This window comes from Telopea speciosissima, chromosome 2 (assembly GCF_018873765.1).
Source record: "Telopea speciosissima isolate NSW1024214 ecotype Mountain lineage chromosome 2, Tspe_v1, whole genome shotgun sequence".
NCBI classification, from domain to species: Eukaryota; Viridiplantae; Streptophyta; class Magnoliopsida; order Proteales; family Proteaceae; genus Telopea; species Telopea speciosissima.
Window position 1 is genome coordinate 15,327,641 of NC_057917.1, and position 58,332 is coordinate 15,385,972.

General features: G+C 39.6%; 2 protein-coding genes across 3 annotated transcripts; both read left to right on the top strand.

The window, feature by feature from the left end:
• The first annotated feature begins 3,692 nt into the window (after positions 1-3,692).
• On the top strand, positions 3,693-43,572 carry LOC122650489 (J protein JJJ2-like). Its single transcript, XM_043843900.1, has 10 exons — positions 3,693-3,748; positions 4,222-4,299; positions 4,507-4,609; positions 4,707-4,795; positions 27,415-27,526; positions 41,446-41,499; positions 41,957-42,005; positions 42,691-42,785; positions 42,880-42,995; positions 43,087-43,572. The coding sequence occupies exons 1-10, from the start codon at positions 3,693-3,695 to the stop codon at positions 43,427-43,429; spliced, it is 1,095 nt and encodes a 364-aa protein (XP_043699835.1). The 3' UTR covers positions 43,430-43,572.
• Positions 43,573-51,559: 7,987 nt separating this feature from the next.
• Positions 51,560-54,625, top strand: LOC122651781 (F-box/kelch-repeat protein At5g60570-like). 2 transcript variants are annotated; one of them, XM_043845312.1, is made up of 3 exons: positions 51,567-51,666; positions 51,746-51,989; positions 52,854-54,625. In XM_043845312.1, the coding sequence occupies exon 3, from the start codon at positions 52,862-52,864 to the stop codon at positions 54,206-54,208; it is 1,347 nt and encodes a 448-aa protein (XP_043701247.1). In that variant the 5' UTR covers positions 51,567-51,666; positions 51,746-51,989; positions 52,854-52,861; the 3' UTR covers positions 54,209-54,625. The 2 variants fall into 2 exon arrangements, with proteins under 2 accessions (XP_043701248.1, XP_043701247.1); XM_043845313.1 differs by having other exon boundaries at positions 51,560-51,989; positions 52,873-54,625.
• The last annotated feature ends 3,707 nt before the right edge of the window (positions 54,626-58,332 follow it).

Below are 58,332 nucleotides of genomic sequence, written 5' to 3' on the forward strand. Positions count from 1 at the left end.
AGGAGGAACCCTGATGGAGATCAACGGGGGAACGACCATCAAGGACATGGGTAGGCACACGATTGATGAGATAAGCAGCGGTAAGAATGGCATCACCCCAGTAGTGAGAAGGAACCTGCCGCGCAAACATAATTGCCCGGGCTACCTCAAGGAGATGTCTATTTTTCCTTTCAGCAACCCCATTCTGGGCTGGTGTGTCAACACAGCTGGTCTGATGGACAATACCATGTGCAGCCAAATAAAGTTGGAACTGACCCTCCATGTACTCTTTGCCATTATCACTGCGTAAAATGCGCAAGGTGGCATTGAATTGGGTCTGAACCATACGATGAAATAACTGAAAACAGCGGAAGACCTCACTTTTATGGCTCATCATGTACACCCAAGTGGCACGAGTATAGCAATCAATAAACGAGACAAACCATCGATGACCAGAAAGGGAAGTAGAACGGGCAGGGCCCCACACATCAGAATGAACCAAAGCAAAAGGAAACTCACTTCTTTTATTTAATGAAGAATAACTGGAACGAGTCTGTTTGGTCAAAACACAAGCCTCACATAAAAACTCATTCCTATTACAATGCTTAATCAAGCTCGGAAACAAAAGAGACAAAGTACTAAGGGATGGATGACCAAGTCGGCAGTGCCAGAGATGCAGGTCAGGGGACGAGGTGGACTGTAAATGATGAGCTATAGAGGAAGCCGAAAGCAAAGTAGAAGGCTGACCAGGGTCAAGTAAGTAGAGACCACCCTGCATCTTATCACCCCCAATCGTGCGCCCCGTCTCCAGATCCTGTATTACACAATGAGAAGGGAAAAAAGTCAGTTTGCAGTTCAGATCTCTAGTTAGACTACTAATAGAGAGAAGGTTGGTAGAAAAGGACGGAACATGCAAAACAGATTTTAATGAAAGGGTAGGTGAGCAGCGTATGGAACCCTTCCCATTAATAGGAGAAAGGGAACCATTAGCTACTCGAACACTGTCTTTGCCAGAAGATGGAGAATAAAGATGAAATACATGGGAGGAGCCAGTCATGTGGTCAGTGGCACCGGAATCTATATTCCAAGGATTGGATACAGCCGATGCACACAGACTATTGACTGGAGTACCTGAGGCAAAATTAGAACCAGGAGGGGCAGCAGGTGTAGATGCCTTAGTGGAGGCAGCGGAAGAGGCTTGTAGCATGCGACGGAAAGCTAGGAGCTCATCCCGAGTAAGCCCAATGTCAGATGAAGGGGGGGCAGCAGCAGCAGTAGGAGAATCAGCCATATGAGCCTTGGGCTTAAACTTCCCACGGGCTTTCTTTTCCTTAAAATCAGCAGGCTTCCCATGGAGCTTCCAGCATTGAGCCTTAGTATGGTAGAGCTTGTTGCAGTGTTCATACTTGACAGGACCTTTATGGACAGCAGTACCACCGTCAGTAGTGGTAAGAGAAGGAGTATTGGAAGCAACTTGCAAGGCGGAGCCGATCAACAGTAGAGGAATGCAGCATAGCAGCCCGACGAGATTCCTCATTATGAACCAAGGCAAAGGCCTGCTCTAGGGATGGAAAAGGGGACTGCCCAAGTACTTGCACCCGAATAGGATCAAACTCCATATTTAGTCTAGCCAAAAAAATCATAGACACGTATTTTGTCAACGTGTTTGCGATAGGCAGCCAGATCAGTAGCAGTAGAGGGCTGATAGTCGGAGTAATGATCCAATTGCTGCCACATGTTCTTGAGGGCAGCATAGTATTTGGAGACAGAGAGCTCCTGTTGGGTAGTGGCATTAGCCTTCTTTCTAATCTCATAGACCTGTGCATCATTCCCCGTGCGACCATAAGTCTCTTTGGCACCATTCCAGATAGTATGGGCAGTGTCCAGTAGAAGAAAATTGTCTGAGATATCCCCTTGCATAGAATGGATCAAGTAGGACATCACCATCGCATCATTCGATAACCACTTGTTGAGCTGAGAACCCTCTTCCACTGGTTTAGTTGTTGTCCCAAGAAGATGGCCAGTGAGGCCACGGCCAGCTACTGTCAAATAGGTAGACCGAGACCACTTCAGGTAGTTAGAGCCATCAAGTTTGATTGGGGCAGCAAGGGGAAGAAAATCAGTCCGGGGCTGGCCATCAATGCCAGAAGAGGCCGAAGAAGAATCTGAACCAGTCATTGCAGTAGGTAACCAATCTTCAATGAAGCCGCAAACAGCCAAAAAATGTCCAAAAAAAATTCTGGAATCGACCCCCAATAGAAAAGGGCAGTATTGGAGCAAAAAATCTCAGATATGTAGGCTGGGAATGATGTCGAATGAAGGCAGCAAGGGTGCCAATCAGATGCAGCAGGAGCCAGCAGCCCAACCCCAAGATCGATTAATGTCAGGGTTTTGAAAAAAAACCCTGAGAAGAGATAAGGGGCTGGAGTCTTCAACCAATCTGATGAAGTGAATAGGGGCTGAGAACAATATCAAATAAAGATCCCACAACAGAAGATGCAGCCGAAACAGATGTAGAGGCCTGATCTCCCAAAAAAATAGGAATCTTCAAATCGCAGACAGTGTTTCAGCTCCACTCGATCCAAAAAAGAGGCATAAAAAATGAGGTATATTGGGGCAGCAGCTAGATCATTACGATCACCTCAGTAGTGCTGCCCTAATGGGAGAAGAAGAACCAAAAGAAAGGATGAAAGAAGAAGGGAAGAAGCTCGATGGAGGGAAGGAGAAAAAAAATCGAAGGGAGGGAGGTGGGTTTTGAATACCTAGATCAGACTGTATTTGGCTCTGATACCATGTTAACAAAACAGGAATTTCGTGAATGGCTTGCATGATCAATGAGATCAGTCAAGCTCTCTATTTATAATAATAATAATAAAAGAGATTACAAAGGGTAACACTGTTCATGACACTGTTCACGTGAACAGTGTCACATCCCAAATTACAATCCTACCCTTGTTCAAAAGTACATAAATAAAGCATAAATAAAAAACCAAAAATACCCTTATAATATCGGGTAATACATCTCAACAATAAGAAAAGATAAAACAGACAACTAGAGTCCCACTAGTATCCCACCATAGGAGTCCCACCTAGGCTACTTGATAAACTCACAAGCAAAGTTCTCATAAGAGAGGAGACAAAGTCTTTTTTGAAGAATTCTGGAATGCCTCTACAGCCTTCCACGATTTGAATTTATAGGAGAGGAAGGAGTTCCAAAAACCCCTTAGATACATGTAAGTAATTAATGAACTGTTGCTATTTCCAACCCATTACATATAAAACATCCCCCCTTGCATCTAGGAACAATAAACAAGAACCTAGGAACTAGAAACAAGAAAACAATAAATCTGCCTAGGAATATAAAAAGGCACTTAAGTACTTAACTACCTAGATATATGAAAAGACTCTTAAATAAACCTAGGAAATATGAAAATAAGCACTACTAAGCCTAATCCCGTATGCCTTCTTTGTACCCACATTTTAGGCCCATTAAAGTGGCCCATTACAAATATAAAACAAAGAATCAAAGGCCCAATGCATACATAACCCCACTCAAGGCTTATTTCCAATAAAATAAGCCCATTATGTGACTTATCTGCATCAGAATCGATATGCACATACCTTCCCAAAGATAGGCTTCTTTTCAAATACATCCCAAGCATCCTTGGCATTCTCATCTTCAATCCTAACAAAGACTAGGGGGAGTAGCACAGATGCTTCGGCGAGAGAAGTCTGAAGCATTGGCAGAGAAGGGGGCTTCATCTCCTTCGTACGACGTCAAGAGGAAGAAGACTAGTTCAATGCCATTTGGTTTTCTTGGTGTGGGGAGTGTGGGAGCAGGGAGAACTGAATGTGTGGATTAGCCTTGGTTAGAGAGAGGTGGAGAGCGGAGACATAAATCTGTAGAATGTTATCTCTTTTTTTTTCCTTCTCTTTGGGGTGGGTAGTGAGGGAGCAAAGGCAGAACTGAATGTGTAGATTAGCCTTGGTTAGAGCATTAAACCTTCACCTTCCCTTTCTTTTCTGAGCTTTATAAGCTCTTCATCTTGAAGCATTTCTTTCTGTGGTTTATGCTTATTATTCATGATTGATGGCTTGGTTATAGATCTAAATGTGTAGAATAGCCTTTCAGCCTGCAATCCTTTTCTTTTCCCATCATGACAATTCATCATATTTTAGTATCTTGTGAAAGTTGAAACTGCGGTTTATGCTTATGATACATGATTGGTGTGGCTTGTGCAGCTTTATTGGCCCTGAAATGCCATCTTCTGAGTTACTATCTGCAGCTGCCAAATTAACAGAAGCTGAGGCTGTGCTGAGGTATTCACTAATAAGATTAGTTCTTCAGTAGGTTTTCTACTTTGTGGAGGTCTGAAAAGTGTCCTTGGAGTTCACAAATCAGTCATACAATTTGAATCTTAATTGACCGAGTTAACAATGATGAGTAGTTAAGCTTATGACTTACCCTTCTTTTTTAATGTAAAAAGATTGTTTTGGCTTTGTTTTCACTAATATTGTATTATTCAGGGATGCTGAGTGTGAGAATGACGGTAGCTTGTTTATAGACCCGCCACCTCCTGTTGTGGTTGCTGAAGCTGCATCAACAAATGAGGCAGAAAGCTTGGAGGAGGTTCCACAATCTATTTGTTTTGGCTTTGTTTTCACTAATATTTGCATTATCTGGTTGAAATAGTATAGTCAATTCATTCTTATTTACTTTTGAACAGGTGACAAGAATTTTTGTAGCTGAGGATGATACTCCGTATGATGTGCTTGGAGTGAACTTGAATATGTCGACTGATAACATGAAGAAAAGGTAAGTGTGGATAAGTTAATCTATGCAATGAGACCTTTTCTCCCTATGACTTGTTCACTCCCTCAATCCCACAAAGACTGGCCTCTTTGAAAAATTCAAATTCAATATGTTTTAAATGTTGAATGTTGAATGCTTTAATTAGAGGAAACACAAAATTAATATAAAATGTAGTGAGGGGTGTTGTGGGAAAAGTTACAGGAACTGCATATCTTGAATTTTACAAGGGACAAACAATATGAGACCGTGGAATAACAAAAAAGAGGCCCGTTTTTGTTGATGGAGGGAATGTTTTCATCTCCAACTATTTTGTTGCCAAGATGTGGAACAAAGAAGAGTAGTCTTGGTTATCTGTACATTTCAGTCTGTGAGTGAAGAGTTGGAATTAGTATTGCTATAGTTTTGTTTAGTATGAGCAGTTGATGAATTTTATTATGAACTTAAATTTGTAGTTAAAGTATAAGTGTCACCTTTTTTCCTCCTGGAATCCAAACAGCCTAAATAGAGAAAGGAATGGTGAAATGGTTCATGAGGCAAATCTGAATAATATCGGGAACCTTGTGATGCAGTTGCCTTAGCCTGGCTGGACTGACATGACCCGCTTTGGAGGCCCAAACCAAAGACTGGTCCTAAACTGGTTTTCTGGTCTGGCAAGGGATGGTTTCACTTCGGATGCAGTATTTAGTTTAGTTTATTTTATTTCATGGGTAGATTACGTAGGAGCTTCTTAGGTAGTTTCCTTTTTTTAGCTATGGTCTATTTTGGTAGTTTCCTTTTTGGGTAGTTTTTATTTTAGTTAGGTTTCTATTCCTATGCAAGACTATTTTCTAATTATTCATTGTAATCGTAGAACACAGATTTGAAGATTTTGATGACTGAATGAGTTTCAGTTTATGAGAGCTGCCGCTTTGGTTGTGTGCGATTCTTTTCCCGCTTTCTTATGTGAATCTCTCTCCCTCCCCCCCTGCAACTCTGGTTATTCTAGTTTCCCCTCTTCTCCTTACCGGCCCTCCACCACCTTGGCATCAGTTGGAGTTTATAGAAGTATAGAACATCATTGTTATCCTTCATTGCTAGGTATATTTCTAATTTGTAGAGATACATATCGCAATATGTGCAGTTTCTATAGATTGGTATACCTTTATTTCATGTTCAAAAGTGGAGAATATAATGCAGTCATACATTAATACTAGTCCCTGTTTTTGTAGTAGACGGTTATGGGCTTTAATTTTTTTTATGTTTTTGGTTATAATGTGCTCAGTTACAAAGCCAAAAATATAGTCCAAGGGGGGTATACGAATTTTTAACCTTTTTCCTAGTAGCATTAGGAGTTTGAAAGTCTAATAGGTTGTTTAATCCTATTTTCATTAAGATTTCTGAAGTTGTTGTAAGCTGTTTTTTCTTAGTCATTTAGAGATAGAATGAATTAATTCAAGTTCTGGTTAAGTTGATTGGCTACTTTTTTTTTGGGTGAATAAAAAATTCATTACCAAAGAGAAAGAGATATACAGCAGCCCTCAAATTAGGAGGGACGGAAGAAGAAAAAGAGGAAAAAGCAAAGAGGCAAAAACTCAGAGAGAGGAGTCAGAAGCTTGAAGAGAGATAGAGGTAAGCCCCCAAGATACAACAATGAGTCTGTTTCTTGGGGTATCAATACAAGTGGAGTGGGGAGACGAGCTAAGTTTAGCTTTAATCTCAAAGAAAATGGAATCCCAAATCTGCTGAAGAGAGCGGGATTTGGTTGTCCATTTCCTGAGGTTGCATTCCATCCAAACATGATTGATGACAGCACAAAAAGCCAGCTTTCCGACCGTGTCACAAAGGGAGTGGCCACCATAAGTCATATCCACCCAAACCCATTCTCTGTCAAAAGTAAGAATCATATGGTTTCTTGGCCAGCATTTAGCGAGGATGCCTTTCCATATAGAGGAAGAGAAAGGACAAGTAAAGAAGAGATGATTTGAGTCCTTGATCGCATTCCAACAAAGATCACAGCTTGGGGAGACCGCAATATGCCGGTGCCGAAGAAAGGTCTGTGTTGGAAGACAATCTGTAAAAACTCTCCATGTTGTAATTTGAAAAGCAATGGCTGGGGATGTGGTGCTTGAACCAGACCAGATTCCTCCAAGGGGCCAGAGGGTTGCGAGAGCGAATATGATCCCAAACGGCTTTGGAACTGAAGGAGCCTGAAGAGTTCGGCAGCCAAGTAACACAATCACCTCTATTATAGGGTCTCCTAGAGATGGACGACAATATATTCCAAATGCTATTGAGCGCAGGGCTGGAGGATGACGGGGGAGACCAGCCACTCGGATCAAGAATATCAGCCACCAAAGATGTACGAAAGAGACTAGAGCCATAGATAGTTCTTGAGCTGACTTGATGAAGAAGAATTCCCAAAGGGTGCCAGTGATCAAGCCAAAGCAAGGTGGAAGCTCCATCACCAATGCAAGATTGGATAGCTCCTTGAACAGAAGAGCGATTAGATAGGATCTTGCGCTAAAAACCCAAGAAGCATCTAAAGAGGCTGAGACTGTCCAAATTGAATCGGATCGGAGAAGACCCGAGTAAATCCAATCCACCCAAATGCTCCTTTGTTTAGAAGCAATCTTCCATATCAGCTTGATTATGCCAGCAGAGTTCACCTCCTTTATCCTTCTGATGCCCAAACCTCCTCCTTTTAGCGAAAGACAAACTGAGGCCCAACTAATGGGCCGGAGAAATCTTGTAGAGTCAGAACCTTTCCAAAGGAAGGAGGACATAAGGGATTCCAAAGACTTGATGGTGGAGTGAGGAAGCCCGTAGATCCCAGACCAATAAATGTAGCAAGATTGCAAAACTGATTTGATGAGAACCAGTCGCCTTGCGAATGAAAGAAGTTTGCCTTTCCAAAGTTGGAGCCTTTTCCTGATGAGATCAAGCATTGGAGTGCAGTGATGAGCAGAGAGCCTGGCCGGGATCAGAGTCAAACCCAAATATTTGATCGGATGTTGACCAACAGGGAACCCACATTTTAACTTTAAAGCCTCTTTTTCCAAATCTGTGGCTCCAGCAAGGAAGAGGAGAGACCTTGTTGGGTTGATCTGGAGGCCCGAAAGGTTTTGGAAGAGCTGAAGGCAATGCATAATAGCCTCGAAAGAGTCAATGGAGGCTTTGGAGAAAATCATTAGGTCGTTTGCGAATGCCAAATGGGAGAGCTTAAGGGCTTTGCACTTGGGGATTGGAGAAATGAGTTGCTGATCCGTGCAGATTTGGATATGTCGAGCTAAGACTTCGAGAGCCAAGGTGAAGATTTAGGGAGAGAGGGGGCAGCCTTGATGAATGCCCACCGAAGAAGCAAAGTAACCAGCTGGGCTACCATTAACTAGAACAGAGAACCGGGCGAAGCAATGCAGCAATGGATCCAATGGATGAAGGGAGGGGGGAAGCCCATTTTGACCTGCTCCTTGTCAATAAAATTCCAACGTAATGAGTCAAAAGCTTTGTGGATGTCAATCTTCATAAGGGCAGCTGGGGAGTGGTTCTTTCTTTCAAAACCTCGAACAATCTCATTGCACAACAAAATGTTGTTAGTGATATTTCTACCAGGAATGAAAGCCGATTGGTTTTCACTGACAAGGAGATCCACAATAATCTTGATTCTAAGAGTAAGGATTTTGGCAATAAATTTGTATAGCAAGTTGCAAAGAGCAATAGGCCTGAAGTCCAACATAACTGAGGTGCCCTCCTTCTTAGGGATGAGACAGAGGATGGTGTGGTTAACTCCGTTGATTTGACTCGGGTTGAGGAAGAAACTTCTAATAGCCTTAATGAGGTCTTCCTTGATGATAGCCCCAGAAGATAAAAAGAAGCCCATGCTGAATCCATCCGGCCCAGGAGCCCCATTCAACTTGAGAGAGTGAATAGCTGTAACAATTTCTGCCTCATTTGGAATAGACCGAAGAGACTCAAGAAGCTCAGTTGGGATGAATTTGTTGAGCAAATTGTTTGGAATCTGACCTTGATCAACCGATTGACCGCTGAAGAGGTTCTTGAAGTAATTCACAGCTGTATCCTTAATGTCCTTAACTCTAGAAAGAGGAGAACCATCAGGAGCCACCAAATGTAAGATCGAGTTGTGATTGGTTCTAGCTTTCAAAGAGCAATGAAAATAAGCTGAGTTAGAGTCACCTAACTCCAACCACTTGATCCTAGACTTCTGCCTTAGAAAACTTTCCTCTTGGGAAAGGAGCTTGGAGAGCTCAATGGAAGTAGCTTTCTCTTCAGCCGAAGGGGCATTAAGACTGTCAGTTTGGAGCTGCATCTGAATGGCAGAAAGCTTGTCCTTACAGTCCGAAACAAGTTGGGAAATATTTCCAAAAGTATTGGAGTTCCAATCCTTGAGGGCAGCTTTCACATTCCGAACCTTCCTAGCAAAAGCAATGAGGGGAGAGGAAAAAGCTTGGACAGGCTTGTCCCATGCAGCTTTAACAGTGGTTAGGAAAGAGGGATGGGAAGACTACATATCAAAATATTTAAATGGCTTGGGACCAAAGGAGGTATAAGGCTGGATAGAGAGGGAGATTGGGGCAGTGGTCTGAAATTCCAGGGGCATCAAAGGAGGCATGGGAAGAGGGGAAGGAAGAAAGCCAGGCTTCATTAACAGCCACACGATCAAGCTTGCAAGCAATACGAGAAATACCGGACCTTTTGTTGTTCCAAGTGAAAGTAGGACCAGTCCAACGGAGATCATTTACCCTAATATCCTCTAAGCAATCATTGAATGCAGCCACAGATTCTGAATCCAAGTGGTCACCACCCTGCTTTTCATGATCAAATCTGATCACATTGAAGTCTCCTCCTAATCCCCAAGGAAGAGCACCAACTTGACTAGCAACATTACGAAGATCATCCCAAAGAGAAACCCGCTGGAGAGGGTTATTTGAAGCATAAATAACAGTGAAGAGGAAAGAAGTTTGGCTAAGGCAGTCTGAAAAACTCAAATGAAGGAATTGAGCAGAGGAGGAGAGGAGGGAAATTTTAATTTTTGATGGATCCCATAGAACACAAATACGGCCATTGGGGTGGTGATTATGGTTGGTTAAGAAGGACCAGCCGGGGGCAATGGAGTTGAGAATACTTGCTGCATTAGAGCCTTTGAGATGGGTCTCTAAAAGGCAGCAGAAATTGTAGTGATGGACCTTGATAAGAGATCAAACAGATGAATGCTTGCAAGGGGAATTGAGACCCCGAGTGTTCCAAATAAGGCCGAGATTCATTTGGAAAAGGATTGGGGAAGCAACTTATGCCCATCGAGCCTGGAAAGCACACTACGGGGCACAGAAGAGCTACAGAGGCGCCTAATGTAAGCGCAGTCCAGAGAAGGCATTGCAAGCCTGGCAAAAGAAGAAGCAGGGGAATTCAAAAGGGGTGGTCGGGTAAGGAAGAGTGTGTGGAAGAGTGTTTGGTGGCATGCGTCGGATCGGCCCGAAGACCCGACTGGTTGAATAAGGAGTTAGTTGAACGAAAAGATGGGATGGGGCCCACGATAGATGAGGTGGAGGGGGAAGAAGAGTTAAAAGCAAAGAGGGTGGGGTGACGACAAAGCGGGGGATGGGATGTGATTAAAAAAGGTGTTAGGGGGGGTCCACGGGAGATTTAGCATTAGAAAAGGAAGCAGCAGGCGAAACCTGTGAAAGGGGAGTAGGAGAACCTCTCGCAGGAGCAACATCATATTGCAGAGGGGGAACAGGCCCCGACAAGCAGAGCGACTACTCTCGAGAAGAGTCTGGACTACCTGCAGCAGACGGCGATGCCATTTATGAGCGACATCGAGGAGCGACAGAGTCAATGATCCTCTCGGGATATGGTTCCAGCTTTGCTTCAGCATCAGAGGATAAAGCTGCGAATTGGTTTTGTCCGTTGGGTAAAGGGGGGAGATCCCAAGATGCTTCGACGATGATCCTTGACGGGAGCAGAAGCCCTCACGAGATTCCGATTGTCTTTCCGGCTGGACTTCTGGTGACAAAAACTGGCCCTGGATCTTCTCCTGGAGCTAGTTCTGGTTCTTCCTCTGGAACTGGGAAGAGAGAGTTCTTCTTCGGCAGTGGAAGGAGTCGCTGTTGGGTTGATTTCGACCAGAGGTTGCTCAGCGAGGGTTGAAGATGGCTTCGATGGACCACTAGGAGAGCAGAGGGCAGAATTGTGCCCAAACTTCTTACCATAGTTCGAGAACTCGTTTCGTTTTGGTATTTCGAGCTGACCGAAATATTCGAAATTTTGGATATTTCGGTCGAAATATTGTATTTTTTCTGGTATATTTCGATAGGTCATTTCGGTGGGTTTTAGGCCAAGTTAAGGCCTGAAACTTCATGGAAACCCTATTTTAGGCTATATAAACACATTTAAATGTTCAAATTGCAAAAATAGTCACCCAAAATGGTGTTTTGGATGTGCACCATTGATTGGCAACGTACGGTTGAACCCTAATGTATAAGTGTATAACTTAGTTAATTACACATTTACACATACACATTGTACATTAAACAAGTAAATTGACTTGGAACTAAGTTGGAAACATAATGACTCATAAGTTAAGTCATAAATCATAATATTAAGTACATAAGACATCAAGTCAATAACAAGTTAACAAATAACAACTTAAGAGTTAAGATTTAAGAAGATGATATCAAACATTCCAAATCACAATATGTCAATATCCCCAATTGTCCCCTGCAAGGCTACAAGTCAAGTAGTCAACTAGTCATCATTCATCTCAAATGTTTACAAATTTGCTAATAATAACTACTCCGCCGTCCAGGATCAACCCCACTCATGGTCCGTCGGAGCCGATGTGTATTGCTCTCCGACTGTAGGACAAATGCATGCCACGTCATAGTCTGGGAGAAGAAGCGAGTGTAGTCATCCACAGTGGCCATGTAAACTGCATCATCAACATGCTGAAGGTAACCTATCCTAGGATATAGGTCACCAAACTGTGAAGAAGTACTACCCACTGATCCACTATGATATGAGTCATATGACGGCTCTGGGAGCATGTACGGGTTGTACGGCTGCGGCTGGTAGGTTGGGTAGCCAGTGTAGGAAAAGAAGTCATGCACAAAAGACGATCCACTATATCCTTGTGAGTGGGAGTCATACTCAAAAGCGGGAATGGATGGAGAAGATATAGGTTCTTGCCCAAGGGTGCGACAGAATGCCCTTCGCCACATGGATGTGAATGAGATGAACCATGCTCGATTGTCTTTGGAGATGGACTGCTGTCTACATGAAAAGATGGGGCACGGAAATGCCCGCTCTGATCTACTGTCTCTATCGCCAATACTCAGTCCACCAACAGAGCCAGATAGGGCATCAATGTCCATAAGCTCAGCCTGCCTACTAGTACCACTACCACGACCACCAGGACGGGACTGGCCACGCTGCTTTCTCGAGTAGGTCGAGGTAGACGATGTGGGCCGTGTGGCTGGTGTGGGGCCAGTGGGGGCACGGATTGCCTCTTGCTGCTCTTGTACCACAAACGGGACTCGAGTTCCCTCATATGCTTGACCACCATCACCATCATCATCACGTCCATCATTACCTTCATCATCACCTCCATCATCACCATCTCCACCAGGACCACCACCACCACCACCATCTCCACCAGATGCCATAGACCAATCTTCATCCTCCTCATCAACACCACCAGTAGACTGGAACGGTATGGGTGACGCGTTCCGTGCATGTACCTCACCCTCTGCAGCCATGAAGTCATCCACATCAGCTTCTATGTGTTCAGCTATCATGGGGTCCGGTCTACCTCCAGGCTGATCTAACACTGGCTCACCTCTATCCCTCACCCAATCAACAATAGGATCTTCATCATCTGACTCCACTTGGAAAATGTCGGTGAGATCGATATTTTCCCTGATACCCTCTTGTCCCATGCGTATGTGTTGCATCTTCAACCTCAAATTATAATGTACATATACTAAGTCAGAGAGATGTTCAAAACCCAATCTATTTCTCCTCTTGGAGTGGATGAGAGAAAATGTACTCCAATTCCGTTCACAGCCAGATGCTGAACATGTCTGGGAGAGAACCGTGATTGCTATTTTTCTTAAATTGTTTGCCGAACCCCCATACAACACGCACTATTCAGTTGCATTACAACAAAAGAAACATGTCACCTTCATTTGAAAAGAATAAGATATTGAATTGAGTAATGACTAATGAGTACCGGCACCACCGCGTGTCCGGCCTTGCTGTGCAGCTTAGGTTCTAAAACTTCCCAATGCATCCCTAAAAGTCTTCAACTATAATCATTTGGAAAATATTTAAAATTAGTAATGACTCGTTACTATTTAGTATTGAATTGAGTAATTCCAAATGAATTATAACTTATAAGACTCACCTCATTGTTGCATATCGCCTGTAATTTACTATTCGGCTCCAACTTGGCAACTACTTCTTTGACTGCGTCAATAAGACTATTATTCAACCCAAGCCTATGACTGTATTGGTACTTGGGGTTCAAATAATATGCTGAAATTGACATTACATATTGACTAGTTAGTAATATATCCTTCAAATTAACTTTAAAAGATGTAATTGCATAAAAAACAAAGAGTGTACACTCACCTGACCTTATGCAGTGGATGCATAAGTTGATTTTCCCAGCGCTCCTTGATAATTTTGAGAAAGTGTTTGCTACCTCGTGGATTTGCATTGTAAACACCTTCATTCATCAAGTCTATGGCAGCATATAGATATGGCATGGTTGGTCCCTTGATAGCAGGATCAACTATATGCAAAACCTTGACCACTGGGTCCAGAAGTTGTACCACTTTATGCAACTTAGACCAAAAGTCATCTGATGAAATTGTAGCTTGTGCTTCCTTACCACCTTGGGTATTGGACCCATGCCAGTTGAACCAGTCTTCAGAAGCAAACATTGATCTCAGTCTAGAGTTCTTGGTTTCTATACTCTTGAGTGCAATGTAGTTGGTGGCGAATCTAGCTATGCCTGGCCTCACTAAGTCACCCCTACACTTCTCCCTCAAGAGGTTTAGTGCAAACCCATGGTTGCAGACAAAGTTGGTCATTTGCCTTGCCTTTTCCACAACATGTTGTACCAATTTGATCTTTCCCATGTCCTTCAACATGAGGTCTATACAATAGGCAGCACATGGAGTCCAAAACAATCGGTACTTATTGTTTTGCATCAACCTCTCATCGGCACTCTTGTAGTTGCTTCCGTTGTCCGTTACAATTTGGACAACGTTCTCCACTCCTACATCTTCTACCACTTCCTTCAGCAATTTGTGGATATACTTTGCATCCTTTTTCTCCTTGGATGCATCAACAGACTTCGAAAGACTGTCCTCCCATCACAATACACCATAAAGTTGATGATGGACTTTCTTGTAGGACAGTTCAACCATCACACATTATGGTCACCCCATAGTTCTCCCACAGCCCCCTCATTTCATTGATGTAGTCTTCAAGCTCTCTCTTCTGTTGGGGCAAATACACATTCATAATCTCAAATGGGGTGGGCCCCTTATACCCTGGGCCAGCCTCAACAATGGAATCTATCATAGTCTGATAAAAGGGGCCTTGTGCTGTGTTTGCTGGGATGGTATGGTATAACATCCACTTAGCTATAGATTCCTTCACCATCCCCTTCAGATTTTTCCATGCTCCCTTGATTTTTGGTTGTTAGTTGCCTTTCTTTCTCTAAACACCAGGTGCTTGGTGAAGTGCTGGGTCATCTTGTGGTGGTGGAGGCGGAGGGGGATCTACCCTCGTACTCTGTGATCTCCTAAAGGGATTAGGCAACCCACCTCCTCCACTTGTACCTGCTCCTCCACTACTACTAGCACCAGCTCTAGAGGTACTAGCTCCTCCACTACCACCTACTCTCTGTCTCTCGACTCTCTCCTGATCCTCATGATAACTGGCTCTGCTCATCATCTGTGTTCGTCTCCAATCCCTAGCCTCTTGCTCAGTCTCTATATCATCAGGAACATAGACATCATCACTGTCATCATCATCATCATCACGATGGCTTGATTGGCCTCCGGCTGTACACCTCACTGCTTCCTCAAAATCTACTTTTGCCTTCTCCCTCTGAGCCTTCCTCTTACTCCCTCCCTTCATGTAATCAATGACAGCCCTAGATACCTCCACAGGGACCATATGCCATGCGATCACTTCAAGAGAATTCCCAGCTAGATGTTGTTTGAGTCTAGTGGCACCACCTCCCAAAAACTGCATGTGACAATAGTTGTATTGGGATTTTCTTTTATCCCCATCAATTGGAGTGCCATGCAACCATGCAATGTCACCCCTAGTGCGCCTGGGTGTGCTCCCCTCCCCCTGGGTCTGGGCCGGCTGCCTCTGCCCCTCTTGCCTCTGGCTCTGTCGTTTACCACGGTTCGTCATAATCAGACTAGTTTACTGTTGCATGAATAAAAGACAATTCATTAATCACTGAAGCACATCAATTCTTTTAGTTTAAAATTTTAAATGTTTAAGAATTAAGATTTAAGAGCACTAACACAAGTATATAAGTATATAACTATTTAGTATTTTTCCCCTAACCCTCATATTTTTCTCATATTTAAAAACAATTTTTAAAAATATTTTTCAAATAAATATTGGCCTAGCACAACAAAATCGAAAAGATATGTAAATGGGCAGCAAATAAGAAGTATGTACAATTTACTTTTATATTTTTCAGTAATTTTAAAACAAAAACCTCATATTATTGCTTATTTTTTGCTTCTTTTTTGAATTTTTTAAATATTTTTTATAATTTTTGAAAATTAAAATAATTAATTATTGGCAGAAAAATATTTTTGACACCATGAGGCCATAGATCGGCCAATGGTGTCTAACATATATTTACATCACCATACAATATACATAATCCCTATTATTTTTTTATTTTTGTTGTAAATAAATCAATTTTTGAAGTTGAAAAATAAATAAATAATATATATACCAAAAAAAAATTTCGACACCGTGAAGTCGTAGATCGGCTTTCGGTGTCTAACATATATTTATTTCATCACAAACAAACATGTTGATCAAGCATTTCTCTAAAAAAAATCAATTTTGAGAATATGGTTTTACCTGAAATAGTGGAAAGGCTTCACAGATGTGCTAAGAAGTTTGTTCTCCAAGTGATTCCGGCGTAGATGCGGCAAGGATTCAAGTGGGAAGTGGAAGATTGAAGAAGAAATAAGCAAAAACCTTAAAAAACCAAGCAAAAGAGGAAAAATGCTCTGTTTCTCAGTCTCGGTCAAAATTTCGACCGAGACTATCGAAACATGGTATTTTATATAAAGCATTTTCTTGAGATTTTCGAAATCTTGCGAGATTTTGAAAAAATCTCAAAAAATCTCGAAATCTCGAGAATTTCGATCGAAATTTAGTATTTTTTTGATTCGAGGGGTCATTTCGTTTTGAGTGGGTCGAAATTCTCGAAATCTCGATCGAGATTTCGCGAGATTTTGAACTATGCTTCTTTCACACAAGGCAGTGGGGGGGCTTCCAATCGTAGTGCACTTCCTGGTCGAATGAAAAATCCTCCCCTTCATTCACGGTGATGAAAGAGGGTAACGGCTCGTCAGCAGCCACTTCAATGCAGATACGAGCATAGGCCAGGCGAAGTTTCCTCATCGTATTCACATCAGAGAAAAGGGGCTTGCCTAGAACAGATCCAACCGTGCTTAGACCTTCGGTACACCAGTAATGGAGAGGAAGGCCAGGGAAAGAGACCCACAGGGGGATAGTGGAGAGATCAAGCCGCAGGACGGAGAAAGATCGGTTTTTTACCTACAAGCCAAGGGCCCCCTTCGAGCACACGGACTTTGTCAAGGTCGTTTGAGAACTTGAAGATGAAGAAGCCATTATCAAGAAGGAAGGTTTCAAAGGTGCCTTGGATTCTCCATTGTTTAGAGATGGATGGTTTGACAATGTGGAAGGGAGGTCGAGAGCCAAGGAAATGGCCAACCAAACAAGCTTCCCAAATTTTGGCCTCATTGGCAAGGAATCCGGAAGGACACTTAGCCAGTTTTGCGCCGCCAACAACAGTGGGAGAAACATAATGCAGAGGGAGGCCTTCGGGAGAGGAAGAAGAGGACTGATTTGAACAAAACAAGGAGCTCCATAGGGGAGGAGCAGGGGCAGAGTTTGGGGGAGCTTCAGGAAATGGAGCAAAAGCGGACGGTGGAGCAGGGGCAGAGGGTGGGGGAGCTTCAGGAACTGGAGCAAAGGCAGAGGGAGGAGGAGGTTCTGAGGTAGACACAGGAGGGGGATCAGGTGGTGCAGACATAGCGCCGACAGTGGCAGTCAGCTCAGGTCACCGGAGGAAAATTCATCCCATCAATAGAACCGGTTCAGGCTATTTTACTTCCCCTTCGTAATTATTACTTACATGATCTAAGCCTGTTGTCTTGCCTACTTTCATCTTTCTTAGGGCTTCTTTGGATTGGCTACTTAAGGGTTAGCAAAGGCCAAGTTTCTTTATAGTTCTGATAATTCCTGATATTCAGGTCAGCTGTTCTTTTTTCCTTATACTTTCTTATTGTTACTATTATTTTTACAGTTACTGTTAACGGTTACTGTTCACAATTCCATAATAATGCTAAACTCTTTTGGTGACCTTGTTCTCTTCAAATTCGTATGACCCTACTCAGCCCTAATCAATTTTATCCTAGTCCTAACGATCTCTTCCAGATTGAAATTGTACCCATTTATTCTAGGGAAATGTACTCTTACCTCCCCTAAGTTATCAAGTATTTACAAAAACACCCATTAGTGTTGGATATTTACCTATACCACCGGTACTTTCCAAAATATTTAATAAATATACCCAGTCCGTTAACCTGAGACTAAAAATGTTAGAATATATCATATATTGATCAAATTGCCCTTCCTGCTAAACTAAACCTCTTCTTCCATTATTTCTACTGTGGAGGAAGAGCAAACCGAAAGGAGCTGCTACGCATCCAATTTGGAAAGATGAAATGGTTAAGAAATCACATTTCAAGTTTGGGTTGACACCTTACAGCTCGAGTTGTACGCAACTGAATCCGCCCAGGCACCGCCGACGCCGAGTACATCTCATCAAATCATAATCCCTCTTTTCTTCTTTCCAAGTGTCTCAATGTTCCTCTTCAGATTTTCAATTTGCATGGAAAAGGTACTTGGCAGAGCATAAGTAAATATGAAATAAATATGAAGGATGGGAAATGGGATTGCATCGAGAATGTCAGACCTACAATAATCTATCATTTCTTTATTAATTTCTCAAAAACAACCCACTCGAGTGTCCTGCTCTCCCCTATATAAATTGGCAGAGCAAGCCCAAAAAACCCCTGTTAGAATTCCTGATTAGAAGTTTAGAGATGATGATGATGATGAACAACAACGAAACATCCCAAGCAGCGTTCATGGCAGAATTGTTCGAAGAAGGTTTTGAATCATTTGGCTTTGTGAAGGAAGCACCATCCTTCTTTCTTCAATCTCTTGCTTTGCCATTCTTTTTTGGAATTCACCACATTTGACAAGCAGAACGAACCTGCTCTTGAAGGAAGCACTGCTATTGTCGGTACAGAAGGGTGAAGAAGAGGCCGTTGGATCAGTGGTTGGCTGTGATTCGTGACCGAATAGGGCGGTGTCGGCACTGGCTTGCCATGTTCGATACGGCTGAAGAGACGGCAAGGGCTTACGACGTGGCGGCGAGAAGACTCAGGGGGACCATCAAACTTTTTCAGCTCAAGCTTCACTTTCTGATTGTTAGTATGGCAACTATTATGACCTTGGTCTCCAGTGAAGTAGGACCTCGTGTACTCCTCAAAAGTGGGTTGGTGACCTCTATTTCTGTCCCGGTCTTCTCTATCTCTATCTCTGTAGCCTCTGTCAATCTCTGTATTCCTGGGAAAGCTCACGGGTACCTCTAGTTCTGTCCCGTTGATCTCTGTAATGATCTCTGTCATATCTGTCATCTTTGTGTCTATCTTTGTGATCTCTGTACCTTTCTTTGTCTTCTCTGTAATCCTTGTGCCTCCTAAGAGGTTGGTGGACTTGGGATTGTACCTGATATCTATCCTTGTCCATGGGCAGATTATTGTCTCTAACAAAAGTAACCTGTTGTTGCAGAATTTGTTGTAATTTTTCATTCGTAGCTCTCATTTTTCCAAGTGTAATCCTCTGCTCAGCAGAGAACTTTTGAAACATCTCAAGTATTGTAGCCATAGGATTGGGTGCTGCTGGTAGCACTGGTCTATCATGTTCATCCATGGCTTTGATACCACTTAATGTAGTCCTAGATTCGAATAATCAAACTAGGAACCAAACCAGGATCTTTTCATCAAAGGATAGTTCAGATTAATGAAAATCTTGATAACAAAAAATCAGATGGTTAGAATGATCCCAAATTCCATATGAGTTTACCAAATAGGGACTGGAACAATTGCTGAAAAGCTGAAATTGATCCAATGGTTAGATAAAGCTAATATGGGGGGAATCCTAGTACAACTAGGAAAAGGGCAAAACAGTAATTTAACCAGGAAATTCAGAAATCAGAAATTAGGATTATGTTCAGTAATCGAATATAAATTTAGCCTATAAGAATCAACAAGAACAGATCAGCAGAATAGGTATATTAAGTGTGACCTCAGCAGAACAATATACAATAAGGGCAGAATTGGAAATTCATAGCAGGAACAGATCTGCATGTTAGAATTGCACCAAACTGAAATTGAGTTCATGAATTAGGTTCAAGAACATTGGGTCAAAACTTGAGATGATTCTAACGGTTAGATTTGGCTCAGCAGAATTCTTATGAAAATCACCTTATATGTGACCTAAAAGAGAAGAATAGTTGCAGGTTTTAGGGTTCTAATGGATCTTTGGTATTAATGGTGGATGAGGAGGGTAGTAAGGATTGAGTATTAACAATGGGGATCGATGGGGGTGGATTTAGAGGATTAGGAGAAGAAGGTTGATTGCAGAAATCTGTAAAAGACTTACTTGTTGAGCATATCTTCAATGGAGGCCGCAGCTCTGTGATAGAAGGATAGAACCACCTTCAAGCTATAAAGGATCCTCCCAGCCATCACGGCGTAAGGAGTCGGCTGGATTCCATAAATCCCTTTCCAACTTGATAGAGCCACAAGGATGCACACACTCACAAGGAGCAAAGGAGCAGCAACAATGGCAGCCAATGATTCTTTTGTTTTTTTTAACTTAATAAACTGTGGGGGAGCCTCCCACGAATTGAATATTTATAATAATAAAAGGCTAATGCCAAATCCTAGTACAATCTAATCTCTTCTTTCATAAATCGTGGAAGGGAATGAAAAAAAATCAAAGCTAATAACTTAAAACATTGAAAAAGACATAATTGTCCCTACTAACTTAAATTAAAAGACACTTAGCTAAATTACTTAAATTGTGCCAATTGAACCAATTGGATACAACCAATTTGAACCGGTTCAATTTTAAAACAGAAAAATAAACTAAGTATGGGATGGAAAATACTAGAATGTAAACCTAATCTATGGCTCCCAAATTAAGACCTAAGTTCAAGACTTCGTCTTCTTCTTCCTACTTGGTGTTGCATCACTAGGGTGGAAAAGTTAAATGAAGTCTCATCTAGAAGAAAAAAGGTTTTCCTATGATATTCAAATCAAGTCTCTAATAATTTGTTGAACACACAGTGTAGATGGTAGTGACTATGTGTTGGTTGTCATTATTGTCAACACAGTGCATGTGCATTGGTTGTTGTCAACACAAAGCATCTTGGTGGACTACATTCAACAGAGCAGTAGTCCAGGGCAGTTACAAAAGTCAGTATAGTACATGCATCATTCTAGATGAGTTGGAAGCCTTCTAACAATGTAGGCGGTGGTTGGGCAGAGTTTCCAACATCCTTAATAGTTCTTACAGTGTATATAGAGGTCCCACAGTGATAGGGAGTCATCCAGGGACAATTGTGTCATTTACAGGCATTGACAGCATTACAGGGGCATTTCTGTAATTTTATGGAGTACATGACTTGTGTTGACACAGCTCATAGGGGTATTTTGGAGATTTGGCAGTGATGTGACATGTCGTTAGTGATTCAAGAGTATCCGGGCCTATGTGGCAGCATAGGGCATCTTATAATTCGTGTTTGCTCTGTGTTTGGCAGTTGTCAATAGCGTCAGGGAAGGCTAGATGCCTTTGGAATTGTGATTTCCTAGAATCACGTGATGTCCGCATGTTTGAGGGCATTTTTGGAAATCCAAATGGAATTTTTGGAAGGAGGTGTAAATTGAAGAAGTTCAGTTCTTCGAGTCAGTGTTACATTGCATTTGGTTTCTTGTCGTTTCGACACTAGACGTAGGAGATACAATGATTTCCATGCAGTTGCAAATTAAAAGCAAACCTGAGAGGGTTTTTTGATATTGAGATGCACCCTGTGAGTTTTGACTTGTTATGTATACACAGGGTGATAGTCATGAGTGTGCTGCCTCAAATCGCGTCCAAAAATTCGATCGGACAAAGAAGTTATGGCCCAAATACCCTTTCTGGTAGGCTGGGGAGCACTGAAATATGGTGCACTGTCAAGCACCTAGTCAAACTTTTAGTAGCTGCCTCATCGACAGATGTCATTTCCGCGGCTAGGATTGAAGCATGTAGAAATACACGGAATTAAAGATTCCCCCGTGACCGATCTCTTTTGTTGGGCGTATGAAGAAACTCTACGCCACGACTCACCAATGCAAGCACCCGAGCCTTTGTCATAGACTCATAATGCATTGCGCGTGTATGGTAAAGCGTCCTTAGATTCTGTTTATTGGATTTTCGTTTGTAGCATACAGATCCCACAATACATAGCGCTGCAATAGCCGAGAAAGAGATTTGATGTGACACATACGAGGTTTAAAGAGTATCCTTTTGTGTTCGCCGATACTAAGTGATACATATCTTATTTTTAGGGTACCATTATGAGGTCAGTGTGACCATTACTCCGTGCATGTAGGCAATTTGCCAAAGCACGTATATCTTGTGTTGTGGTTGTGGATGTTTGCATTGTGTATATTGGAGTGCTTGTCTGCAGGATGTTTGTGCATACCGGGTAGACCTTACCACATGAATGCCTGTGGTTGAGAGAAAAGGTGTCACACGATTGTGTGCCAGTGCCAGTGCCATTCTGTGTGGGACGGTAGTGGATAGTATAGTTATGCCAGCTCTTGGCGAGCCTTATGCTTCGGGCAAGAATGTGAGGTTTAGCAGGGCCAGTTGAGTAGTGCTACCTATGTAGGAGTATTCTGTGTGAGAGCCAACTATGAGTGCTAGATGTGTTTAAAATTTGGGGAACACCAAAGGGGGTGTTGGAAATTGTTTGAGTGGTTTTTAGTGACCCTGATTCACCCCCTCTCAGTGTCAACCTGGGAACAACAATAGAGACCAGTGGTTTTCAGTGACCTTGATTCACCCACCCTCTCAATGTCAACCTGGGAACAACATAATTCAACAAGTATTTGTGTTGGAAAACCTATTTTTGTAGTTCTTCTGATGCACTTGGGGCTTATTGGCAGAAACGAATCAATTTAGATAGTCCTTTGTGGCTCTGGTGGCGGCTAGATCAATGCGTGATTGCATCAAGAGAAGTTCCCATCGAAGTTCAATATGAATCTTTGAGTACCTATCATGAGAAAACATTTGATTCATGTAATAGGAGAAAGATTTCCCATTTCTTAGCCGGAAAGATATGTGGCCATGAAAGAGGGATTAAGTGGAACAGAATTGACGGGGCGGTAGAGTCGTGGAAACACTTGTTTCTTCCTTATTTTGGACCTTAGCTCCATGGAACAATATGCTACTGCCGAAACATGGAAAAAAAATTTCGAGGGTCCAAAGTAGTTGGTGTCTTTAGCACACATTTGTAACGTCCCAAACCTGGACAGGGTTCAAGGCACTACCCTTGCGAGCGACGACCCAGAAGGTCACAAATAAACATATAAACGTAGTAGTAAGCATCCCAATCTCACGTATAAAACAACAGAAGCATAAAAATTATGATACAAAGTAAGAGTTTTTTATACACTGATGGCAAATATTTACATTTATGTTCATACAAAAATTCTGTTTCTGGCATTCACAATATTATTTACAACATCACCAAATGTATTTTAAGTCCTCAGGCTCCAACTCTAATCATATTCTGGAGCTGTACAAGCCTCCTCACCTATCTCTTTATCTGAAAAATATCAACATATGAAGGGGTGAGCTGAAAGCCCAGTGAGGTGAACATACTACTAGACATGCAAATGTACATGTAAATATAAACAAAACAATTGCATTATCCATAAACATAGAGTTTCGTTTATTTTCGTTTAGATCAAGTTCGGCCATCATCATCATACATACTCTGATTTCGCTGAAGCGCTGGGGAGAACCGAATTCCCACCCTAGCTGGTCACTAAAGCACCAGGGAGGATTTCGTCTCTTATAAATTTGTGCTCCCCACCTTGGACGGTCGTCAAGGCACCGGGGAAGACCTAGTCTTCATCCTAGCCGATTACCCTGACATCGGGGACGATCTCATCTTTGTAGGTACATGCTCCCTACCCTGGCCGATCGTCTAGGTGTCAGGGAATACTAGTCTCCACCCTGGTCGGTCACATCAATGCCGGGGAGAACATGCCCAAAATATCTCGCTAGATCACTATTTTACTCCATGTATCTAGTCACCATGAGTACCAGGGAGAACAAGCTCTAGTTTTAACTCTCCTTACAATCATTTCACATTCACTTTCATTGCTTACTCATTTCGTCTTCTTTATTTACATCATTGGCATTCAACATAACTTATGATTCATTATCATGTATTACAGTATTTTCATTTAGCATTCCACTCCATTTAAGAAAATAACATCTCATATTCTAACATAGACAATCATAACATGGCTTGTATTCACATTTTATATTCTTACATAATCATTCATAACATGGCTTGCAATCACTTAATCACTAGATATTTTATCATATCAAAGTTCAGCATGCACTTCATTTAGAGAGCATAATACAATTGCACATCACACACATTGTTGTTGCAATACCTCTCGCTCATTTCAATTATTTCTACTCTTTACATCAAATCATACATCATATTATACCAAATATTAAATCATGTTCCCCTCACCTTGATTCTAATGTGTTCAGTTGGGGCTTGCGTATCTTCAACAATGGCAGTGCCAAAATGGAAACCTAGCACCTATAAAACAGAATCGAACAAATCATATTTAATAACCTTTCAAGGTTACATAAGGGTTTGTACACAAACCCCAAGAGAAAAACCCCAAAACAGTCCCTAAAAAGTCTTTTTTTTTTTGCCTAACAGTCGACCGGAACCTACAGTTGCATCGACAGTCACTCATAGTTAGTAGCTCTAATGGTCGACACTAGTTGACCAGAGCTTTGACCTTCAAATCTTGATGGTCGACCGGATCCTGGGTTTCAGCCCAGTTCCAAGCTCTGTTCTGCTCCCCCATTTTATATTGAATAGTTGTCCGGTTCATAACCCGGTTCTCTGTAACTAAGGATGTAAACAGATTGGAATCGGCTCGGATACGGAACGGATCCGGATATTCCCTGGCCGAATATAGATACCTCTAAATGGATTCGGATTTTTGACCGTCCGTTTACATCTCTGCCTTGTGTAACCTGGACCTTCCTCCCCCTAGTGAATTGTAGCGGATACAATTCACTCTCCATCCATATCTCTTAGATCATGATTCTCTTTTCCCCATATTCTAGAACCTGTTGAATCTTCAAAAACCCTCAAGGTCATTATTTACTTAATTTTTTATCATTAAGTATTTGGATTTTTTTTGGGATGGATTTTTTATTGGAGTAATCGGATTTTTTTACGAATATTTGTAAACGGATACAGATGCGGATCTGATTCTGATTTTTGGATATCCATTTCCATCCCTATTTGTAGCTAGATACATTGTAGTGTCTAGGTTCATTTTGCACATGTTAATTGTGATTGATAAGGATTGAGTCTATCATTCCATATTTGTAAATTGTAATGATCTCATATTATAAATAAACTAGTGTTCTCCGGCCTCTGTCATCTAGACAAGTCATTCTATTCTCTCAACTCTTTTCTCTTTTTCTCTAAAACTTTTCTTTTCAGCAGGGTTTGCATGGATTTGATCCTCATTCCTTTAGTACTTCAAATAGGGTTCTAACCCATCTAAAACCATGGTACTAAATCTCGTTTCGTTTCGGTATTTCGGTCTGACCGAAATTTCCGAGATTCGTCGAAATCTCGGTCGAAATATGGTATTTTTCTGTGGGTGTAAAATGCCAAAAATGTCCGAGATTTCCGAAAATTTCAAAACGAGATGACCGAAATTTCGAAATTTCGAGAAATTTTATCGAAATTTCTGAAATATTGCATTTTTTCATTTCGGACAGGTCGAGATACTCGAAATATTTGATATCTCGACCGAAATTTCGCGAGTTTTAGTACTATGTCTAAAACTACTTAAAACATGCAATTAAAATCATCCACACCTATCTAGTAATCATATTAATAGAACATTAAATCAATGAACACAACTGCTTACTTGAAACCTCAACTTTCCTCTCTAATCTCTTTTCAATTGCTACTCCCAATTTTGATTCCATCAACCTTCATTCCGTTAATGCTTCAGATTTAATTATAACCTCACAACACTAAACCAGTAGAACAAATGAAACCCAAAGTAAACTTACCTTAGAAATTCATCACCAATTTCAGTTCCTTGTATTCCCATGGTTAAGCATCAATTTCTCTTCATTTTCTAATGGTTCCAGCCTTCAAGTTTTTTGCAGCTCCTCACTCAAGTTCCAGATTCAGCAGCACCTCAGACCCTCACCTCTAATCCCTACCTCAATCTTGCCAACCAACAATCCGTTTGTTAAAATTAACTTAATTATCCCATAATCACGAATGCCTGCACCATTCTACAATTGGGAACCAGAATTTACTAACCTTTTTTAAGCTAACTTCAAAAAACAACCCAAACTTCAAAAAACAACCCAATTTCTTCTTTAGTTCTTAAATCCAGCAGCACCTTTCTTCTCACTACAGATTCTATTCAATTTTCTTGTGATTCGGCAACCCAAATGCAACAATTTCTAATTGATTTCATACACCAACAGCAGCTTCCCATATCTACTGCACTCTTCTTCCCTCTTCTTTTTTCTCCTAGTTCCAGAATTTCTGCAATATAGTTTCATCTCAAGCCCTTGGTTGAATTCTTAATTTAGCAAAAACAGAGCACCAGCTCCTCCTTCCTTTCTCTCCTTCTTTTTCTTTTCCTCTTTCTTCTGTCTTCTTCTTCTTCATCTCAAAGCCCAGAGTACCTCTACAACAGAGGCGATTATTGGTTGAGCTCAAGATTAGGAATAGTAAATCTGTTTCCTAATTTTAATTCAGCTTATATATATATCCTAATTACTCCCTCATTAGTACTATTCCAATTTAATCCAATTAGCAGCTGAGTACTAATTATGTCATAACCCACACTAATATTGTCAAATATTCACTAACATCAGATTTCCTAAGCATGTGATACCTCAAAACCCATTTGCTAAGTGGCTCATTGTGCAGCCACCATCTCAAATCCCAAGCACTAGGTGTCTACCTTAAAACACCCCATGTGACCCAATAGGAAATTGCCATTACAAAACTTCAACTAAATCCTTAAATTCTCATATCTTGGAGACCTCACTAGCAATGCTAGGAGGCTGACTATCAAGTATCGACAGTGCCACCAAATTAAGTCATTCCCATGCTATTGCCACCTAGCTTCCATTAACTGTAATCCTTCATTATACCAAAGTAAACATGCTTTGAACTAATAAAACACATTAACTCTAAATCAGCCCTCAAACCCCTTAACCATTAACCCATGAACCCATTAATTCAATTTAACTATTCACACCAGCTTCACTATTCAATTAGTGTATGAAAACACAATATAAACCATAGAGTATATATACCATACTATATACTAATGACCTTAGTGTATAATATTGTCATAAAATATTATGAGTATTACACAAATATTCATCAAGATAATATGCCTCACATTATTATAATATAAAATATCATATTACTCATTTAGCTAATATATAAAAGTAATAAAATAGAGTTTAATGTATTAAAAGTAATTCACATTCTCATGCCATTGATCATGCTGAAATTACCACTGCTCAGTTAATATTAATAAATAACAGTTACACACACTCATTATAATGCATATATTATTAAAATATTCACAAAGGCATTAAAATATTCAAGAACATCTAAAAATAATAATAAAATACTCATGACTTGCGTGCGTGGTGTTACAGTCTAGGCGACCCAAGGGGTTCGAAGGGGGCCTGGACGCAAAGTTGACACCAACAAGGCACTCACGAAGGGTGACCAAGGCACCTGAACACCTTGACAACTATGGTTACCTTTTCGAATGTGTGTTTTAGTGTATTGTTGAAATTTTCCAATAATTACTTAATGTAATACTTTCTAAAGTTTTCCTGGAAAATGATATAAATACTTTTTGTATGTTGTCTATCAGATTCTGGAAGCTATCCTTATTGGTTCACCCAGACAAATGTTGTCATCCACAAGCCCATCAAGCATTCGTCAAGATAAACAGGGTGTTTAAAGATTTGCAAGATCCAGATAAGGTAGTTTGGAATTCAACATTCAAGGGTTCGGTCATGGCATTTTCGATTTATTCTGTTTTTATGGTACTTGCATGTCATGCATCAGCATCAAAATATCTTGGCCCCTATCTTTTCTAAGGATGTTTTCTTGGTAACAAAGAAAAATTGTTGCTATAGTGTACAGTCACCTTGCCCCAAGGTTCTGGCTAAAAAATCATAGATTTTACTCAGCTCAATTAACTAATCCTTATCCTTGGGTGTTGGCTTGTATACTTGTACATTCTCTTCCCTATGAAATTTTCTCTTTTATCAAACAAACTCAAATCAACTAAGAAAAGGCATCCGACCAATATTAATATGTCTTTTATGCATAAGTGAGGCACATGAGGGCCACTGGTAAGAGTGATTGATGGCTGGCTGGGGGAATGGAACTTGCTTTCTTACTTCATCTGAGCAGAAATGAGGCACAAGAGCCACTGGCACATTAATACCAGCCTGGGATGTAATCTGCCAGTCTGGTTTTTCCAGCGGTCTAACGAATAATCAATATACTATGGAGAGCCTATTTGGCCATTCAATTCTATTAAAATCCCTAATTTGTTAGCTCTTATCCATACATTCCTTTTCTCACCACTTCTAAAGTAAATTCTCTGTTTTGAGTGTCAACAAAAAAAAAAAAAAAAACATAGGGTTTGGCTGCAATAATTCTGTTCAGCATTCCATTCAGAGATTCTTGATTTGGTTCAGAGTTATAGAGAATAATATAGAAGCAGATGGTCGCAGTTAAGGGCAGGATCAATGTAAAATCAATGAAATTAGTACAAGGACAGAATTAGTAGTAAACAAGAGAAATAAGTAATGAAATAACTTTTAAACCAGTTGACAGATCTGGCTGAAATGCTGCTCAAGTTTAAGAGTTTAACATTCCTATTAATCGATTAGTTTTTTAAAATACTAATTGGGCACAGGTTGGCTGGGTGGCTCACCTATGATCTCCTGCTCACATGTCAAGTTTCAGCCAAAGTTTGCCAAGTGGCAAAACAAAGAATTGGAAAATCTGGGACTACCAAGAGGCATAGTTCAAAATCTTGTGGATCGAGATTTCGGAAATTTCGAGCTACTCGAAACGAAATGCTACTTCGAATAAAAAAAATACAATATCTCGAGCGAAATTCTCGAAATTTCGTGATATCTCGAGATTTTGGAGATTTCGAATTTTTCATCAGACCACATTTCGTCAGTCTCGGTCAAAACGAGACTTCAAAACAGCTCTGGTTTTTTGGTTTTTGCTCATTTCTTCTCCATTCTTCCACTTCCCATTTGAATCCTTGCCGCATCTACGCCGGAACCACTTGGAGAACACAAGATTCAAACTTCTTAGCACATCTGTGAAGCCTTTCCACTATTCCAGGTAAAACCATTTTCTCAAAATTGGTTTTTTTTAGGGAAATGCATGATCAATATGTTTGTTTGTGATGAAATAAATATATGTTAGACACCAGAAGCCGATCTACAACTTCACGGTGTCGAAAACACCATTTTGCTTGACTATTTTTCCAAAACACCATTTTGGGTGACTATTTTTGCAATTTGAACATTTAAATGTGTTTATATAGCCTAAAATAAGGTTTCCATGAAGTTTCAAGCCTTAACTTGGCCTAAAACCCACCGAAATGACCTACCGAAACATACCAGAAAAATATAATATTTTGACCGAAATATCCGAACTTTCGAATATTTCGGATATTTCGGTCAGCCCGAAATACCGAAACGAAACGAGTTCTCGAACAATGCCAAGAGGGTGCTTGAGCATACTTGGGATTAAGGGTGATAAACGAGGGTGAATAAAAATTAATTACCAAAATGGAGCCCCAAATGAGGAAAAACAAGGAGAAAAAAAAAATACAAACAGAGGCCCTTATAAGGGCAGGTTCCAAGAAGTTACAATATGCCTATTTCTAGGGGAATCTAAGAATCTGTGGGGCACTACAAACAATTTGCTTTTGATGTCAAAGGAGATGGATTCTCAAATATGATGAAAGGATTTGGAGTTGGAAGTCCATCTTCTAAGGTTATGCTGAAGCCAAATGTAGAAAACCTAGATCTACTTTGTTATTGGGTTATTTAATTGATAGGTATAAATAGAGGGGAAATTACAAAGTGACTAAACTAGGCGATGTGGGACTAAAACCCACATAATCGACATAAACTTAATAATATAAGAAGAATAGAATTATCCCAAAAAGACCAGAATACCCCCATGGTATTCTGGATTACATATTCCAACACCAAATGTGGTGAATAGCAGCATTGAAAGTGAGTTTACCTACTCGGTTACAAAACAGAGGAACCTCCAAAAGTCATATCAATCCAAATCCATTCCCACTGAAAGGGGAGGATACGCCGTCGGACCGGCCAACAACGAGAGAAGCCAAGACCAAATCCTCTAGGAGAATGGGTAGCTGAAGAACAGATGATCTACATCCTCAAGCCCATTCCAACAAAGAATTAACTGGGGAGGCACAGAAATGTGCCTACTAATGAGGAAAGCTTGCGTAAGGAGACAACATCGTAGAGCATGATAAAGGGTGAAGCTATGATGAGGGATGCGGCTTGAGAACCAAACTACCTTGTACTAGATGACTACTTCTCCACTAGATCTGATAAGGTTCCATTCAGACTTCAAACTGAATATGCCCGAAGGGGAGTCAGCCCAAATCACACTATCTCCCCTACCTGGAATAGACCTGGGAATACTCGAAAGAGCTAATCATATGGGATCCAAATGGTGAAGGGAAGGGAAGGGAAGGGGAGGGGAGGGGAGGATCCCAACTAGCACCCTGGATAATGTCTGAGACTGTGGCTAGTCTGTCAGAACCCAATCTGGAAATAGCTCGTTACCCATAAAATGGAGAAGGATACCTGCAGGGTGCCAGTTATCTAACCAAAGCCTGGTAGAGGCACCATCATCAATCAAGGAGGAAATAGAGCCAAGAGCTAGATGTGTGAGTTTCACAGTCTTTCTCAAAACCTATGAAGCATCAGAGGAGTAGGTACAGTCCAGATAGAGTCATTCCAAAGGTATCTAGTATAAACCCAGTCGACCCAAATACTCCTCTTCTTGGAGGCAATCTTCCAGATCAATTTTAGGATACCTGAAACATTGATATCCTTCATGCGTCAAGTCCCAAACCTCCCTCAGATTTAGGAAGACAAACTGAAGCCCAAGAGATGGGGTGAAGGAATCTGGAGGATTCTGATCCTTTCCAAAGGAATTAGCACATAAGAGCTTCTAGTTTTGAGATGACCGTCTGAGGAATACCAAATATACCTGACCATTAAGGTGGACTGGAGAACTGATCTGATCAGCCCTAGGTGGCCTGCATAGGAAAGGAGCTTACCCTTACAAATCTAGAGTCTTTTGCGCATGAGGTCAAGCATCGGGGTGCAATGGTGCACAGTCAATCTGGAGGAAACTAGAGGAAGGCCCAGGTACTTTACTGGAAGGGTCCCAATAGAGAAACCAGAAATCTCTTTTAGAGTAGCTTTGAGGTCCTCAGAGATACCAGACAAGAAGAGGAAGGACTTGCAAAGGTTCACACAAAGGCCTGGCATAGCCTCAAAATGCCTCCGGCAAGATAGAGCAGACTGGACAGAAAGAGGATCAACTTTGAAGAGAAGCATTTGGTCATCTACAAAATCAAGGTGGGATAGTTTTAGGGCTTTACATGTGGGGATGGGGGTGATGAGCTGCTGGTCCTTGAGGGACTGGTTGCTTCTAGATAAGACCTCGAGGGCTAAGGTGAAGAGATAAGGGGAGAGGGGGCAGCCTTGGCGGATGCCAGTAGAGGAAGGGAATAACCAGCATGACTACCATTGACAAGGACAGAAAAGTGATGGGAAGAAATGCAATAGTGGACCCAGTTTATGAAATTGGGAGGAAAAGCATCTTGTTCATGATATTGACAATGAAGTCCCAAGGCAAAGAGTCAAAGGCCTTATGAATGTCAACCTTCAAGAGAGCAGAGGGAGGGTGGGTTTTCTTTCAAAACCTCTCATAATCTCATGGCAATGGAGGATATTATCAAACATACAACGACCGGGGACAAAGGTAAATTGGTTATCACTAACTAGGGAATCCATAACCAGCTTGAGGCGATTTGCCAAGATTTTGGCAAAAATTTTGTAGAGAAGATTGCGGAGGGAAATAGGATGTAAGTCAAGCATAGAGGAGGCACCATGGTTTAAAGTATCGGCTGATACGATACTCGCCGATACATATTGGTATTGGTAGGTACCGATACGATACATATCTTTTTCTTTTTCTTTTTTTGAAAATTGTATGTCTCGATTGGTATCATATTGTATCGGCCGATACAGCCCGATATGATATGTACCGATATCTACGTTAAAGGGTTCTGTGAGAGTAACGATACGTATCGGTATGTAGCGGCCGATACGGTTCGAGACAGACCGATAAGGTCGATACCAACCAATACATCTCGATACGGTCATTAAAGGCCCATTTGATCCGGCTATGATATTTTGTTTTTGAGATCAGACAAAGGAGATTTCATAGAAAAAGGTAGGTTTTAGAAAAGTTTGATATTTGTTTTATATCATGGTTTTCAATCCTATTTTTTGCTATAAATCGATAGATTTAGGTAAAGCTAAGTTAGTTGATGCGTCAAACTTAATCATTTGCAAGGATTTGTACTCAAATTGATGAGTCTCCTGTCTTGTTATACGTTGTTCTCCATTTTAGTTTTATACATGATACATGTTATATATTGCTTATTTATATTGTTTACTGCTCCAAATGTATATTTCCATGTGTTTCTTGACCATTTTTATGTGTATATGTAGCGTACAATACGTATCTCCGATATTATACGATACATCTCTAAAAATCAACTTTCCGATATGATACCCGATATCGATACTTTAAATCATTGGAGGCGTCCTCTCTTTTGGGGATGAGACGGAGGAAGGTGTGGTTGACTCCATGGATCTAGGAAGGGTTAAAAGGAAGAAGCTTTGGAGAGCTTTGATAAGATCCACTTTAAAGATATCCCAACAAGCAATGAAGAACCCCATACTAAATCTATCGGGACTAGGAGTACAGTTTTCCTTGTGAGAAAGCGTAGCAAATAGGATTTCAGATTCAGAGGGAATGGATTGGTGGGAGAAGAGGAGGGATGATTTTAGAGAGAAGGCCATCGGGAATGGAATTGGGGGGGGGGAGATAAGGAGACAAAAGAGATGCTTAAAATAATTCACAGCTGTGTATTTGATGTCTTCCACGACAGTGAGAGGGGGACCATTAGGAGTCTCAAGGGAGATAATGGAGTTCATAGTGGATCTAGCCTTTAAGGATCGATGGAAATAAGCGGTGTTGGAATCTTTGAGCTCAAGCAATTTAATATGAGAATTTTGACGGACAACCTTTTCTTCCTTGGACAAGACATAATGGATGTTAAGGGAAACAAAATTTTCTTCAACAGCCAAGAGGGTGTTATGAATGTCAGTTTGGAGGCAGGTTTGGATATTGGATAATTTGGTTTTGCAGTCAGAGATAAGGGAGGAAATGTTGCCAAAAGTAAAGGAATTTCACCTTTTCAGAGCCTCTTTAACATTACAGAGCTTAAGAGCAAAGGAAGAGAGGGGGGAGGGGATTATGGGAAATAGGCTTGGCCCAAGCTTCAGAGACAGTATCTAGGAAGGAGGGGTGGGAGGTCCACATGTCAAAATATTTGAAGGGTTAAGGGGCAAGCGAAACATACGGCTGAATGAAAATAGAGGTAGGACAATGGTCTGAAATACCTGGAGTGCTAATGGATGAGAGGAGGGGAAGGTACTAAGCCAGATTTCATTTATCAAAACACGGTCGAGCTTGCAAGCAATTCTAGCAAGACCAACCCTCCTATTATGCCAGGAAAATTTAAGACCGGACCATCTCAGATCATTTATCCCAGTATCTTCCAGGCAATTGTTAAAGACATCAACAGAAGGATACAAAAGACCGTCTCCCCATTCTTTTCATGACCAAAACGGATGACTTTGAAATCACCACCCATGGCCCAAGGAAGAGGCCCAGCTTGGAGAGTAATGCGGTGAAGGTCGGCCCAAAGGGCTAATCTGTGATGCAGATTCATCATCGAAATGGGCTTCTTTTATTAGGAATAAGTCTTGGGTTGTATACATGTTGGGCCTTTGATCCCATGGGTTTTCTATGTAATGGGCCACTTTTATGGGCCTAAAGTTGGGGTACATGAGTTGCATACAGGATTAACCCTATACTTAGTTTATTTTCATATTTTTTATGTTTTAAATTGAAACGGTCCATAGCTGGTTTGAACCAGTGGTTCAATTTAAGTGATTTTATTAGTTTTTCTTTTAGTTGTTTATTAGTTGGGCTGGATTAGGACTCTATTTTGAGTCTATTTCAGTTTCCTAGTCAGTTTAAGTTACCTAGTAGGTTAAGGAATGGGTTAGGCCTTTCCTTTTTTGTGTAGGAGTCTAATTTTGAGTCTTTTATGGTTGTAAGGGGGTCAAGTATTGAATACGAATTTTGATTAATAAAAACTCACCTTTATGCTTGCTGCCTTTGTTGCTGCTATTGCTCCTTGAGAGTGTTGCATCCTTGTGGGTTTATCAAGGTGGAAAGGGTAGGTGGATCTCCTACGACTCCTTGTGTCGTGACGTCCGGGGGGATCCTTAAGACTGAAGGTGGTTCTATCCTTCTCCATCGCTCAAAGTGTCTTTTTCAAGCTGCCATTGAAGATCTGCTCAACCCAGTAAGTTGATTAATATTTTCAGTCTTTCCCTTCTTCTCCTAATCCTCTACACCTTACCCTAACATCCCCCTTCTATTTTACTTGAATTCCATAAACCCTAATTCACTTACTACCTTCCCCATCCACCATTAATACCATGGATCCATTAGAGTCCTAAAACCTGCTACTATTCTTCTTCTCTTCTAGAAGGTCACATGCAAGGTGATTTTCGTGAGAATTCTACCCAGCCAAATCTAACTGTTAGAATCATCTCAAGTTTTGACCTAATGTTCTTGAACCTAATTCATTAACTCGATTTCAGTTTGTTGCAATTCTGACATGCAGATCTGTTCCTGCTGTGAATTTCCAATTCTGCTCTTATTGTTATATTGGTCTTTTGATGTGACAATTAATATACCTATTCTGCTGATCTGTTATTGCTGATTCTTATAGACTAAATTTATATTCGATTACTGAACATAACCCTAATTTCTTATCTCTGAATTTCCTGGTTAAATTACTGTTTTGCTCTTTTCCTAGTTGTACTAGGATTCCCCCTAGCTGATCTAACCATTGGATCAATTTCAGCTTTTTAGCAATTGTTCCAGTCCCTATTTGGCAAACTCATATGGAATTTGGGATCATTCTAAGAATTTGACTTTCTGTTATCAAGATTTTCCCTAATCTGAACTATCCTTTGATGAAAAGATCTTGGTTTGGTTCCTAGTTTGATTATTTGAATCTAAGACTACATGAATCTGTCATTACCTCATGGGGGCTATTGGATGCATAACTGGCAGTGAAGAGGAAAGGGTGATTACCGCAGGGATCAGAGATATGGAAATGGAAGAATTGGGGAGAGGAGGCAAGGAGATTGAATTAGAGGATGTTGGGGTCCCAAAGAAACTAGTCGACGGCTGTTTGGGTGGTGGGAGTAATTAAAAATTGAGGACCAAGAAGGGGCAATTGCAGAGCCAATGAGCAAGGCATTTTGCTCCTTGATTCTAGTCTTAATAAGGCAGCAAAAGGAGGTACAAAGGGACTTGATGAGGGAACGGACATCAAATTGTTTTGAGGGGGAGTTTAACGCTCGGGAGTTCCAAATAAGACCACTATTCATTGAGAAGAGGGAGGGTGTTGCAGCACTAACTTGACGAGATACCACGACGAAGGTAGGTTCTGAGGGGAGAGGCTGAGGTTGCAAGGAGAGGGCTAGGGATGCCGCGAGAGGGGATAAAGACCGGTGGGGGTGGGGGTGGGGGTGGGGGTGGGGGGGGGAGGAAAGGAAGGTGTAGAGGCAGGGATTAGGTTAGCAAGCAAAGAAGAAAGGTGGGGGTTAAGGATGAAAGGGACTCGGGTGAGAGAGGGCCCGAGTCTGAGAGGGTTGCCCCAAGGGGAGATGGAGGGGGATAAGGCAAGGACGGGTCAAAGGGGTGGACCCGAGAGGGGGGTAAAGGAGGACGAGGAGTTTTAGTGGGCTGGGAGATGGGGTTGAGGTAGTTTAAAGAGGGAGGAAAACCGACTCAGGAGTGAGAGGCATTAGAGGTGAGCCTCCCAAAGAGGAGGATAAAGAAGCTGGGAGAAGGGAGGGATGAAAACAGAAGCAGAAGTAGAAAGATCTGGAGCCACAAAGGAGAAAGCAGCAATACCGGAGGGAGAAGACGAAAAATGGATAGTATCGATTGCAGAAGTAGTAGCGGCAGCATCGGTGACAGAGACGTTAGTAACAACAGGGTCAGAGCTGTCGACCACAGTACCCAAAGCAAGGAAGCGGTAATGCCTGTTGGTACCAGAGTAAAGGACCAACGGACAAGAGGATGAGGAAGGGGCTCGTTACCGCGGGGTGAAGTAGACGCAAAAGTGTGACGGAAGAGACTCATGAGCAAACGGCTCCGACGACGGCCACGTGGGGAGGGATTAACGAAAAAGGGGGTTAGCTACTGGCGAAGGGGGGTATAGGGAAAAGATAGTTGTTTGGAGGCCAAAAGAGAGGTTACCCAGGGGGGAGGGAGGCAGAGACTAGCTAAGGGATAGAGCCATCGAAGGAGGCTGGGGTGATGGTTTAGTGGCAGGGGTTTGGGTGGCAGTAGGTTGGTGGGACGAGCATTTTTCGGTGGAATTGGCCAAATACCTTAAAAAAGGAGCATTGGGGGGGGGATCCAGTCAAAACGAACTGTCTGGGTGAAGGAGAATCCTTCATCATCTACTACTAGAATGGAGGTAGGGAGAGGGGTATCTGTCGATACATCCACACAGATTCGAGCAAAGGCAAGACGGTCTTGCAGTTTGGTCCTCCCATCAGAGTAGAGAGGTTGGCCAAGAACAGAGCCCACGACACTCAGTCCCTCCTCACACCTCAAGTGTAGTGGGAGACCAAGGAGGGAGCTTAGGTCAAGACGGTTGAGCTGGAGGTACCAATTCCATTGCTGGAGGAGGATCAGTTTTCTACCAACATTCCAGGGACCTCCTTCTTACACACAACATTTGTCTCTTTCGTTTGAGAACTTGAAGATGAAAAAGCCGTTATCCAGGAGGTAAGATTCAAAACGACCATGAGTTTTCCTTTTCCATTGCTTTGTAGGTGATGATTTCACTAAGGGAAAAGGGGGTGGGGCTACTAATAAAGTGTTCGACTAGACAATTATCCCATTTCTTTGCTTCGTGGATCAGGTCTGCTTCATAGTGGGCAGCTTTAGAACCCCCGATGGTGGTGGGAGGCACAAAGTGGAGGGGAAAGTCTTCTCCCAGAGGAGAGGTTGACTGACCAGAGAGGGGGGAGGACCATGACAAACCTCCGGGATGAGGGAAGAGAGAGGGAGGGGGGAGGAGACCACCACCACCCCAAAATGGTCGGACACAAGGGAGGGGGTCAGAGGGAGGAAAGTTCAAAGAACTTGAGATGAAAGATTCTTAATGGAGCTAAGGCCATAAAACCAACGTTTTAATTCTTTATTCAAACGGTTTCTTTCTTTTTTAGTTTTTTTATTCAAATAGATGTGAACTTAACATTGAATTAAGTTGGTTATTGTTATATGTTTTCTCAGGTTATAATTGTTTATATGTTTTAATTTTTTATTCAAATAAATATAAACTTAACATTGAATTGAATTGGTTATTGTTATATGTTTTCTTATAATAATTATAAGGTTATAATTGTTTATATGTTTTAATTTTTATTTAAAATGTTTGATGTGTCTTAAATTTTTAGTGGGATTTGTTTTTTCCCACCGTAGTTGTTTATTTTAACCATGAATAACTTAACTTACTATGTAAATATTAATCGTTTTAAACGGTTCGGTTCGGTTTAAACTGTTTAACTAAATGGTCTCAAATTTGTAACCAAAACCAAACCATTTATTAACCGGTTTCATTGTTTTGGTTTAAACAGTACGGTTCAGCTTCGGTGAATGGTTCCGGTTTGGTTTTGGCACCCTTACTTGGGATAGTAATTGATTGAATTTGAGGCTGAGATCTTACAAATGGTCAATCTAGACCATTCCTAAGATATACAATGGACGGAATTGTCACATCATCATTCCACATGGCACAATTAGATGAGCCACTGAGTCGAGCTTAAATGGGTGGACCACCCTGCCAACCTTTTACCTATTTTTGGATCAGTGTCTATATCATGTTGTTAGCAGAATCGTGGGTTAGAAAGAGAGAATGAGAGAATGGAATTACTTATTGATAGGTAAACCCCTCTATTTATAATAGAGGGGAAAGTTACAAAGGGATTGAAATAGGCATAATTACCCCTAACTAGCTGACTCTATAAGAGCAGCAACTTAAACCTAATGACACAAGATTTAAACTACCCCAAAAGGACCAGAATACCCCCACGGTATTCTAGATTACACATTCCAACACTCCCCATCAAGCTGGATTGTACATATAAGTAAAGAAGGAGGATCCAACTTGAACTAATAAGAAAATAAAACTCCATAATAATGCTAATACTCCCCCTCAAGTTGGCGCATACAAAGCACTAATGCCCAACTTGAACAAAACGGGAAGAAACAAAGTTGCACCTTGACAGATGAATGCAGCTCCCAAATAAACCTTCAAGAACTTGAAAAAATAGATCTTCAAAACTTGGGCAGACTTGATCAGCAAACTGGGACTGGAATGTCTTCCAAAAAAGGCAGCTTTCACCATTCTTCTATAGCTGTCCAGTGATGAATCTCTAACTGATAATCTTGAAGATAAGCAACTAGGGTAGCAAGCACCGGAAACAAATGAATCAGGCAACGGAAATGATAAACCCAACTGTAAATCCTCATATAGGCACTGTAAAGGCACTGTCAATCCTCAAATAGGCAGGCAATAACCAAACATCTTCAATACTCTTCATATCCCCCTTACGGCAAACTCAACCCAATAATGAAGGATACCCAATAGCAATGGTGAAGAAGACTGATCTTCTATATTTTGCACCAATGTTCCTGCAAGTTCTGCTTTCTGCAATGGTTGCAGGTGTATTGTACATAATCCCCCCCTCACGTGTAGTAGTACACGCGGACAGATAACTAAGATGATGTAAGAAATAGTGCAAAAGTATATTATTCCAGAATTTTTCAAAAGGTGCTTAGGGTGATGGAAAAGAAAGAAATGGCAATTTAGAGAATACCATAAACTTTCAAAGTGGTAATGGGTATATGCCAAAGGTATGGTATAGCCGTATGGGAGGTGGTGAAGTGAAAAAAATGCAGTGGGATAATGAATCACGGAGAAAAACAATGCAACATATTGATTGTCAACCATCTCCAAACGATCAAACAAACTCCTTAGATGGAAACTCCTCCAGAGGAGAAACATCAAACTCCAATATTCAACTCTGATAAGTAAACAGATCTGATTTGAAGTAAGGAAAGGCTCCAATCTTCAGCCATGGAAGGACAGGTGTGCAAAACTCCAATTTATAAACTCCCATATGCTGATTAGAACTGATGAAGATATCCGGGCAGAATTGATGTACGAAGCTTCAACAAAAAACTTGGACCTAATCTGAATTAGGGAACAATGCTAGGATCAAGCTCCCAAAGTAAGCTGGATCTGAACCAGTAGAAAAGCTTCACACAACTGAATAGGTTCGTAGTTGCAACCAATAACTATGGAACACACTGTTGTAATCCCAAATAAACTGATCTCCAGGGTAGTAGATTCGTTCAACAATGAAAGAAATTCGATCTCCAATAGTAGGATACTCAGTCTCAAGAACAGGGCAGCAGTAGTCCTCATAAAGGCAGCAGTAACATGTCAACCAATCATGGTTACAGAAGCCACTCAATAGAACCAGCAAGGCATGTAGTAAAGCTCAATAGAATCAGCAAGTATAAGATAAATAACCCAACGGATACATAGGTAATTGAAGCAGCCAGCCATATAGGAACCAGTAAAAGAATAGGTCCAAATTTTTTTCAAAAATACTCCATGAATGATGCTGATACTTGGGTCAATTACTCCTCTGATGTTGATAAAAGTCCCCTTAAAAAAATCAGCAAGATAGGACATCCCTTCCCAGTCGATTAAAGTCAGGGTTTTGTAAAAAAACCCTGAAAATTGAGATCGATTGTAGGGAAGGGGGCTTCAAAAAAATTGATGATGTATTTGAATAGATGTTGTCCTCTGTGGCTTGAATGGATCTCCAATACGAATAACCAATCTCTATTTGTGTTTGAGACTTAGAAGAACTTTTTCAAGCGATTAATTGTTGAAGTAGATTGTCCCTCTTGATTGTAGAAACACCTTCAAAGAACCACAGCAACAGCAAACATCCCTAACCCAAAAATCGATGTGTTAGGGTTTTGGAAAACCCTGAAAAGTAGAGATCGATTGGATTGGGGTAGGGCCATAGGGGTCTTCAAAATACTTGGAATAGAGGCTAATATTAAGGTCGAGTGGAGCTTATAATAGTGGAGAATCACTCTTCAAAAATCAGCAGGAACAGAGAACTATACCCCTAAAATCGATTGGATTCAGGGTTTTGTTAGGGTTTTAGCAGGCAACCAAATTAGAAGGTTAAGGAAGCCTTGTTGTAGAAGTTAATCCAGCCAGCAGAAAAGGTCCAAACTCAGGTCGAATAGGGCTTGTATAGGGAGTAACCCTTGCAAGAAATCCCAACCTGATCTGATGGTGCGATTGTGAGAATCAGGGGTTGATCCAAAAATAGAAGGTTAATGGTTTGGCCAGATCTAGCCATTGGAAAGGAGTGAAAGTGGGGTTGATGGATGCTGGTTAAGGTTGCAGATGAAGCTCCAACAATGAACAATCAGTCTTCAATAGTGGTAGAGATCTGATCTTCAAAAAAACCTGGTAAACTCCAATATCGCAGAGGTAGTTCAAGCAACCATCGATCTGAAAAAAGTAAAAAAAGAGATAAATTGGAGGAAGGCAGCAACTAAATCATTGGTTTAGGTTTTACCTCATTAGTGCTGCCCTCTTACAAGGATGGGAAGAAGAAAATCAGAAGAAGGTGAAACCGAGAAAGAGAGAGGAGGTAGAAGTCGATTGAAGAAGAAAAAGGAGATTTTTTCCTTTCTTTCTAACCTAGATCAGACTTAGCTCTGATACCATATTAGCAGAATCGTGGGTTAGAAAGAGAGAATGAGAGAATGAAATTACTTATTCATTGATAGGTAAGCCACTCTATTTATAGTAGAGGGGAAAGTTACAAAGAGACTGAAATAGACATAATTTCCCCTAACTAGCTGACTCTTTAAGAGCAGCAACTTAAACCTAATGACACAAGATTTAAACTACCCCAAAAGGACCAGAATACCGCCATGGTATTCTGGATTACATATTCCAACACATGTTATTTGCTTAATTTTTTTGTTTGGATTTTCCTTCAATTTTTTCTGGCCTCGTTCGAAAATATAATGATCAGAAGTTTGTCTCTCCCCAGACCCTGCGGGCCTTGGTGCAAAGGTAAAGGTTGCTCCATTGTGACCAAATGGTCACAGGTTTGAGTGTGAAAACAGGGGTAAGATTGCGTACATTATGACCCTCCCCAGACCCCGCAGAGGCTGGAGCCTCGTGCACTGGGTATATGCCCTTTTAAGTTTCATTTTGTTCTTCCAAGCTTGAGTGACCATGCTCTGATTTTTACCATGTATTGCTGCTAATCAGAAATTTCCATGGTCTTGGTTATGTTTCTTGTAGCGAAAAGTGATTGATGACAAAATCAGACTGAAGGAGGAGCAGGAGGCGTTCAAGGTATTTCTGTGCTTTAAACTAAAATGCATCTTCACTCTTCAAAAGTTTTTGGTTTGATTTTCATTACTGGAAATATGTTCTCTCCTTCCATTGTTTGGTCGATTTGTATTTCTTTGCACTGTTGAACATTTAACCTTGTGTTCAACATCGGCATACTCTAACTAACTGAGCCGAACCATCTGTTTGTTTTCTCTTATGTTCATGATTATATTCACACTTTTTTTTAAAGAAAATTTGTAACTAATTCATCATATTTCATTTATATTACCTGAGCCATCCAGCTGTTTCAGTTGTATGAATTTGGCATAACTTCAGCATTTGTAATACATATTTTTGAATTTAGTATTTTTGGTCATTGAATACTTCATTCATCTTCCTCTGTCAAAGCTTTTCAGTTGTCATGATCCCAAGCAATAGGCTAGTCTTGTTTGTAATATTCTTTGATTTCCATCTGCAGGCAGAGTTAAAAGCACGTCGTGAGGCTGCACAATGGCGAAGATTGCAAGGTTAGTTATTTGTTTCTTAGGGATATTAAAGTTGGTGGTTTCCATTTCAAGTTCTTCCATAGTGTCTCTGTGCTGCTTCATTACAAACTGCTGTGCACATTCATGTAGAAACAATAATAAATGTTGGTCTGTAGTATTAGGACAATTTTGAAGTGTTTACTTGATGGGACATTATTGTGAATCCCTTTACGGGGGAAATTGCAGGGTACATACAGTTGCATTAGATACCTTACAATGAATCGACCAAGTAATCATAAAGAAAGCTAGACTGGTGCGTGGAATGTGAATATTTGGAGTGAATTTTTTTTATGTAATTCACTCGTGATGTTGCAGTATGATTCAATTGAAACGTAGGTTTGATGCATAATCCATCCATGCTTTACAATAGCGTAGAAAATCCATCAAGATCTTAGAGACATGCATAATAAACTAAAGACATTGATCATCTCTACTAAGGAACAATAAAGAAGGGGAAGGCTGTTGCAGACATACCAACCTTAGACTTGGGTCCGTGAGGGGAGTTCCCTCATACACCCTTGTTTTTCCTCTCTTTCATGCTCTATCAAGCTTTTCCTTTTATATGTATATATTTTTTAAGCCTTAGATTGTGAAATAGGTTATTGCTCTTTGTGATGGTACATAGTTGCTGTCATGATATTTAGTTGAGACTTTATAATCGTTGCAGGTATATCGATGCCAGGTGATGATGAGCTTCTAGAAGTAACCAAACTACCCCAGAAAAGAGAGGAGTGGATGACAACATTGCCACCTGAAAGGAAGGTAGTTTCATCAAATATTGTTAACATCCTTTCTTTGTTTTAATCTTTCGCTTGGCCCCCTGAAAAACTATATGGTTTTCATTTTCTTAACTCAGCCAGGTATGACTATGCACTCAACATCATTTTTTAGTAAGACTTTTAAAGAAGGACGTGGTGATACCAGTGTTTGGACCGATACTCCAACGGACGAGGCCCAGCAAGCAAAAATGAAGTATGATATATCTAAAAAAGCATGTTGTGTTGCATAATGCGTCACTTCTCACTGTTAGAACGATTGGATAACACAATTTCATACTTTTCAGTTACTTAGAGGCTTATAATAAGGCTGCTGCACTCGCATCAAATGAAGAGGAAAAGAAAAGGAAAAGTTCGAATGCAGACTTGGTGGACAAATACAATCAGTCCAAACGCTCAAAGTCACTGGTACAGAAGCACCAAGAAGAGGCAGCCAGTAGTCGTTCCAGGAAAAAGATCAAGCAGCAAATGGATAAAGAAGATTGGGTGGGAAAGCACCCATGGAAGCCCTGGTATCGTGAGAATGATCTAACAGCTGGTAGACAAAAGGTTAATTCAGATTCAGAAAGCATGATGCAGGATTTGTCTTCCCGGTTTTCATCAGGAACCGTACAAAGAACTTTCCTTTAGGTTATGTGGCAGGTTGTCTTGTAGGTTGAACTTAAAATGTATATATCACATGAGTTCAAGTTGTTTGTGATGAAAATCAAAAGGAAGTAGGATGCTCGAGTTCAGCACCAAGAGAATGAAAAGTTAACGAGAAGAAAAGTTGTCTCATATGAATTCAGCCATCCAGTGTATTGGATTCTTTGAAATTCATTTCAAATTCGTGAACCAGGGTGGTTCTGCAATTGGGTTTTGGTCTATGCTAGAGATTTTATCATCTAGATTTGGACTGAAGTAAAATCACTTTTCTAAGATGAAAATCATTTGATCTGAGGTTATTATGGTTTTCAGTCAAATGTCTCAACCTTTTAATTCCATTAAGGCATCAGAAGTATTAGTCTTTTGATGCTTATAGAAGAGAACCAGAAATTTCTTCATAAGCTGAAGCACGAAAGTTCTCGGCTTTAGCAGCAACTTGTAGGCAGGTTCAGCATTGAACCCAGAAACAGAATGAGTAATCAAATCCTTTTGCATCTTCTAGTAAATATATGGAATCTCCAACTAATCAGTAACTGATAAAAATAAAAAAATAAAAGGCAAGCATCACCGAGCCCTGACACCAACTCCATTTCAATCCACCCAGCAAGGAGTATCATATTTAAAAAGGCTATATAGGGCATTCCATCAATGAACATGAAACTGATTCTGCTCCTGTTAAACAATAGGAACAAACACTTGGAAGATAGAACATTTTAGAAATCAAATGAAAGCTAAGTGATTCACCCGGTTTTGATGTTCCAAACCGGAAAAGGGACACATTCATTTTTCATAAAACCTGACATCAAACCAGAGGTCAAGGTGGCTTGTTTCGGCCACCTAATCAAGTTTGGTCTAGATTATAGAGCAATTATTTAACTCTAAATCCAAATTAATTGCAGAATTTTCGGGTATTCACAAAATATTCGATCCTCTTCTCTTCCATGAAATACAAACACAATCAACGGATATCGGGAATTCAATGTAATTGTTGGAGTTGCTAATGCTATTCTTAAATGGATTTAGATCTTTTACGGCGTGTGCTGCCTGTCTCGCCATGCTGCACAGACACAAGGCGGCACGCATTGACCGCCTTAACCCTACCCGAGTGGGGGTAAGGTGGTCATTGCACGTGGCCCTGTGTCTATGCAGCATAGGTAGGACAAGGCAGCGCGCCGTAGAAGATCTGCGTCCATACTTAAATGTAGTTGGTTGTAAATCGGTGACTCCTACTGCAGAGTATTCAACTATGTGATGTTTTGCTCTTTCTTTGGTCCTCTTAGGGATGATGTATATTGATACTGAACCATTACTAGGATTTCAATAGCCTTGAAAAGTCCTTAAGCAATTATTAGTTAACAAGAATTTGAATGGAAAGGGGAATAAAATGATGTAACATGATATGAAATCCATCAATTATTTCCACCATTTTCATTATCATGCCCAAGTCCTTTCATGTCTTCACATTGGGTTATTCACATCTGACGTGGGATTAGTTGTTTACGTGTAGACCTAAATAACTCCTACATCTAAGAACTAGTTCTCTAATAATAAAATTTCTTTTCACTAACATTATGTTCACTTTGTAATGAAATAAATTCCTTATTTTATGCCATTGGAAGCAATTGTGTGGCCAAGTTGAACTATAGTAATATAAGAGGAGGAGGCTCTGGACTAGTCATATATCAAATTTGGTAATCAAACTCAACCATATTGCCCAGTTTTTATTTTTAGGATATTTTCTTAATACTTTAAGTTGTTAAACTATCTTGCCCTTTTATTGATATTTCAACCATTACAGTCCGGACAAATTATGCCACTACAAAAAAAATCAAATTAGACTGAAATATGTCACCTATCAAGATATATCATCTTACTCTTTTTAATAACTCTTAAAAGATTAAAGAGATGAAAAATTAATTTCAATAATGCATAGATCATGTGGTCAGAAATTATCAATATACTAATCTTTTGTGTATGCAAAGTGTTTTGGTGGGGCCATCAACACACCCATACTAATGTTACAAACATTAGGCATGTGGTGTGTTGTGTTGTTAGAAGCCAAAATCTCTCTACAGGTCAATGAGATCAAACATGTTCAATTACTCTATTGGTGGACAAAAAGAATCAAATAATCATTGCTTAGGCTCATTTAGGCTAAACAGATGTAATAAAAAACAAACAAAAAATTGATTGAAATAGAGTAAGTGATATGCTGCATCCATTAAGCCGACTTATCTATTTATTTACACCTCATCTGGTACACCTTTCACAATGACTGCCACCCATTTCTGTTTTTTTGTTTATTACAAATATGAATTTTTGAGAAAAAGATAAATAATAATAATAATAAATGGATCCCACCTTAGCTAGTGGAGAGATGACAGGACCTATCTATACCATCCAAAAGATAGGATAACTCTATAATGGCTATGTATTCAATTTCTTTATGTTCCATATCAATGTTATATGATACAAGATGTACTTGCATTCCTATTCCTTTTTTTTTTTTATAAATTCATTTGGGGTTTTCTTTCCCGTAAGTATAATGCTTTACTATTTGCCATATGGCAGTACATAGATTAGTCCATGTGATAGAGGATCAGACAAGCTTCACATTGGTACAATTTCAGCTTAAAATGAATAGAGAAAGTAGTTAAAATTACAAAAGATGCCATTTTGTATTTTATATTCATCTCCATTTTATGGTATTTTAGTAATTTTATCAAAATTTTGAATTAGAGTTTGAACAACTTTCCTTGCTTACTTTGGACTAAAATTTGGCCATTGAGATGTATGTGGGGTCCTCTATCACATGGATTAACCTATATACTGTCAAGTGGCAAATAGTGAAGTGATACTTCACTAGGCATAGTGACACCTAAAATGATCCTTTTTTTTTTTTTTTTTAAACATTACATTCTTATCAAAATTTGCAATTCCAGTAATTAGGTCAATCTACCATTGAGAATAAATTATTCATCCATTGGAATATCTTCACCATAGGTATCATTATCAATATAACCAGATTGGAGTAAGTTTTGCAGTTCATATATGCATTTCTTTCTATCCAGCCATAGGTACTATATTAAAATTCTGTCCAAATATTTCAAAATTGGCAAAAATTTTGGGTCAAAACTAGCAAAATATTTATTGTTGTTGGTGAAGCCTGATTTGGTCCAGAAAGTGCGATTGAGACCTTCGGAGGGCCGTTTCGGCCTCGAAATGATCTCGAAATGCCAAAAACTGATGGGGTATTTTTGAGCCAAGTGGTATGTTACGGTCCGGCCCAAGTTTTTGGGCATTTTTGGGTTGGAGGCATTTGTGTACTTTCTAGGTTAGGATTTTCTTATTTATTGTTCTTATCTCTTTGAGAGTGAAACATGAGGGTTTTGTAATACTTTAGAGACATAGTGAAATCCGTTCTACTGCTCAGCCGTGGATGTAGCTTCCAAATTGAAAGTGAACCACGTAAAATCTCTGTGTTATGCGTTGTTTGTTCTTTTCTATTTTCGTTTTTCTTCTGCAAATCGTCATTCTAGGCGTTGTTTTCGTAACATTTATGTCTTACCAAGTAACCAAATTAATCCCCATTCCTACAAAAACATCCAACAATTGCTTTAAATGGAGTGTTCCATAGTAAGACCATTCTTCGTAAGAATTTTTTTTGATAGATCTTTTGAGAATTTTGCCATTAAGAATAACAGAAGAAAAGCAGTAAAAAGCAGAGAGTGTGACCTTAGTAATACTCTTAAGGCAAACCAAACTCCTAATTTAAATAACTTAGTAGGAAAGAACTATTTTTAATCCTGTTTTAGCTGGCTCCAAGGCATAGTTGCTCACTTAATTCATTACATTGAAACTTTAAGGGGATCTCTCAAGCTAAGTTTACAGGGTTAGTGTTTTGAAGAAGTGCTCGATCAGACAAAGTTAACTTTGTTTTTTATATGTACTAGATGCTTGTGCTCTTTTTCTATACTTAGTTGTTTTGGTTTTTTTTCTTAGAGACATCTGATGGAGGCTGCTCGTACTGTGGCCATTGTGTTTGTTTGCTACTTGAAAAGGATTTCCATTGGATTGATTCTTTCTTATTTGGTTGATGGATTTGAGATGCTCAATTGATAGCTTTTGTTGTTTGTTTAATGAATGTCTTTCTTATCAAATGCGTTAATGAACATGATCTCTATATTATTCATGAATATAATGTTTTATTAGTCTCATTCATGATTGGGACATATATATAGTAAATCTTAATTATGGAAGTGTATTGGGTTCACTTAATTTACAACATTTCGTGAATTAATTTACTATGATTAGAGAATCAATTCGATGGAACTAATTCGTAGTTCGTTAAGGAATTAGGATAATTCCAAAAACTATGTGACAAAGTAAGGTGATACTCAAAAAAAGGTTTTTTTTTTTTGTTTTTGTTTTTGTTTTTGTTTTTGTTGTTGCATATGCACCAAAATAGAATGCTTGGCTCGGACAGTTAGACATAGCAAAAAAAGACAAGACTGGAAAGAGTCATTCCCCTAGTGTTCTCAAAATATAATATATGAACAAGCTTATCACCCCAATTCTAAATTGGAAACAACCCAAGAACCTCCTTACGTGTGAAGCTAAAAAAACTTGAAATTTAACGGTCATCATTTCTATGCAAAAAGTTCAAAATCAATGGTGTACGGGGCTGACTCAGACTAGGATATTTAACGATAGAGATTGTTCATTTGGTGAATAATTAAATTAGAAAAGGTACCTTAATAACCTATGTCAAATTAATATATTTAGAAACTTTGTTGTTAAAATTTTTTTAGTAAGTACGGATGGAATGATTTCTTGAGAATGGATGCACATCTTTTTCAAGTTTTTTATTTATTTTAACACAATACATGTGAGTTTCACTTTAACATAAAGATAGAGAATAGTTTTTATTAAGAGAATCACAAATTTTAAGCTTAAGGTCCTATATATACCACTACGCCTTTGTCTTCCACTAAAACCATATCGACTCAAAATTGAATTCCATCCACATCTTATAAGAATCTAATGCATGATTTAAGGGTGGTCCCATGTGTTACCCTTTAACTAATTAATAAGAATATCAAATTTGAGTTAATTATTTTGGAACACTTATTAAGAGTGGATGTTTTATTGCATATCCCACTTAGGAAGGATTTCTAGGGTGGACCCATATATGAAGCAAAGGGAGACACAAAGGTCGATACCCTTGTCTAAAGTTTTGGCAAAACAAAGTTTTTTTTTTTTTTTTTTTTGTTTAAATGAAAAATCTAAACATGGCTCTAGTTATAAAATGAATCGTTTGAAATGTCATAAACAAAACAAAAAGTCATAAAAACCCAATTAGCTAAGAAAATTAAATATTTATAATATAATTAAATCGGTGTTGACGTAAGGGCTGATGTTACTAGCTGAGCTAAGACATTATGTCATTTTCTCTACTTTTCAATATCTTAGAGTATATCTTTTTGGGGTTTTGTGTGCGCATTAGGACCTTGGACCTTAGATGCATCCTCGTAAATTAGTAAACGGTGTTAGGCCGACCACGACGCCAACCATGGGGACCACCCACCGCTTAAGATTGATTTGAATTCTACATTAATACTTAGTATAACAAACTAACAATCAATCTATAATATTCAATAACTCTCGAGCATTTTTTTTTTTTAGGAATTTTTGTGATGTGCATGTGTGATAAAACCCAAAATGTTTAAGACCTTGAAACTTGGATGCAACTCATTGTAATTTGAGTAAAATAGTGTTTGACTGTTCTTGGAACAAAACATCATTGTATTTATGAACGATTTCAACTGTAATTTTAATTCTATAAGATTGTATGATGATTCGATCACTATTTTTTTTTTTTTTGGGGGGGTTTGGGGTTAAAAAATTAATTCTAATATTCAATAATTCAAGGGCATATCTTATTATCTTTTTCTTGATCTTTTTGTATGTTAGAAAATTCTCATTGTTTGTAAGTGTAGTGTTAGGCCAGTCTTTTAGATCATCCTATGGGGTTCATCAAAAAAATTCTATCCCTTTGACCGATAAAAATAAAAGCATGAATTTTATTGAAATGTGGTAGATTAGTTTATGAAACTCCTAAGGTGTAATAGTTTCCATTGCAACGGAGAGCAATCTTTTCAGTAGTCATTTCTTAGCATAAATGTGTTTTTTTTAGTGCTAAGAATTGACAAACTTATAAAAAATTAATGCATTTATTATATGACCCATTAGATCCTAAAAATGAATAAATATTGTTGACTCACAATTTTAGGAATACTTCAAATAACAAAAAAAAAATATTTATAGCCCCATTTTTATGAACAAACCAATAATATACACTTTTGGTTTTCTTTTTTATTTTAATGGATACTTTTGGCTGTCTTGTTTAAAGAGGAGTTCACATATACAGAGTATCTTCATGTTTAAATGAAAAATGAAGGAGAGGATTGTTAACTAGAAATTACATAACTGACCTTATTTAGATTTTTGAATGAAATCTGCATTTTGATGAGTGGTCTCAAACTTTCAAGTCTAATTATAAAATTGTCCTATTTTAAAGCATTGTATTCTTTTTTGTGGGTATTGGTAAAAAAAAAAATGGTTAGAACATCTGTTGTAACAGATCAGGATTGTCTCCAGGGAGCGGGGAACGCCTAGGGTGTTGTCAGCCGTTGGATTGTGCCGCACACATCCCTAAGCATGCATTGAAATGTGTGCAATACAGTTCAATCATTGGATGCCCTCCTAACAGCACCCTGGGTGCACGCTTCCCGGAGATGAGCTAAATTCTATTTTTACTTTTTCCCTTTTTTTTTTTTTTTTTGGGTAAAGAAATTCTGTTTTAGTGGTTACAACCAGCTTTCCCCTTTATTTTTTTTATTCTATTTATTTCGTGCCAAATAAAAAAATTAAAACAATAAAAATAAAAAATAAAAAAACAGCTTAAAATCTCAACACACTCCGTAGTCTCCATTTAGAACTTCCAATAATACTTTGCGTCCAAAAACCGCTTCGAATCAATGACTTCCTGGAAGAAACTGAAGAGCCGAGAGACGACTCGTGTCTTTTCGCTGACGTCAGCCTCACTTAATGAGTTGAACGGTCCATGCAAGGGTTAAAATCGTCAATAAAATTTTATGCGGGGAAATATGAATGGGCCAAGCCAATCAAACGCTTAAAATAAAGGTACGTCTGTAATTTATAGAAGGTAGAAGGGTATTTTCATCTGTCAGCGCTTCGTTAGCCGTTGGATTATGAGATTATTGTGATTTGGATTTGATCTAACTCTATGTATCATTGGATGAATGTGATAAGAGGATAGTTTTGTAATTTAAGAAAGATAGCGAGGCCATTTTCATTTTTCACGGCTTCGCTATTAACGGCGGGCTTTGGTACTTGCCACTTGGTGGCGACGGAAGAAGCAAGGTAAACTCCGGGCCCACAGATTCCTGTTGAATCTCTTTACACACCACCGTCTGATGGGAATCTTTTACACGAGTATCAAAGATTGTAATCGAGTGGGAACTAGAAGATCTTAATCTTATTTAAACCTCATCGGATATATGTGGAACATGAGGAACGTGTGGGCTGAGAAGGAGGATCGTATTTCCCCTGAAAACCATTAAAAAACGGAGATGCTTATCCACAACGACAGATGAAGATAAGCGTTTATTATTGGAGAAAGATGGGATCTACCGTCACGTGGGAAAATGGAGACCGTTTAAACGCTTTTTTGCTTCACAGTTTTCCACGATTGGTCCCTTTTCATTCTTTTTCCCATTTTGACTGTGCAGTAAAAGCAAAAGTCCAAGAAACCACTCGTTAAAATGGTGAAGAAAAAACGGGAGAGAGAGTGAGAGAAAGAAGGAGAAGCTCTTGAAGTGAAAGAAACTGTAGAAGAGATTAGATCCGGTGAGGCTGTGGAGTTGAACGAAGCCGCCGGAAATCTCCATTTACTATCGGTTTCCGGCGGACTGCTATACATAGATTGCATTGATCTACCGCCGTGGATTCGGTTTCTCTAAATTTTTTTGTGTTTCTTCAAGCCTGTGAAGGTGAGGTTGTGGAGAGTGAAATGAAACTGTGTTCGTTTTGGTGTTTGATCTTTTGAATTATGGATGTTGGATTTGATTGTTTGATTGGACTTGAGAGTTTCTATTGATTTCGGATTACTTTGTTTTCGGTGTTATAGGCTTTTTTGGGTATGAAAGTTTCTTCCTTTACTCTGTAACAGTTGGGTCTTGGTCTGAATCCGCTCACTGGCGACTTTCTGGCTTTCAGCAAGTTTCAAGTTGAAATTTGAGAGATCGTGGTGGTTTATGAAGTTTGAGCTCTAGAGCGTTTTTTTTTTTTTGGAGTTTGAAAGATCTGTTTCGGCGGCAGGGGAATGCTGCATTGGAATTTATACAAGTGCTTAACATGTCTCCATTAGACTGCTGGCTTCCAATCGACGGTTGAAGGGGATTTTCTGTTGAGATATTCCTGCATACATATCCAAGTTATTTATCCGTTTCATTTTCTTCAGGTATTTCTACTTCGACTTTCTTAATACAACTTGACTTGAAAATGTAGCAATTGAGATAGATAAAATTGCGAAATTCAGTTCATGTTCATATTGTGAATTTCCTTCAGTTCCATGTTCAGATTATGTTGTTTGTTATTGGGTAGCAAGTTTTGTTCTGCTGCAATGGGGGGAATAGTTTTAAGCCTTGATAGTGTGAGCTTTTGTTCTGATAGTGTCTGTAACGGATCTATTCATGCCATTCCTTTTCTGTTTCTAATCAGTTTTTGCCCCTCTGCTAACTATAAGTTAGATTTCTCCATAATCTTTGTTTTGACACATCTCTTGCTCTGCTGGAATTGGTCTGTCTTAGTTCCCAAGAAAAAACAAAATTCCCCTAGAGGAGAGTCTATAGTTCTGTGCTTAATTCCATGATCAATTGGTTTTCTTAACTTACCACTGCCAAAGAGAGAAAGTATTAATAGTTTTTTAAACAATTTTATCAGTTATCAATATATACTTTTTTCTTGTTGAAAAGTGAAATATTTTAGTTAATACATATGTGATATGACAATGTAAAAATATTTTAATTCTGGTCCATGGTTGTCTTCTGTTTATTTTGTTTGAAGTCACCACAGTTTTCCCCTCCCCTTCCAAATGTGGAAGCCCTTTGTTCAGTTAATAGGGCAATATTTACATATTCCGTTTCTCCTTGCTTGATGCATATGGGAACTCCTTTATTTATTTTGAAGTTTTAAATATTTGGATTTACTAACCCATAAATTTTAGCTGATGCCTGGGCTCGGTTCTTACTACCTTTGACAACTTCTTATTGTTGTATGGATTTTTTGTTGTCTTTTAAATTTTTCTTTTTCATATTTATTACAGAATTATCGATGGTTTGTAGATATACCCTCGAGGAGCAGAAGAGAAAGGAGACACCTATTTGCAAATCACCAGCCATGGTCGGTGCACAAGGATGTGTAATTTCAGAGCTTTCTAGTTCCTTCAATCCAAACTCCAGATCTTTCCTGAAAAATAGATTGCTAATAGCTTGTATGTTGAAAAACTTGATGGATATTGGGGAAGATATATTCGACAAGTATGTCTATCCAGGTGGTCTGGATTTCGTATGCTTAAAGAAAAAGAAGCCTACAGTTTCTACCCGATCTGGTGGAGATTCCATTGGTCAGTCATCAGGTGATAGTCTCATACCTGGTCTGTATGATGACATGGCAATGGATGTTCTTACTTGGGCAAGTAGATCAGATTACCCAAATCTTGCATGTGTAAATAAAAAGCTTAATGCATTGATTGCAACTGGGGTTCTTTACAAATTGAGGCGGCAGATGGGTGTCATTGAACAGTGGGTTTATCTAGCTTGTAGTAATATGCCTTGGGAAGCTTTTGATCCTGCAAGGCATAGGTGGATGAGATTACCTAGAATGCCATGTGATGATTGCTTCACGTATGCAGACAAGGAATCTCTTGCTGTAGGAACTGAGCTGCTCGTCTTTGGTCGGGAATTATCAGGATTTGCAATTTGGATGTACAGTTTGCTTAATCAACAATGGTCTAGATGCCCCTTAATGAACCTACCCCGTTGTTTGTTTGGTTCAAGTAGCTCTGCAGAAATTGCTATTGTTGCTGGAGGAAGTGACAAGAGTGGCTGTATTTTGAAATCTGCTGAGCTTTACAATTGCGAACTGGGTGCTTGGGAAAGTTTGCCAGATATGAACTTGCCTCGTAAACTTTGTTCAGGCTTCTTTATGGATGGAAAATTCTATGTTATTGGAGGCATTTCTAGCCAATCTGATCGTTTAACTTGTGGAGAAGAGTATAATATGGAGACGAGGACATGGAGGAGGATAAATGACATGATCCCTGGTTGGAGTGGACCTATGCAGTCTCCTCCTCTGGTGGCGGTTGTTAATAATCAGCTTTATGCTGCTGATCTAACTACAAATGAGGTGAAGAAATATGATAAAACCAATAATACATGGAATGTTGTTAAGAGGTTGCCAGTTAGGGCTGACTCTAACAATGGTTGGGGTTTAGCATTCAAAGCATGTGGTGGCAAGTTGCTTTTGGTTGGTGGACGTAGAGGGACTGATGGTGAAGTTATTGTGCTGCACTCTTGGTGTCCAGAGGATGGGAACGGGGGAGGACTACAGTGGGACGTGCTTTCCATCAGAGAGCGAGCAGGTGGGTTTGTGTACAACTGTGCAGTAATGGGTTGTTAGTGCTTGTATCACTATCTTCTGAGTTGGATCTAAACCCTCTAGTCGAGAAACTCAGATGCTTCTTCTCTCTGTGGCAACTCGATGTTGTCTGGGTGTTATTTATTTTTTTTACCTCCGAAAATTTGATGTTGATATTATATGTTTTTATTTCTGGTTCTCTGGTGCCCATCATTCATTGACTCTATGAATATTTTTTAATCAGAGAGTAGGGCACTAAATTAACATGGAGGCTTCTTTCCTTTTCTTTCATATTTCTCATTAAGTTAAAGCATGTAAGGTCTATATCCTTGAGGAAGTTTTTGGGTTGTCTGATTGTGGTATGATGTTTTTTCATGCTAGTAGTAGTTGTTACTGTTTTGAAATCCTCATCCATATGTGATGATTGTCATTTTTATGGATTTATTTCATTGTCCTGTCTTGTGCATTCATTTTAAGTTTCTTGGAAACACTGATTTCCTGCCTTTTATTTTAATAAGCAAGATAGAGGCTAAATTATAATATCAATCTGTTAAACTGGATTTGATGATATTTTAAAATTAGTAATATGTCATTTCTTATATGGATATTTTGGAAGTGGTAGTATTTCATTTGTCACAAACGCATATACTGCTTTGGTCACAGAGATTGCATCCTTTGATGCTTCAAATGAGTGACAATAGATCAGATCCCAAAACTGAAATTAAAAAGGAAAGAGACTCTTGTACAAGTAAGGTTTAGGATTTAAGTAGTCATTCTGACAAGCAATGTTCTTCATTGAGATTAGTGGAGGAAATTCCATTTCCTGAATAGGAAAATCTTTTTAGATGGTAAATGTTAGTTAGGGTGTGTCAAGTTGTATAGTTGTGTGTAATCTGAATATCCTGCTATAATGGGACGATTTGCCGAGTATGTCCTATCTGACCAGTAGTTTTGCATTTCCTTGATTGCAAATCATAGAGGAGGACCAGGATGTCATGTCAAATTAATGGAGAGATCCTTCTTGAGTGGCATAGTAGAAAGCAAGAAATTATAAACACATAACAATGAGTTATAAAAAGTATCATGTGATCATATGAGACCAGAGCACAGTGATTTCATTTACATTTAGTGTTAATTTTGTATAATGTGTTTGGGGGTAGGATGTCTAGTGTCAATCCTCCACCATTCTGTTGATGTGGTACTTGGAAGTAACCAGTAAGATCCAAACCACCATGCTATTGCTGTGGTACTTGGAAGTAACCAGTAAGATGTCTTAAGTATATGCTGAGTGAAGCGTGAGCATGGGTTACTAGTATGATCTGTCAAACTACGGCAATTAAAACATCTGCTGCTTTTGTAAACCTACTTCACAATCTTCAAGACTTTGTAAAGTAAAATTTCAACCCAATATCCATGAAATTATGAGAGACGTGGCATAAACTTCCCCACAAATTCACAACCACCATCCTTGTGAGCAAGTAATCCTTGCAATTATTGATCCTAATTGATTTTTTTTATTTTTTTGTTTTTTGTTTTTGTTGTTCTTTAGAATTCTAAGAGGAACTTAATTGCTCGCAATGTCCTAAATTTAGTGGTAAATATTTGTGCTTCTGAAATTCTTAGGACAATCCAATAGGAAATATGTTAATGACACTAGCTGTATGTATTAAAGTGAATCTATTGTTCATCTCAGGCTATTAATTTGTTGCCTCTTGCTAGCATTATGCATGTTATATTTTTTAATCTTTGAAATTCTTTATCAGATCACACAGCACCCTTCCGTTTCACTGTTTATCTTTTCGTTGTTTCCTTTTGCAAACTGTTCATATGTAAACCTTTATTCTTAAAACTTGAAGCCCAAAGCATGTACTGTTGCTCTTTCTCTATACCCTTGCCCAAGAATGGATGTTTGATCTGGCCAAATGATTTCTATGATCATTATCTGTTCTTTAATCCATGCAGCAGTGTTTTCCAGAGTCCCTACATGTACTAGAAGCCTTCGAAACTACTTTCTTTTATGATGATTTCACATTCAATGGAACTCTTTACATTAGTTCTACAATTCTATAAATGGTTCATGTTATGATGATTTCACATCCGATGGAACTCTTTACATTAGTTCTACAATTCTATATCCAATAACATTCCAAGAGATGATGAAAGAAATCAATGATCGGGAAAAAATCTAATTCTTTATGAATCATCAATGATTTTAAAAGTAGATAGATCGGGGAAAAATTCTAATTCTTTTATTTTTTTTCATAGAAAAAGTCAAGTTCAAGTTGTTATTCATTCATCAGATTTATCGGAGCAATATGAGTTTTCGGTATCTATTAAATAAATCGAAGAATTGTTATTAGGGGTAATGGTGCTTATTTAAGGGATCACAAATCTTTTTTACCAAGCCAAAACATTGAACTACACTTATTCATTGATTATTCATTAGAGCTAGATAATAAATAAAAATAGGCTTTTTCGTTCAATTATTTTTGTCGATTCCCTCATCGTGTTGGTTGAGATAATTGTTTCATCGTGGGTAACACTTTACATTAGTACTACATGTCTATATCCAACATGTCATAATAACGCATCATAATTATGCCCAAAGGTTTCATTTATGCAATCGATATAAGGAATTTTATTTTTTTTAGTAATCGTGAAGGCCTATAGTTCTTGCGAACTAGAACATATTGTTTCAGTAATCAGAATCAAATCAGTTGAATCACTCGATTCCAGCTGATTCCAGTAACCCTTTTTTGAATCACCTACTATCAATGTTTACTATTCAATTTTTATCATTGTTTTTTTCTTTAATTAATAAAATACTAAATCAATGGAACTTAACTCATGTAGCAATCCCCAAGTATATTGACTAAATAACCTGAAAAAATCACGGATTATAGAAAACCTTACTTCTTTCTAATTTCAATTTTTTGAGTTTAGCTGATTCCGACCAGTAGGTGTAGACCAGTCCCATAACCAATCTTATATGCTTGAACCTTGCTACCAATGATGAGACAACTCCATTCTATTAAGGTTTCATTGATGGCAGAAAAGTCATGACCAAGGGACTTCTTTTGGCATTTCCCAATATTGCAAAAAACTTGAAGATATACCCAGAATGCTATACTTGTGAGGTTTAGCTGTCACAAGTCCGTATAATTCAAACCGATCCAAAATAATTTGTTTTAATTGCCCTTTATCTAATTCCCAATAATTCTTTAAGCAAGGGATATAAAAATGTTTCCAAAAATAATTTGAAAGTGATTTATTTATATTTCATTGTCAAAAGTTGTCATTGTTTTACACATTTTTTTAGTACATGATTGAAAAAAAATCCTCTACAGTGCTTTAATCTTGCAGGCCTAAGAACTCAACATGTGGAAGATGAGATATCCAACAGTACCGAACTCGAGAAGAAATTAAAAAAAAGCCTTGCATCAAACTTGCATCATAGGATGAAGCTTCTTCCACGTGTCAAGCTCTCAAGCCCGCACTGTAGAGGATTTCTCGTGGTAGAAGGCGATGCAGGCAAGGTTCTCAATGCTAATGCTGGCAGTGCACAGGAGAGAGTTGATTTGGGTCAAGCCCAAGATAGGCTTGGAAGACATACACAAGAAGGCCGAGGCTGAGAACAGCATCACCCACAAACTCTTGACCCTGTTAGAAGGGGGTGTCGATGTAGGAATCAGTCAAGGCCTCCTGTAGGACAGTCTTGTCCCGAACGAGGTAGCAGAGGTCGTCTTCCACAGCTACCACCATTGACTTCCATTGCCACGGATTATAATGATGATGGAGAGATATATGAGGATGACTTATAAGCACAGGTGAAAACCCAGCAACACACCCAACCGTGGATGTATCTTTACAACAGTATGCTCCAGAGAAAACCTAGCAAAACTTTGGAGGCAAGGGAGATGCAACGTAATGGAGGAAAGAGAGTATTTGTAAGTATGGGGGGTAAAAAGAGGGAGACAGGAGATTTACGGGGGAGGAGAGCAGGGAGTTGTAGGGGGGAGGTATAAGCTCCGGTGAAAACCCAGCAACACACCCAACTGCAGATGCATCTGTACGGCAATAAGCTCAGGAGAACACCTAGCAAAACCTTGGGGGCAGGAGAGATGCAACGGAGTGGAGGAAAGCGGGTATTTGTAGGGATGGGGGCA

What these genes read in the sequence shown, in the direction of transcription:
- LOC122650489 (XM_043843900.1), top strand. Translation starts at nt 3,693, where the DNA reads ATGCTTCGGCGAGAGAAGTCTGAAGCATTGGCAGAGAAGGGGGCTTCA. An exon ending in GAAGCTGAGGCTGTGCTGAG is followed by an intron (nt 4,300 to 4,506) that starts GTATTCACTAAT and finishes TGTATTATTCAG; the next exon opens with GGATGCTGAGTGTGAGAATG. An exon ending in GCCCAGCAAGCAAAAATGAA is followed by an intron (nt 42,996 to 43,086) that starts GTATGATATATC and finishes CATACTTTTCAG; the next exon opens with TTACTTAGAGGCTTATAATA.
- LOC122651781 (XM_043845312.1), top strand. Translation starts at nt 52,862, where the DNA reads ATGGTTTGTAGATATACCCTCGAGGAGCAGAAGAGAAAGGAGACACCT.